The sequence below is a fragment of the Arvicanthis niloticus genome, chromosome 11 (assembly GCF_011762505.2).
Source record: "Arvicanthis niloticus isolate mArvNil1 chromosome 11, mArvNil1.pat.X, whole genome shotgun sequence".
Classification (NCBI taxonomy): Eukaryota; Metazoa; Chordata; class Mammalia; order Rodentia; family Muridae; genus Arvicanthis; species Arvicanthis niloticus.
This window is the reverse complement of record NC_047668.1, coordinates 14,492,880-14,564,968: the sequence shown is the minus strand read 5'-3', so window position 1 is coordinate 14,564,968 and position 72,089 is coordinate 14,492,880. Positions and strand designations below refer to the sequence as shown.

Below are 72,089 nucleotides of genomic sequence, written 5' to 3'. Positions count from 1 at the left end.
ATCATATACATATATGATTATATATATAATCATATATGTATATATATATAATCATATATGTATATATACATATATGATTATGAGTATATATGAGTTATAGTAGTTAATAATGTTGGGTCAGATACCAGCATCTCATTTACTGGGTATTCTACATAGACTGATGATGCTCAGTTAACTAGCTTGGATATTGGATAAGAGGAACTTACATTTTCTACAAATTTATTTAATGATGTATACAACACATACAGATTATGATGAAAAATGTTCCTGGTTAAATGACTGACCAACAGAGAGACCTGAACAGGCATGACAAAGCAAGCTTAAAGAGCTTGATTTCATTTCCTGTATGACAGGGGCAGAGGTGACTATAGGCGCAATAGAGCCTATGAATTAATGTCATGGGATACAACTGTTGCAATCTGAGACCCATAGTGTGAGCATGCTGGCAACCCAGGACCATAGGCTGAATTACACTTGAAATGTATAACAGCAAAGTCAGGTGGTTACAGTAAGAGGATGGTCCCTTGGGACTTCTCCCAGCCCTTGGGTATATGGGGAAAGCTGTCCACATCTGGTCTTCACCTGGTCCTGGGTTTGCTAAAAAGGAAACTGATGGGAATAAACTACTTTGTCCAGTGGCTGGCAAGGCAACACCGTGACAGCTCGTTGCTATTGCTGCCTTACAAAAGCCATACCGTTCATTCCCACAAAGATGCTTGCAAACCCAAGTAAGAGAAAGTAGGTTCCCCAGTAACTACAAAACTAGTTTCTGGTAAGTTCCTTGAAATGTCTAGCTTAGTGTCATGGGAAGCTAAAACAGAAATGATACTTAAGTAAAGTTGTCTTAAAAAATAATAAGGGTGCAGGAGAGATGATTTGGGATGATTGTTTAGTCAATAAAGTGTATATCCTGCAACCATAAGATCCTAATCTGAGCCTTGAGGATACATATTTAAACACACACGCACACACATGTGCACATACACACACACACACACACACAAAACAAAGAAATTCACTTGGACCTGGACAGATGGACTCAGTATAAGATCACTTGCTGCTCTTGCAGAAGACCCAAGTTAGATACTCATGTGGCAACTAACAATTGCCTATATCTCCAGTTGCAGGAGATTTAACACCCTCTTCTGACCCCACTGGCTCCTGTATACATGTGGTATTAAAATATACACTCAGGCACAGGCATGCAGCATAACATTAAAAACATTTTTTTTAAGTCTTTGAAAAAGAAAAGTTGGGCATGTGGTACTTACTTATAAACACAGCACTGAGAAACTGGAGACGTGCAGAACACTGGAGATTGGTGGCCAGCCAGCCTAGCCTGTTTGCTCAAAAATCAGGGTGGATAGCATTTGAGGAAAGATAGCTGAAAGGTTATTTTTCCACTAGTGAAATGAGTCAATTCAAGCTAGATTAGATTAGATTAAAGGCAGGTTTGTTTTTATTGGGAAGCTACTCTAGGGTGAGTTCATTGCTCCCAAGGATTGAGGCCAGGGGTTTGGACGCAGGGAAAAAAGAGAGAAAGAAGTGAAGGAGAAGAAGGGCGGCCAACATGTCTGGATTACATAGGGAGGAGCCTCTGGGGGAAGAGCTCCCCAGCCCCTGGGCTAGAACGGTCAGGGTTGCGGGCAGGGTATGCCAGGTAGGAACTGGGGGATGCTGGGAAAACCTGGAGGCCAGATCAGCTTTGGTATATAAAATATGCACCTCAGTCCCTTGTCCCAGGTTCCAAAACCAAACAGCAGTCAACACACACACACACACACACACACACACACACACACACACACACACATTGTAAAATGCAGGGGAGTTAAACACTCCTAAGGTTTCTCCTCCAGAGTAGCTGGTTGTTTTACAGATATACTCTAGAAACTGCTAGAGAACAAGCAAGAACTAAACTGTGGTCGCCATAGGATGATGAGTTCAAAAGACAGGCCCTGCTGCTGGGGACCAAGAGTGTCATAGTGACACAAAGAGCAAATTCCTCGAGGGAACCATGGCAGAAAGCTGCACACCGGAGTGACTAACAGCAAATCGACTCCTTCCACCAGAACAGTCACAAAGCCATCACTGAGCAGCCTTCGAAGTCCCAGTGGCAGGGTAGGGGGGTACTCCCAGTGGGGGGTGTGACACAGGCAGTCAAAGGCAGGGGCAGTGAGTACCCTTTTGGCTTTGCCATCCCGGAAAACGGAGCCATTATTACTAATGATGTAGGCAGGGAAACAAAGACAAGATTTCTTTGCTTTGAACATGAATTCCCACAGGAAAGCTGCTTTGCTCTGAATAGATAGAAATAGAGTTGCAGGCAAACAGTTACATCTAATGCTTTTATCTTCTTGCTGCCTAGCAACACCCATAGGTAGTGTGTGGAGAGGGGAATCCTCACAGAAACTTGAGAAGAAGGCACCAGGTATGTGATGTCACCTCGTATGGGAGCTACTAAAACAGCCTCCGATGAGCTGTCCCTGTGGAGAGCAGCCGGACCCAGGAAGGCGCTAGAGTGTGCTCGTTCCTGTCTGGGAGCAGAATCTGCTTATGAAGTTGCTTATTTGGGCTTTGAGCTTGATTCTGAGCGAGTTTCACAGTCTGACACCAGGGAAAGGCAGTAAGTACTAACTAAAGCCAAAGGAACACTGGTTAACAGCAAACAGGTCTAGAGAGATGGTTCCGTGGTTAAGAGCACTTACTGCCCTCGCCAAGGGACCAGTTGGATTCACAGCCCAAAATGGTGGCTCACAACTCCAGTTCCGGGAGCTCTGGAGCCCTCTCCTAACTTCCACAGGCACCATGTACATGGTACACATATACACAAGTAAAATATTCATATACATAAAAGAAGATAAAGAAATCTAGGACCGGGCAGTGGTGGCGCACGCCTTTAACCCCAGCACTTGGGAGGCAGAGGCAGGTGGATTTCTGAATTCGAGGCCAGCCTGGTCTACAGAGTGAGTTCCAGGATAGCCAGGACTACACAGAGAAACCTTGTCTCGAAAAACCAAAAACCAAAAACCAAAAACCAAAAAAAAAAAAAAAAAAAAAAAAAAAAAAAAAGAAAGAAAGAGAAAAAAAATCTAAAATATATACTTTTAAATAAGCAAGTCTAACAGAATCGCGTGCCTCTCATCCCTCTCAACAGAAGGTTCCTCCTGGTACCACATCAGTGGCAGGAAGCCCAACATCCTTCCTTAGCTTTGTTCTCTTCCATTAAGAACACTCAAAACGGGTTAGAGAAATGGCTCAGCGGTTAAGAGCCATTGTCTGTTCATCCAGAGGTTCTGAGTTCAATTCCCTGCAACCACATGGTAGCTCACAACCATCTGTAATGGGATTCAGTGCACTCTTCTGGTGTGTGTCTGAAGGCATCTACAATGTACTCATATAAATAAAAATAAATAATAAATCTTTAAAAAAAAAACACTAAAAACTTAACCCAAAACTTGGCTTTTGGGTAACCTAAAGAAAGAATGATATAAGACAAGGAAATGGGTAAGAAGACAAGAAATAGTGCCCTTGGCAGGGTGTACAATAATCCACTAACTACAGAGAAGAATTTTTTTCTTTAAATATCTAAAAATATTTTACATGTGTTTGTGGAGAATTTCTGGTTTTCAAGTTTACTGCAATGAACTCTGCCGACTATTAGAGAGAGAGCACCATTGAGAAGGGTTCACTCAACATCCGTATGCATGCAAATAATAATGTCTTCTTTCAAAAAACAGACGTGCTTTTATTTTTCTGGAACAAAAACCCATTGAGATATTAGATTCCTCCCTTTAAGACTCTCAGCTTTAAGTTTTTAATTATGTTCTCCTCAAAATATGCACCCACACTGGAAATAAGTAGAAACAAAAGCAAAGGCACTAACCACTTGGGAATTTTCAACGAAAGTTATTTTCTATTTGATAATTCATACATGTATATATAATGAATTGGGGGACATTTTACCCCTATTTCCTCCCTCATCCCCCCTCTATCTCCTACAGAATGGTGAACCCTTCTTCCTCCCAAAACTTCCCTCTATTTGTTTGTCCTGATAATGTCTCTCAAACTCATCAGGCTACCAGACCAAAGGTAGTTACCTCATAAAATGGGCTATGCCAAATGTAAAAGCTTTCTACCTTGGCCGGGTGGTGGTGGTGGCGGTGGCGGCGCACGCCTTTAATCCCAGCACTTGGGAGGCAGAGGCAGGCGGATTTCTGAGTTAGAGGCCAGCCTGGTCTACAGAGTGAGTTCCAGGACAGCCAGGGCTACACAGAGAAACCCTGTCTCGAAAAAAAACAAAAAACAAAAAACAAAAAAACAAAAAACAAAAAACAAAAAACAAAAAAAAAACAAAAAAAAAAAAGCCTTCTACCTCACCTCCTTTGTTCTCCTCCTAGCCAATCGGAGACAGCCACTCCAATTCTCTCTGGGAAGGGACATCTCCTTGCTCCTTTCCCTTGCTAGAGTTCTTAAAATGCCCATAGGCCAGTTGGTCATTATCATCTCTGCCCAATCCAGAGGCATCCTCTCGGCCTCCAGCCCAATAATAAAATCTCTTTCTGAGAATGTGGTGTCTGGTATGTTCTGTGCCAACCCTGATGACTCGATGGTCCTTTATTTTACTTTTCTTCTACAAACTAAGCTTAATTAGAGTTGTTTGTGTGAGCATGGGTTGGGGATTATTTACTGAAACGTGGAAAATTTATCCATGGCTACACCACTGCAAAAAAATGACATTTCCCTGGCCAGCAACCATTAACTGCCAATAGTCCCTCAGCAACAACCACACATTGATTCAGAAAACAAAATATGAGTGGACTTAGAGAATACTGAGAAACAAATAAAAATATTAATCACTAAAATTCAGCATCCAGCTGTTCCCTGTGTATCAAACAGAATTTATCTTTTGAGCTGTTCGCCCACGGTGGCCAACGTCCATTTTTACCTGTTCTTTATCTAACGTTTCTAGATTACGTCTACAAAGCAACCAGCAGTTAGACAGGAAAACCCTCAGCAAGGTTTGACTCTCCTACTACACACACACACACACACACACACACACACATACACACACATACACACACACACTCCTCATTACTCCATATGATAGATAGATGCTTCACATTTTTTCAGATTTAAAAACCAAGGCACAGGAAGCTGAATGATTTCTCCATGGACTCAGCCAAGCAAGTGGCGGGCATCCTGGCTCTACAGCCTATAAGCTTACCCCCTATAGCTGGCATGTGCAAAACCCATAGGAATGAGCAAAGCCCTGAAGAAAATCTACCCATATTAATGACCCATATTGAAAACAGACTACAGCGGGAAGGCAGACTGTGCCAACGAGAAGGCTGCTTTTTTTTTTTTTTTTTTTTTTTTTTCATGAAACAAGGAGAAAGGCAAAGTCAGAACAAGAAAAAGCCATGGCACTGTCCTGGCTGAAAACTCACCTAGAATCTGTGCTGGTATAGAGGGAAGAACGGGTCTGTGCACATATGCAGATTGGGTTGCAGGAATGCACACATGCAGTCGGGTTGCTGGAACCTTGGCTTTCACAAGGAATGGCATATTACACTATCAAAATTATTCTTATGGTGCATGTTGAAACAAAATTGAGTTCTCAGTGATTTCATCTCTAATGACTTTAATTATAGCAACTTGCTTAGTCTCTACAAATGGAGACTACTAGGATACTGCAGTTGAGGGCAGGGGCTATGGTGTCAGGCTTTTGCCTGGGGCTATGGCTTGGACATCAGATGGTTTTAAGGTCTTGATGAAGTTACTTAACCTTTAAATTCTATAGTTTTCTGGGGTTCTTGCAAAGACAGATTGTAAAACGTTTAGTACGTGCCTAGTAGAAGATAGCTTTTTCTGTCATTTAGATCCATAAGATATTTATATAGTGTGGGTTAAAAATTGCAATTAGCAACCCAAAACTGGAGAGTGTGTGTATTCCAAAGTCAGAAAGCAAAGAGAAACAAGTTATTAAAGAAGACCGAAAAACATCTGATACTCAGCGACAGTGGCCTGGGACCATGGATAGCTCTCATAAATAGAAAACAAACCAAACTGAAAGTCTCTGATTAGAGCATTAAGTAAGGAATGTCGCACACTTCTTAAAAGTAAGAGGCACTAAACACGTAGTGAGAAGTTATCTACCAGAACTACAGCGTTCAGCACAGTGTAGGGGCCCGTGCCTGTCATCTAGCAACTGGGAGATAAAAACAGGAGGATCTTCCATTACATCAAGACCAGCCTGGAGCATGTAAGGACAACCTGAGAGAGAGAGAGAGAGAGAGAGAGAGAGAGAGAGAGAGAGAACAATCTGTCTGGAATAATTTCTTTTTCCTGACATTCTTAAATGTGTAAGTGAATAACTTGGGGCTGATGAAAGAGGCATTATATCATGGCCCAGACCCACATATAAAGAAGAGGGGCCACAGCAGAAGACTCTCTCTTCTGACATCTAGGTGTCAGAGGATGAGGATAGACCAAAGGGATCCAGGCAGGCCCTGTTGACATCCTACATCCTCAGTAGTTCCAGAACTCTAGAACTCTGGGGTCAAGAAGGCCATATACTCATATTACCCTCGGGTAAAATTCTTCACAAGGGACTGTCGCCATGTTCTAGTTAGCCATCACTCAAATAGACATATTTCCAAGGCAACGATAATGAACAATGAATAAATATTTAAAACAAATCAGGGATAGAGAGATGGTTCAGCAGTTAAAGTATTTCCCACAGAAGCAAGAGGACCAGAGTTTGAATCCCAGAACCCAGGTCAATATAAATGCTGGGTGGACATGACAGTCCACATCTAATTGCAACCTCCTAAAAGTAAGTTGGGAATTTTAAGGAACAATCTGGCTAGCAACAAGCTATATCCACTAGCTCTGGGCTTGACTGAAAAACCTTGCCTCAAAAAATAAGGTAGATAAGCGATCAAAGAACATTGCTAAATTCAACCTTGGGGGCCCCCACATGCACATACATTTCCCTGCATGTACCTGCACATACATATATGTCCATATACATGAGCACATACACCATGAATAGACAGATATATATCTATAGGTATAGATAGTGCCTCTCTCTAGTGTGATTTCTTTTCTTTTTGTCTATATATCTGTATCTGCATTTACATCTACCTCTACCCATATCTATTTTCTATATCTATTTATATCATCTATAGCCATATCTATGTCTCTATATAGGTATTTAGATATATAGAGAGATTAGATATCTATATATACAGATATGTACATATATCTATATAGATAGAGATGGTAGCTATAGATAAATAGATGAATAGATAGATATACAGAGATATATAGATATATAGGTATATAGATATATAGGTGATATGTAGATATAAATGATATTAATAGATATAGGTAGATATAGATGATACAGATGTAGATAGATACAGACAATATAGATGTAGGGATAGAGACATAAGTATAAATGAAATAGATGGATATAGATACAGATATGGGTAAGTTGTTGGCTGTTAAGGATGCTACCATGAGGATGTTAGGTATCCTTTTGTAAGGTTCTGGTGAGATAGAGTACCCTTTGTTGCTATGTCTTCATTGTTGACTTCTGAAAGTTCACAGATGGTACCTCTCCACTTATATAAATAAGTCATTTATCCATTTGTGACCTATGCTTTATGCTGGGCAGGTAGTGGCATCTATATACACAGCAGAAGTGAAGTTATTGTGCCTCTGTATTTATACCCCAAATAGAATCGACCTAGGGCAAGACACATCTTGAAAGCTATTGTTTCATGCAGTATCAAAAGCTTAGGGCAAGATACCCGGCCCGATCATACTGCTACACAAGTACAGGGAAGGAAAATGTCTAACTAACTTCTGAGCTATATTCTGGTAATCCACTATTAGTGACACTCTAAGGACTTTAATCTAAGGACAAAAAGGAAACTGCAAAGAAACCTCAAACTTTCCTTAATATGTTTGTGGGTAGCCTGGCAATCATAAAATATTTATTTATTTCAGGACTGAGAAAGTATACTGTTGTGCTTTTATGGTGGAGAAAGAGGTACAAAGATAAAAATGTGATCAGGAGAGCTAAGCCCTACAGTGTTCGATGGAATTGAGATATCAGTAGGATAAATACATCTGGTTGCTTAGTTCTTTCTGTAGAAAAGGGCTGTTGTATTACTTTTCTTGGGAGATGTCAACAAATAGCTGTTCTCCTCAGATAGGGAAAACAATAACAAAAGAGATTATTCCCCCAGGGCTAGCCTGATAAACCACTGAGCCTAATTGGGGTTACTGTACAGAAGCATGGCCACTTATGGTTAGCTAGAGCATCTCAGAAGATTTCTCTGAGAAACTGACAGCTTACATATCCTCAGGGAGGGGCTGAGTAGCAGAGTAACGTATATATTCACATGTACCCTGCCCCCACCCTCCAAAAGGAAATGGTAGTAGACCCAATCTTATGAAGGCTTCATGTGGGCAATCACAAGATACTCTGATATCAAGGCTTCAACCACTATGTCATGCTCCAATGATAAGACTTCCACAGGACCTAATTAAATCTCTGTTCCAAAGGAGACAGACACCTCTTATCCATCTGTTTCTACATGTTGCTTCCTACTGCAAAAAAGAAATGGTTAATTACAGTGCTAAAAGGGGGGGGGGTCAAAAAAAAGATAATGAGGCAAGAGAGCAGCTTGGTGGGCAAGAGCACTTGCTGAACAAGAGTGAGGACCTGAGTTCAGATCCCAGCATCCATGTAAACAGCCATATAAGCATGATTATATGTCCAGTGCTACAAGGTGCGTGTGTAAAGGGGCGGAGACAAGAGGTTCACTGACAAAGCTCCATGTTGAGTGAGAGACCTGTCTCAGAGGAATGAGGCAGTGTGATAGAGTAGGACTCCCAGCATCCTCTTCTGGCCTCCACACACATGTACAGATGTTCACACTCACATATACGCATACATATACATATAGCACACAACTATATGCCATACTCACAAGGCATATCCACATACAATTATTTTCTACAAAACTAAGAAGACTAAAGGATGCAAGCTGGGACAGCTCTATAGTTATCATAGAAGAGAGATTTTTAAACACAGAGCATCACCAAGAAAAAATAAATTATTTTATGATCTTCAAAAAGTTTTGAAGACCCCCTCTCTGGGGAGACCCTCACTCAAGTCCCGGGAAGTCATGGCCACCCAAAAACTCGCAAGACACCGAATCTGGATGCAAACAGCAGAGGCTTTATTCGGGAGAGTTAGCCAGCTAACGGTCAATTCGTTTGCCCACGCAGGAACTGAATTGACAAAGACCGGCTGGCTGAGGGGCTTTTTAAAAGGGGAAAACCACAAGCCAGGGGAGTGAGGAGGGAGTGAGGGGTTACTAAGGAAATATAACATAAAAATAGCGGAGAATTCCAGAAGAACCTAACCTAAGTGAGTCAGGGTCATGTGGAAAACACTCTGTATACTCATTCTTCTCAAAAATGTGGTCTTGCCATGTCACTGTGGCCTTGCCCTGTCATTATGGCCCTGCCCTGTCACTTACTCAACTATTTCTCAGTTGCTTGGACACGGCCCTGCCCTGTCATCATGGTTACTAGTTTCTCAGCACTACCTAGATGACTTGCATTCCTCTTTTCTGGTTCCTAAAACCGGCCAGTCTACATTTTTAGCTTGTTTCAGAGAAAATTTTCCATGTCCTTTAAAGTGAGGCTTAGAGAAAAGCCTATATACATTTTATAAAATTATTTTTATAAGTTTTCACTCTACAGTTTGATTCACAAAGAATGTATTTAAAAATTCTACAATCGCACATATCTAGTAAAATAATTTTAATATAATAGACAAAGTAGACACAGCTACAAAGAAAACTTAAAAACCTACATTTCTTTATCCCACACATCCTAAGAAGAAAAGCAGTGCTGGCACTATCACAATACTTGATCTCAAACTATACTACAGAGCCACAATGACAAAACTGCATGGTACTGACACAAAAGTCATACATGAAGACCAGTGGAACTGAAGACACAGAAATATACTCACATCACTGCAGCCAACTTTTGACAATACGGTCAGCAATCAGCCCCTGAACAAATGATGCTAAGAAAACTGCATTTCCACACTTGGAAGAATAAGCTGGGTCAGTATCTCTCACCCTGAGCAAAACGCTTGAAGTGGAAGAATTGAAACTTTGAAACTGCTAGGAGAAGGCACAGAAAAAATACTTTAGGGTGTGGGTGTAGGCAAGAACTCCTGGAAAAGGACTCTAGTACAGGAAGGAATTCCAAGGATCGAAAAAATGGAATTCTGTGAAACTAAAAGACTTCCGTGCAGCTCAAAACAAACAAACAAAAACAAACCTGACTGAAGAAATACCCCTATACACCCTTTGATAAGAGGAGAAATTGGTAGCTAGAATATATAAAAGAACTGCAAAAATTAAACACCAAAAAATTCAATACAACCCATCAATATATGTGCTAATGAATTAAATAGATCTCAAGAGAAGTACGAGCGGCCAGTACATATTTGAAAAAGTATTTGTGGGTCTTGGCTTCCAGGCAAATGTAAACTGAAACTGCTTTAGGATTCTGTCTTACCCCATCAAGCACAGCTACTACCATCAAGAAAAGACAAAGAGTGCTGGCAAGGAGGTAAGGGAAAGGTGTCTGTAGGCACTGGCTTAAGGAGTGGAATCCGGTGCAGCCACTGTGGATGAAAGTAAGGAGGTTCCTCCAAAAATCTAAAAATGAAACTACATGACCCATGTACACCCTTTCTGGACATATCCCGGAGGACTGTAAGTCAGCATACCACAGAACTCTCCTACATCCATGGTTATTGGTATAGCATCCACAGTGACTAAGAAGTAAAACTAACCCAGGTGTCCAGCGGTAAATGGATAAATAAGAAGACGAGACACGTAAATACAACAGAATTTACTCTAGCCGGGGAACGAAACAAAACCATGCTGTTTTCAGAAAAAAAAAAAAAAAAATGAACCGAACTTGAAATTATGTTAAAAAAAACAAGCCAACTACAGATTGACAAATGTCACATGTTTTGTCTGATACATGAAAGCTAAATGCGTATTGTGTATCCGTGGGCACGTGCATGCACACGTGTGTGTGATGAGGATAGAAAAGGAATCATGAGCGAGACGGATGAGATCTTGAAGTGAGGGGTGGGGAGAAAGGAGAGGAAATGGAATATCTGCGACATAAAAGCTGGGGGAAGGAGGGCTACATGGGAGGAAAGAAGAGGAAAGCAAGAAGGGGACAGGAAGACAGGAGAGGGCAGTGGGAGGGAGGCACAACAAAGACAGATATCTATGAAAACTCCATAATGACAGCCGTTACTGCTATGGTAAATTTGAAAATTAATCTAAAAAATAATGACACTCACATAAAAGAAAGCTCTTCATCCACAGTGAAAGATTATAACCTAAACCCTGGTTAAGCTTAGAACACATCAAAGAAGCATTCAAACAAGAGGAGGCCCACTGTGCTTGTCACCCACATGTACCTCCTGAAACAGACAAGGGGTGTCTCTTGCTCAGGAAGAAGACGTGAATCCAAAGGGAAAATGTGAAACAGGAAATGTCAGGCTGAGAACACAGGAGACACTGGATTTGATGCCCAGCACTAAACTAGGGGAGGAGATTTAAAAGACATTTTTCTTTTGTGTGTTTTATTTATTTGTTGACATGAGGTCTCATAATCCAGGTTAACCTTGAACTTGAAATGTAACTAAAACTGTCCTTGAATTACCAGTTCTTCTGCCTCCAGTAGTGGGTTTATGGGCCTGTATCACCACATCTGGCTTAGAGATTTTTTTGTTGTTGTTGAAGAAGACAGAATGTGAAAGATTATCTGAGATTATCTTCGTATGAGACTTAGGTTGGCTATAGGAAGAAATTCGAAGTGTAGGAATATTCCTATTTATGGAAGAACCTATACATACTGTCTAAATGTAGGAGATAGGGAAAAATAATTAGGTACATCAAAAACCTAAGACCAGAAAGATGTCAATAGGGCTTTGTTTCTAAAACATGAAAATGCAAAAAGGAGGAAGAATAAAAGTAGACAGACTGGCTGTGGTATCATACGCCTATAATGGAGCAGTCGGGAGACTGAGGCAAGGGGCCTGCCTCGGCTACAAACTAAGACTCTGTCTCAAAAATAATAAAATGAAAATTAAAAAGCAAGCAGCCCTTCTTTCCCACCACCTTAAAAAAAAATCAAAGACAGAAATAAAGAAGGTGAGTCAAACCTAAAACACCAGGTAGCTTTCACGAGAGGCAATAAAACTTAGGGCTATTTTCAAGACATAGCCCTAAAATAAGGTTTACATAAACACTGGAATGAAGTGTGTGTGTGTGTGTGTGTGTGTGTGTGTGTGTGTGTGTGTGTGTGTGCGCGCACGCGCGCGTGTGCATATGTGTTCATATGTGCATATGCTTCTGTGCACACGCATGTAGAGACCAGAAGCTGACCTCATATCTATCTTTCTCAAGGACTTCATGGCGGACTGAATAGGAATGGCTGTCATAGATTCCATGTGTTTGAATGCCTGGCCATAAGGGAGTGGCATTGTTAGGAGGTGTGGCCTTGTTGGAGGAAGTGTGTCACTTGTGGAGGTGGGCTTCGAGGTCTCCTATGCTCAAGCAACACCTAGTGTGACACAGAGTCTCCTGCTGCCGCCTTTGGATCAGGATGTAGAACACTCACCTCCTCCAGCACCATGTCTGTCTGCATGCTTCCTGCCATGATGATAATGGACTAACCTATGAACTATAAACCGGTCCCAGTTAAATGTTTTCCTTTCTAAGAGTTGCCATAGTCATGGGAACCCTAACTAAGACTGATTTGTTGCCTGTCTTTTTGAGAAGGGACCCCTCTCAATGAACCTGAAGTTTGATGACTCAGCTGACCAGTGGATCCTGTTTTCACTTCTCCAGCTCCGGGATTATAGGCTAGGCACACCCTGCTGTCCTGCCTGGCTTTTATGTGCATGCTGGTGATTAAACTCAAGTCATCACGCTTACATGGTGAGCACTTGACTTACCCCGGGAAACAGATTTTGTTTAAAACATGAGAGTAAATACTTATCCTGAGAATAGTTACGGGAAGAATGATGATAATAGTGAGTATAGTTACGTTATTAGTTGATTGAACGCTATGGTGTCTGATGTCATTAAAAGAAAACAAAGGGGATAGCTTTAATTACAACCCACAGAACTGTAAGAGTCACAAAGACTTGGCCGTTAGCTCCAGAGTTTCGAAGTCCATCAAACAATAGGCCTAACAAAAAGATAAGCAGAAAAGTTAGAACCACATGGGCCTGACAGGCTTGGACTATTCAGCCATGCATGTTCTCCAGGGCAGTCTTGGCACATTAGCAAGGTCTCTAAGTTCTAGTGTCCATCTAACATACGCCTTAGATCAGAATGGATGAGTATTCCTGGAGTATAGGGAGGACTGATGCAGTTTGGAGGAAGATGGCAGCTTGGGACAGCTGTGGTCGAGCCTTGGGGAGGATGAGACCTCCATTTTGCAACACAGGACTTTCATGCAAAGAGAAATTAGTCTCTTCAGACATCAGAGTCAAGGAATGCCCCTGGGGGAAAGTGTGGAGTAACTTAGGGTTTCAAGATGGCCAGTTTGGGAGTCAGTGAGATGGCTTAGCAGGTGAAGACAGGTGCCACTCAGTTCATCCCCAGGACCCACACAGTAGAAGAAGAAATCCTAAGCTCCAGTCAGCATGCCTTAATGCTCGTGCACACATACAACATCGATGTAAAATTTTTGTTTAGTGATTGTCAATTTTATCGGAATCTATCCTGATATTCTCCCATGTTTCAGAATTCTATTCTTTCCCATTTATAACCTTGCATTTTAGTGTAAGAAATTTGGAATGCTATGAGTGTATAATAATTCAAGAGCTCAAACAATTACTTTTGAGAGCTTATACCCAGCAATATCAATTCTGTAGTCAGAAGAAATAACTCTTTTAGAGCAGAAATCAGAGCTCAGGTCTCTAGACATGACTGAAACAGAGGGCAAAGGACCTGGCCTTGTCAGTTTCACTCAGTAAATACTCTGGTAAATGGCCAGAAAGTTCACTCAGGGTCGCACAGTCTGCACAGTCATCATGGAGTCAAGCACCTGCCCAGGGGACTGGAGAATTTGCAGCCACTGACATTTCATCACAATTGCCCACAGGTGATAGCATGGTCCACTGAGCCGTGCTATCTGTCACCGTGAGGAGTGTTGCCCTTAACCCCACATGCCACAGAGGCCATTTGTATAGGTGTATGTGCACATGGGAGGAGGGACCTGTCTCCTGGAACTCCTCCTGAGGATGGCTCTGTCAGGCAGGACTAGTGATTTGAACTGAGAGGTTTTACATGCAAAACTGTGACTGGGTGCGTATACACTAATAAATAAGAACACCCTGGAGCTGAGGAAGAGAAGCTTATTGGAAGGCGAGCCAAGAACAAAGCCAGATGGACCGTCCTGCATGGAGCCAGCTTCCAGACTCCTTGGAGAGGATCAGGCTGCAGCCTGTACACGCTGGGTACTGCCAGCACAGCACACAGGATGGGTCAGTGCTGAGGAAACTTGTAGAGAGTTAGTAGCACCTGAATTTGGTGGCTGTGAGCATATACGCCACAGATGACCACCTGTGATGGTTTGTATATGCTTGGCCCAGTGAGTGGCACTATTAGGAGGTGTGGCCTTGTTGGACTAGATGCGTCACTGTGGGCATGGGCTTTAAGACTCTCATCCTAGCTGCCAGGAATCGAGCCTTCCACTATCAGCCTTCAGATGAAGATGTAGAACTCTCAGCTCCTCCTACACCATGGCTGCCTGGATGCTCCCATGTTCCCACTTTGATGATAATGGACTGAACCTCTGAACCCGTAAGCCAGCCCCAATTAATATTGTCTTTATAAGACTTGTCTTGGTCATGGTGTCTGTTCACAGCAGTACAACCCTAACTAAGACACTGCCAAAGGAGCAGATGAGAACGTGTGCACTTAAATAGGAAGCTCTGTGGTGTTCCTCCAACACCCTCCACTACAGAGCTTAACGCTACTGAAAGCCAGAGAAAGGTTTACAGGGGGTCTGAGTAATCAAGTATGGAGGAATAGCTCTGGAGCAGAGAAGTGGGCAGAAGGGCCACTGCACACCCCTTGTCTTTCCATTGCCAAGGAGGTTGAGCCAGGGAGTGTAGCTGGAGGTGTCTGTAACTGTTATTATGGGATAAAGTAGCCCAGGATGATGTGACCCACATTCCCTGAATCTTCAAGCATCAGAGATCCTAAGCTTCCCCCTACAGTTCCATCAGTCACCCATGTCACTCACTGATTTACTTAACAGTGACATCAGAAGCTACATCCAGACTGCGTGACTGTCCCTCATGGTGGGAGAATTTCTCCTTTGGCACAAAAAAATGTTTTAGCTGGAAGAGTTCAGATTCAGTGAATGTGAGTAATGACGTCACTGAATAAAGGCAAGAAAGTTCACAAAGGAGGAATCTGGGCAGGACACATTAATCCCAGAGCTAGAGGCAGGTTGATCTCCAGGAGTTCAAGGTTAGTCTGGTCGACAGCAAGGGCACCCAGAGCTAAAGAGAGAGACTGTTTCAAACAAACAAACAAAAACAAAGGAGGAAAATAGGTCCCCAAAGCGTGGATAGCTTAGACTGCAGAATTAGAATGCCTGGCCTGGAATCTAAAATCTAAGTTACTCTAAACCCACTGGCTTCTCACACATGGTCTATAAAGCTGCTGTGACACACTGGGGATAAGGACAATGTCAGATGCAGTTGCCCAGCGTCCTGAATCTTACAGCTAAGAAAATCACTACATCTCAGATACCCAAAACACTGTAGTTCACAGGGTCCTGCCCTTGTGGTCAGTTCACAACTACAACCACCTAGCTCAGGTTGTCAGACCAAGTATCACTGTCAGGACCAGTGTCCTTCCCTTCTATCAGAGCTGAGCCTTTTCCAAGCCCGAGAAAACTGCAGCAGAGACTAATTTATGGGTCCAGGGTCTTGGTGGGTGGTTCAACTACTGTACTTCCTGTCCCATGGCAGAGAATCAGAATCTGCCTTATAACATAACAGAATGGTTTTGAAGAAAAGTGTCCACTTGGTAATGGGAAGGAGGCTCTGAAAGAACCTAGTACTTAGATACTTAAATGTCACCAATGTCTCTGCTTTGCACCCTTAAAGTTGTTTTACCAGCCAAGCAGCTCTGAAAGAACTTAGTGCTTAGATGGTTAAATGTCACCAACATCTCTGCTTTGCACCCTTAAAGTTGTTTTTCCTAATCTCATTTCTACCTGCAGGGCTTACTCAGGGGGTAGCAGGGAAACACATGGCTGGAATTTGGGGAAAACATTAACTTTGACCTATAGTAAACATAGAGCACGCATGCACACACACACACACACACACATATATATGGCAAATGTCCATAATCTAATAGGATAATAAATGGCTATGATGTAATCACTCTCCTTGAAGAGGAAGCTTCTAACCATTACTTTCATTTGTACAGGCCACTGCCAAGGCCAGTCTTCTTCAGGAGTTCCCAGGACCTGATGGATTCCTTTGGATCTAAATGCTCAAGTGGGTCAGGTCTTCTTCATCTGCTTAGGCCACTCACCATCAAGTCAGGAGGGGCCGTGGAAGCAGCAAAGCCTTCTGCTGTTGCCACCCGGCAGGCTGCATCCTTCCCCACACTCCCCCATCCACGCTGCTGAGATCACAGTCAGCACTGACAAGACCTGACTCCTATATCTTCCATTTCCGGAGACTCAGAGTCACAGACCTGTGCTTGTACAAAGAAGCAGGTAAGCAGGGTGTATCACTTTATATCTGCTTAACAGATGTGAATCTAGTGCTCGTGCATGTGGCCATGTGACAGACATTATGGAGTCTTGACCATAGAGTCTGTCATATTCAGACTCTACAAATATTTATAAGCCTTATAAAAACCTTTAGGAAATGTGCCTCGTTGTATGGGTGAAGAAGAAAAAGAGGCCCAGAGAGGGTAGAGCTTACCCAAAGTCACACAGCCCATAAGACCTATTGCGAAGGCTCATCCTTTTCACCCATGTCCACAGGTCCAGGTGTTCAGAATGCTTTATCAAGTGTGTATTTGGAACTAGCAAAAACAGCAGGGTGCCTTTAATTACCCCTGTAATTCCAGCAGGAAGAGGCAGGAGGGTTTCTGCAAGTTTGAGATCAGCTTGGACTACAGAGTAAACACTTTTCTTCTTACTCTTGAATTTCCAATGGGTGGCAGGGGAGGGGGAGAAGGAAGAAAAAAAAAAAAGAAAAAAGAAAAGGAGAAAAGGTCCTATTGCCATCACAAGAGGTATCAGAAACCAGGAAAGACATGTTGTCCTTACTGCGAGTCCTTTCTTACTCTTTGTATACAGATGTGTATGCATATGCAGGTGTGTGCTCTGTGACTTCTATGTGTAGGTCAGAAAATGTCTTTTGGGGAGTTGGGTCTCTCCTTCCACCTTGTTTGTGAGGCAGGGTCTCTCTTGTTATTTCTAGTACTATGCTGTATACCTGAGCTTCAGACCTCTCTTTCCTGATTCTCTCGTTTCTACCTCCCATCTTCCCATAGAATTGGTAGGACTAAAATTACAGACACCAACTACCACATCTAGCTTTTTAAACCCAGGCTTAAGACAAAGGCCTTTCTAGTCTGTTGGTGTTGCTCCAGAATAGAAATGACACAAATATACCTGAGATTGGTCCAAAGTTAGCCACGATCTAATGTCACCACCTCCTCACGCGGGTAGTAAGAAGAAAGATGGACAGAATGGCATTGAAATTGTTATCCTATCTCAAACAACAGATCGGATTGGGAGTGGAGTGAGAGAGAAATGCTGTAGGTTCAGGTCTGAGCCTGCCCTGCCTCTGCAGCCTGGCCCTTGGGACCCATTTCTCTATGCATTATGAAGCCACAGCTCAGTCAGCTTTAGAGCCCAGTGGCAAGAAGAGAGGGAAGGAAGGACTGTGGCTCTCAGCTGAGCTTCCACAAGCTGCTGTGACAGACTGCGTTGTCACCAAAGTGTGTGACACCTGTAAGAAGATGAAGACATTTTTAGTGAAGCAGGCTGTGTGCCTCTTAGGAGGCAGGCCACTGGGTCATGCTTTGCCCTTGTTATCAAGTGAGACGCCTGCTTCGATCTGCTTGGATTGTGCGTTGTAGGTGATCAAGCATGTTCCCCGTGTGGTCATGCAGAGGTGGTGGAAGTGGTCACACTGGCTCTCCTGATCACTTCTACCATCATAAAGCCCTTAGCAGGGTCACAACCCATAGAGCCACCTGACCTTGGGCTGGGAGCTAGATCGACTTCCTTGCTTTATAAAGTTATCCTGCTTCAGTTATAAAAACAACAGCAAAAACTCACTAAGACAGTGCCTCTAACGGCACTTGGAAAGCATAAGGTAGGCTGACATACTAAATCTTGATTTGAACCCTAAATTACAAATGACTCCAGAGCAGCAATTCTCAACCTTCCAAATGCTGTGACCCTTCAATACAGCTCCTCATATTGTGGTGACCCCCCCCCAGCCAGAAAATTATTTTTGTTACTACTTTTTAACTGTAAATTTCCTACTGTTTTGAATATCTGATACGCAGGGATATCTGAAATATGACACACACACCCCCAAAGAGGTGTCAACCCAGAGGTTAAGAACCACTGCTATAGAGACTGGACAAACATAAGACTCCAACTCCATATCCTAGTAGAGTTGAATATCCAACCCAGGGCCTTCTGTGTGCTCTGAGGTACATTTGCAGCCGTAAAAATGTCTTTCTGGATGATCTAGCTCTAGAGAAGAGGTAAGTCCCATGGCCTGACTACCAGCCCTGCTGAGAAAAACCGGCGAACCACCTAAACCATGTCACTGAGTCCACACATCATAAGTTATACAATTTTATCAGTAGAGAGTCATTTAATAAGTTGTGTTCCACCCTATGAAGCTACTCCATTTACCAATGCCACTTGATGTATATACTGGTCATAGGTGTCAGCAATCCTCTAGGCTCCGCCCAACAGTTACCTAGCAACAGTCTGCATCTCCACCCCAGGCTCCAACCAGGAGCCAGGAGTATCAGGACTGCTGATTTCTTTCTCTCTCTTTCTCTCTCTCTCTCTCTCTCTCTCTCTCTCTCTCTCTCTCTCTCTCTCTCTCTCTCTTCCCCTCCTCCATCTTCCCTCTGTGTCCCTTTCCCTCCCTCTCTCTCTTTACCCACGTGTTCCAGGCCGGTCTCTTCCTCTCTTCCCTTCTCCTCTCCCGTTTTGTCCTTCTGTCCGCCTTCCTCTGCCTCTACCGGCTTTCCAGGTACCCCCACCACCACCCCCAACCCCCCACCCCCCGCTGCTCCGCTCCTGGCTCCTTTTCCCCAGTAAACTTCTTTTGTACTAGGCCTGTCGCTGTGTAGTTTGATCCCGGGACTCCTTGGCAGGACCCGCTGAGGTGCTCGCTCCAGCCTCACTGTACTACCCCGCTTTTTAAAAAACAAAACAAACAAACAAACAAACAAAAACCCAAAAAAACACAGCAATAGGCATGATGGTGACAGAGCTAAGTGGGCCTTGAGAGAAAACTGGTCCACTGAGAGTAAATGAAGTCCGAGGTCCTGAAGTTCAAATTGCCTGCCAGCAGCGTTCCACAACCTCCACAACCCCCCCCCCCCCCCCCCCGCACATTCCTGATGCAGGGGGATGCTGCCAGTGGGGCCCCATTCTCCTTTCCAAACTCTGTAGTTTTATACACACACACACACACACACACACACACACACACACACACACACACACACACACACACACACACGGAAGGAGCATGCTGGGCCAAAGGGTTAAAAGGAGAAAAAGAGCATATTTATATAAACTACTGAGGTAAATGTATTCCACATCCTTGTCAGGGAAAGCAACAGGCAGAGATCATGTGACACCAAAGCCAAAACTTCTTCCCTCATGTGGAGGAACTGGCTGCTTTGATTAAATCTTAGTTCAAAGGCTGCAGGTTAAGTTGTCATACTAAGAAGTCTTAGTAGCTACAGGGCATTGTAGCTGCCAGACCCTTGTGTTAATCATCACAAGTCACAGCTGTCTTGTTTTGGGGTTTTTTTTAAACGGGTGTCCTTTATCAAGATAACATAAATTTACTGACAAAAGGAAATTCGTGGACAGCCTGGAGGGGAAGCAGGAGGTAAGAGTGAATGGCCCTGCTAAAAACAGGGTCCCACACCCAGGAGAAAGTGTCCCAGTCCTGGAAGTCAAACCACCTTCCGAGTTCTCTCCTCTCCCCCCCCCACCCCCCCCCAACTACAGTCAGGTTAGGAAAACCCCGGGAACAAGAATGCCTGCAAGAAAGCCACAGGAGGCTCGGAAGTCTGTGAGCCTATGAAAGTTAGAAACCTGAAGGAAAGACTGCCAGGCATAGCTAAAAATAGAACTTATCAGTTGGATTAAAGTCCCTCCTGAGAATGTTATCTCTCCCCACAGGAGGGTGGGGGAAAAGTCTGTCAAGGGGAACACAGGCCACAGGATGAATAAGCAGAAAAATAGGAGGAAATGACCGAGCAAATGCACGGGGCGTGCGTGCTGGACGGGCGCTGGGGTGCTGGCGGAGACAGCGCAACTCGCAACTCGGAGCCCAGAATCGGAGAATTTGCTGAGGCAGAACACTCCCCAAAGCAAGACAAGTACGGAGGGGGGTTGGGGAAGGAAGCAGTTTGTCCTTCCTTCCCACCTTTTTAGAACTGTGGTGTTCCCCTGTTTGCTGGGATGTTACCTTTTCAAGCCATTAAAAAAAAGTCTACAGAAAGGTTTCTTGGGAAAGTCCTACTTCCAGCAATTTATGGCACACACCCAGTGAAATTTCCCAAATCAAGATAGTGGGTGAATCCTAAGATCTTTCCAAGTTCCGCTTCCTCGGCCACTCCCAGCTCGGAACAAGAGAGGCTTTCTAGAGCAGTCCTGCAGCTATTCCAGAGCCGTGAGACACCAGTGCCCTATGTCCACCCGCCCCTCTTCAGTCCTGTTCCCCAAAGGTTCTTCTACTCCTCAATCCCAAGTTATTTTTTGACATCTACAAACACACACCAGTCACAAACACAAACATGAGACTTCCTGAATTGTGTAGTGTTTTAATCAGCTCAGTATTTATCCATTCCTAGAGCAATTTTTCTCAAGTTGATAAAACATTGTCAATAGGATACAACAGTATTCCCTAAATATCAGAGATGTCTTTTTAAAAAAGAATCACAAAATGACCTCTATAAATTGTTCCCCAAAAAGCCAAATGTAGTGGCATGCACCTTTAATCCCAGCACTCACTCGGAAGAGGCAGGTGGATCTTTGTGAGTTTGAGACCAGCCTGGTCTACAGAGTGAGCTCCAGGACAGCTAAGGCTGTACAGAGAATCTCTGACTTGGAAAAGCATACTCTGTCCCCAAAAGAAGAAAAGAAAAGGGGGGAAAAAAGAAAAAGAAAGCACTCAGGAACACAAGAGTTAACATCAAGGAGTTAGAAGAAAGGCTTCCAGGAGAAAGGCTATCTGTCTTAAGTGGGAAAATCACCAAAGATCAAAGGTTTCTTTAGTCTTATTTCAATACAGTTGTTCACACTATTAAGTACGCTGAAGGTTGTGTGTCACAAGGTAGGGATCTAAGTGTGTTTAGAAGAAAAGGCAGTGTTCCTTTCGTCCATGGAAAGTGTGTCTGACAAAGGAACACAAGGGAGGCATCAGGTACATTGTCTAAAGGCTGCAAACTGCACCCTTGTGTTGTCCACTTCAAATGACCGGTGCTGCTTAAGTCCATCTTAAGGGAGGGATACCCCTAAACATCTCAGGCCCAAGAGGCCAATGTTGGGTAGAAACCCAAAGTCCCTCCTCAGTCTCATGAGGCAGGCAAAGAAAATCCTATTTAAGCAGCAAGCTAGCTAGCATTCAAGGACAAAGCTGGGGCTTCTGCATGTGTAGCTTTTACTGAATTAGGAATACTCCTTTAGGAGACTGGCCCTGGAACACTTGTGAATAACTGACTATGGGGAGAGAACATTTAAAAATGCAGCAGCGTTGGGCATTGAAAGCTCGCCACTCTTGGCTCTATTCATGCTCTTTCTTTGCCATCTGCCCTGCAGGAAGGAACAGAGACAACGAGGAGGAGGTTTGGAGTCCAATCCTGTTGTGCTACTCCATCACTGTAACCTTGGCAGAGCCACCTAACTGTTCTGAGTAGTTTCCTCAGCCAGGAAGAGGAAGAGCTGCCTCACTGTGGTTACAAAGAACAACAGTGTGTGTGCACTTAAACGAAGGCCCCAGGCACACAGGTATCCTCGGAGGACTCCAACTCGCCCATTGTTGTAGGGTTCTGGACATGACTCTTTGCCTCTGTCTTTGCCCTTGCAAATGTTGAGGCAATGGCCCATGGTAAATAAAGGGTGCCTTTGAAAGGGGCCCGGGATGCAGTGAGAAGCACAACATTAGAAGTCCTGTTTGAATGGGGCGAGATTAACTGGCCTGGTTGTTTAATGTAAATCAGTAAGTATTATTCAACCAGGTTCAAGTGTAGCCTTCAAGTGTGGCTTCAGCGTGAAGGGAGTTGTTGGTTTCCACTCTGCCTGCTAAGTCTCTAACTAACCCCACCAGCCAATGCTCTTTCCACACCACACACAAAATGTAGGGCAGAAGCCAAGTTAATTTTATATTATTCTTTACTTGAAGTAGCTTTGCTGAGTACAGTCCTCGCACTTGGTCAAACCTAGATGTACCTGGCATGCCAACTCCTGTCTTACACAAAGTGCTCACCAGGCCTGGCTTTTCCCATCTCTGCTTTCTAAGCACACAGGAAAATTTCAAGACTAAATGACTGAATTCAGATGGCCTAGTCTCAAAAAAAAAAAAAAAAAAAAAAATTGGAGTTACTTATGGAAGAAAAACAAAATCATGTCCAAATTGATAATTCATGATTCAGACAGCCCCCAATTTAATTGGCATTAACTACTCTACTAAAGAGTTTTAAAATGTACTTAGGTAAGGCATTTTATTTCCATGAAATTGGATCTTTGCTCCAAAATTTAATCTCTTTCTGCGGACTTCGCCTTGTTCAGATGATGTAATGGTGAGGTAGGCTCTTAACATTTCATTGCCAAGAATATAAGTGAAATTGATCAGATTATTTGCTAAATAATGTTCTTCAGCGGGAGCAAGTCCTCTCCTAAGTGGGCTGTGAAAGCAAGGGATGGGAGAGCACACACTGAGAATCGCATTTTCCAGTGTGACCTTGCAGGGCTCAGATCAGCCATGAAAAATTAGTGTGCATGAAAAGTGATTTGTTGTGTGGTTTATTAGTTTAGGGGACCTTTGTCTGGAAAGAATACGCAAAGGCTAAAGAGTCATATCCCTTTTGGGGTCAAAATAATGTGAAAATGAAAGCTACAAAATACAGAGATTACGCAGTAATAAACAGTTGTTAAGCCCTCTATCCTGGGGCAGTTGAGAGACTTCGGGGAGGTGCACACTGCTTGGAACTGCACTGGGCAGGCCCTAAGTATTATGTGTTTGCTGTTAAATGACAATAAGCCCGGGTCCAGAGCATGAGCCTACTTTCCACTTAAACCATGGGATGCCTTCTCTGTACCAGCAGGGCCTTGAGACTAAAGTGGACCTGATTCCTTCCAGGGCTATTTCACAGAACCCACAAATGCCTGGGTCCTCCCCTGGATGAGCTGACCTTCTCCTCAGACCTCAGAAAGCTTCCTGGGAGCTATGCTGAGAAGTCCCAGTGGATGTTCCAGCAGGGCCTTCCAGTAGTGCAGTTCATGCTGGACTTAAGCCTCAGAGGCTGAAGTAGAAGAGAAGACTCCAGGTGCCAGCTGATGGGCTCGCCCTCTGAGATCAAGAGTGGCAAATTTCCACAGCTTTGCTTTTTTTTTTTTTGTCTCTGGTCAAGTTTGGGAGCGTGACAGATACTATTTGAGGAGTTTTGGGCCCCACACCCTGTCCCCATTAATGCTGATGATATGATTCTTAGATGTCTAAGTGTTCAAGTGAGTGTCTCTCACAGACCACTAAGGTTCTGAACGATCTGTCTGCTGTCAGTTTGTTTATCTCTGGTTTTCACACTGAATATACACTGATATCTTTAAGTCCTCAGGTTCTAGGTACAGCTGTTTTTGGTTTAGTACCGAGTCTGTCCAGTGAGGTTTTTGTTTGTGTCTTTGTTTGGTTTTCCTTAAGATTTGTTTTTATTTTATGTGTCTGGGTGTTTTGTTTGCATGTATGTATCCACACTGTATGCATGCTTGGTGCCCAAGGAAGCCAGAAGAGGGCGCCAGATCCCATGGAACTAAAGTTATGGACAAACGCAAGCCATTGATGGGTACTGGGAATTGAGCCTGTGTTCTCTGCAAGTGAAGCAAGGGTTGTTGAGCACGGAGCCATCTCCTCAGGTCCTGTCATTGAGCCTTTTTATTTTAACTGTATTCTTCAGTTCTGCAACTTCTATATTTTACCACATCTGTTTCTTTGGCAAGATAATTTTTTTTCAGTGTTTCAAGGGAATCTGTTGACACAGGCTTATTGTAAACCTTTGAATCTTTGTAAAATAATGTCTACAGGGTTCATTTCAGTATTTGCACCAGGTGATTTTTTTTTCCCTCATAAAATGTGTAATTTTCCTGAGTCTTGATATGGCTAGTGGATTTTCATTTCTAATCTTAGACACTTTAGTGCCTCTGCTAGGGGACCCTTGGGATTTAGATTACCTTTGGTGTTTGTTCTGTACCATGCCACCCCCCTCCCCCGCCACAGTATTCACATATGTGAATGCCTGACTGAATTGTGCTTGCCCACCCAGTCCCACGATGACCTGTAGAATCATCCTCAACAGATGGCATTCCTCAAACAGTGATTTTTCCACTTCTCTAAATCCTTAATCCAGTCAACAATTAAAATGAACTAAGTTAGGCCTTGGGCAGGGTGGGGGTTGGGGGCGTGGCAGCTGAAGGCGCATCGGTAAAGATGGTGGGATTAATGCTGGAACTCTGAAACAGAACCATGGCCAGTGCAGAAAGAGCCGTGAGCTCGTGAGCCAGTTAGAACGCCTGCCCTGTGGGGCTAGACAGTTGTCCTGGCTCAGCCACCAGGCTGCTTGGTGGCTTTCTTAAAGTTTTGACTGAACCCCCATGCTGTTTTCAAACCTCCTAATCCTAAATTGCCTCTTAGAAAGCATGTTCTCCATGGAGACGCCTAAGATTACTTTTCTCTCTGGATCAGCAGAGCAGTGGTAGTCCCTGCTTAGAGAGACACAGTTCCAGGCTGGCTCAATACCCGTGTGAAGCAAGCCTTTGTCCCAAATGAGTAGAAAACCACCAGGCCAGGACCACAAGTAGACACAGTATGGCTTTATCTCAGATAGCTCTCTGGCTTAGGCCCTGGGCTCCACCCCTTGTGGGAAGCTTGGCTGCTGCCAGCCCCAGTGACTTTACATATATATCACTCGCCACCTCTCTCTGAAGACCTCTCAGCCGTGTCCTCTTGGACTGAAAAGCTCAAACTCACAGGAACTTCCTAGAGTTTAAGTTGGTCTGTCCACCAGCTTGGGGCACTTTTCTCTCTAAGATTACTTAATTTTATACATTTTGTTTCACATTCTCCTCACAAGTTGTCCATTTGCATCAATAATCCTAAGTTGGCACTGGGCAGTACATGTTAAATGTGGTCAGTTTTTATATATATATATATATATATATATATATGGACAGTGTAGTCCTGGTATTAGACTTAGTGTTAGATAAAACACAGTATGGAAAGATAAAGATAAAGATAATTTCTAGATCATTTTTCAGATATTGTACGTTCTAGAGAAAAAAAAAAGACAGCTGCATAATCTGGAGTCTGGGAATGTCACACCTTCCTGTGAGGATGGATATTTGGCCCTGGATTTATAGCTTTTACTTATCACAGGATAAGTAAACTTCTATGGAAAGACAATTTGAACTGGAAAAAGATTCAGAGTAGACATTTCACAGAAAACGCTATGTAATGGCAACTGAGCAAATGAAAAGCATTAACTGTTAGGGAAATCCAAGTCAAACCTCTCCTGATAGCACTGCACTTCCGGTGGAATAATATTAGCCAGATAACACCAACCGTTGATGAGAATGTGGAGAAAGCAGCCCTCACACATGGCACGGTCATGATGGACAGTAGGCTCTTTGGAAAATAGTTTGGGAGGTTATGTGAGTACACTGTTGCTCTCTTCAGACACACCAGAAGAGGGCATCAGATCCCATTACAGATGGTTGTGAGCCACCTTGTAGTTGCTGGGAATTGAACTCAGGACCTCTGGAAGAGCAGTCAGCGCTCTTATCCACTGAGCCATCTCTCCAGCCCCATGGTATTAGCTTCTTTACTATGGGGAGCCGAGGAACCCCTAAGCAAAACTGCAAAGAGTTGATGGATTCCTGAGTGATATATATTGTTTGTCGTGGACATATAGCCCTGTCAAGGACCAATGCCACAGACTCACAAAGCCTTCCTCAGGTCTGGTTCAGAATGGCAAAGCCTTCCCTTTGTCCAAGTACTAGAATTTACCAACTATTGGCCAGTTCCTGAAAAAACTAGCAACTGCAGCTTATGCTTCCCGGGTGCCTGACTGTTCACCTATAGAGACCTCCTATCCAGACTAGATAACCCTTCCCCCTGTGCTGCACATATGAACTTATTGAGGCTCCAGTAAGAGGGCTTGTTGCAGTAGTTGGTTACAACACCATCAGAGAGTGCACGAACCACCAGACCCCAGCTTTTCTGTACCCATGTGCCTGTTAGATCTTCCCCCATTCCCTAGCCTCTCTCAGCCAGAACCAAGCCTCCTGGACTGGGTCTCTCACTAAACTTGGAGGTTGTTATTATTATTTTAATAATTTACTTTTATATTATGTGCATTGGTGTTTTGCCTGCATGTGTGCCTGTGCTGGATCCTCTGGAACTAGAGTTATAGATAGTTGTGAGTTGCCATCTTTCTTCAGAAGAGCAGCCAGTGCTCTTAGCTCTTAACCTCTGAGCCATCTCTCCAGCCTGGAGATTATTATTTTAGATAAACTGGCTGGTAGAGAGCCCCCCCCCCCCCCCCAGTATCTCTGCCCAAATCCCAAGGCTACAAAGCTACCGTGCCTAGCTTTTATGTGAGTGCATTGAATCTGACCTCAGGTTCTCATGCTTTCACGCTTTAAGTCCTGACCCATCTCCCCAGCCTGTATCATTGTGAGATTCCTCTACCCTGTGGTGTACTTGGCCTGTTGCACACCGTTGTGAAGTGCATACTTACTTCTCCAAGCAGTTCTCTGCTTGGTAAGCATCTGAGTGTTTCCTAGTTGGAGGTATTATGAGAAGCAGTGATTAGCAGTTTTGGATTTATCTCTGCCACTGTCTTTCGTGGTCTACTTCATAGAAGCCCATGGATACAATTGCTGAATCAAAAGGTGTGTGTGTGCATGTGTGCATGTGTGTGTGCATGTTCCTGCCCAGCATTGTAGCAAAGTTAGCAGCCCTCATGAAGTAGATAAGAGGCTTCTTCTTCACCAATGTTTATCATGTTCAGTCTTTTCTCATTTGGACCTCTTTGGTGAGTGTATATTGATTTGTGGTTTTATATCATTTAATGACCTTTCCTATACTGACACATTTTACCACCGGTGTCTCGACATCCCTTTCATGTTCCCTTCTTGTTATTGTGCATGTTTGTTGCCACCAGTTGACTTCTATGATGTATTCCATCTTGTTTTATGGCTTCTTACGGAAACTCTTTATGGTACATCTAAAGTTCACTCTTAAGCATATAGACTATATTGCCATAGATGGGAACTGAGACCCCAAAAGGGAGAATGGCAAGCCTAAAGGGGAGTGACCTAGGTATTTGGACCACAGTGTTATCCCTACTTCTTCAGGGTTCGGCCTCCCAAGCTTACATGGTTGCCATCATGTGCCATGGAGCTCCCTACCTCGTAACAGGCTGGCCTTGAGCCCACAGATGCACCTCCCTCTGCCTCCTGAGTGTAGGGATACAGGTGTGTGCCACCACATCCAGCTATACAGAATGATTAAGCACCTCCAAAGTTCTATAGTTTCCTAGAGAAAATGGTTGCAGCCCTCTTCACAGGCTTTCTTGGCTAGGAAGTCACTGAAAAAGTTGTAACAGCTCCAGCTCACCAACCAATGCTCTATATAGGCCCTGTTTTATGGACCACTACCTTTTCATCCTGATTTGAGATGGACTCACCATAGTCACATTGAACATCATCCTCCCACTCTGTTTCAGGGCCCTGAGCAGGCCCAGATACTTGTCTTTATGTCCTACATTAGAAGGCCTTTCTGACAATCCCTCCAGGAGCTAGCCTCCTGCCTGGTATAAGTACAATGTCTTGCAGTAACAGCAGAAAGGGCCCTGGAACATCTATTTTCTGGTTAGTGCCATCCAGAGACCACCTGTGCTCTGCAAGTATGAAGATCCATGATTAGAAATAAGTCATTCATGGTTATGAATAAACACACATCACACTGTAATCTGCCTTCGGTCCATCAGAGAGACTGAGGGTCCACTGAGCCTTATGTCTGTGAAGTAGGCACCAACATTTCACCCCAGGACTGGGGCAGAGCCATGAACAAGCAAAAGGAGAAACAAACTTCCCCCAAACAGCAGGGGGTTGTGTATGTGAAGGATAAATAGACAGCAACATGCCACAGCAAGGTGTTCAGAGGAATGAAAGGCCAAACAGGGCACAAACCTTTTCACTCAGTGCTTCCTGGCATGTCATAACTGCATTTCACTCCTTCTTCCAGTGGGTGATGTGGCCACAGCTTGCCAGCTACAAATGTAAAGTCTACTAGAAGTGGCTATCCATGCTCAGACAGCTCCCTGTGAGTCTTGTGCTCTAGATGTGCCAATTCAAGCCCCAGTGTTCATGGTGGTGCTGTCAGCCATGAACCAAAGCAGGCACCTTCTTGGACTGATTCCTATATCAATAACCTTTCAGAGTGTCCCTTCCTCCGTTTTCATTTTCCGGGTTACACTGAAGATGAATGTGGCCACGGCCACAAACATTTCTGTCCATCATTTTAATCTCTTAAGCTTGAATTCCATGATCTTCAACTGAGGAGTATGCTGGCCTTCTCCACTGAGCATGCTCAGGAGTGTAGTCTCTCCATTTGCTGAGCATCTCAAGAATGGACCTACCCATCTATGAATATATAGATGCTCCCTGAACAAAACCCCCATGCTTCCTTTGTTCAAGGAGAACATTGCGTTCAGAATGGAGACCATATTCTCTTAACCTGCTGCAGGTATTACACACTCTTGTCTCCATCTCCCATCACTGCTCATTTTGGCTTTGTACTCTCCAACATGACAACCCTCGAGGCTTGCCTCCAGTGTCTTCTAAACACAGCAAACATAAACAATGCTGCCCTGATTGCCAGCAAGTAATCTCAAATGGAGGACCTAACCTGGCTATGGCTCCTTCCAGCTCAAGAAAGCCCTTCAGGTGAAGCAAAGACAGACCACTCAGATGAGAAAAGAGGAAGAGTAATCTAAACAAATGGATAATTAGGCACAAAGTTTCCTAGTCCCTATGTCCAAGGCCTATAACCTCTGCAGAGAATAACACCATTTTGGCTCGAGTTCTGGGACTAAGGAGGAAGTATAGTGCCTGGCTCCTTTCCTTGTGACATACCCAGGTAGAGAGCAGCAGGGTCGACTCAGCAGACTTTGCAGAGATGAGCTAGGCCTGCCTGCTTTGCTGTTCTGAGAACACACAGGCTAAAACAGCTCCTCACCAACACACCTGGTCCTAGGCACTCTGCCCTCCATCAATCACCCCACCTCTCTCACACTTCCACTAGGAGAAGCCTCCACACAGAACACAAGGTTCCAGAGTCCAGGTGTTTTAGTCAGGGTTTCTATTGCTGCAACTAGACACCATGACCAATAAGCAAGGGGAGGAAAGGGTTTGTCTGGCTTATATGTCCATATTCCTGTTCATCACCAAAGGAAGTCAGGACAGGAACTCAAACAGGGAAGGATCCTAGAGGTAAGAGCTGACAGAAAGGCCATGGAGGAATGCTGCTTACTGGTTTGCTCCCCATGTCTTTCTTATAGGACCCAGGACTACCAGAGTCAAGGGATGGAACCACCCGCAATGGGCTGGGCCCTTCCCTGTCAATTTTAATTAATTTTCTTAATTTCCAATTAAGAAAATGCCTTATAGCCAGATCTTGGGGGGGGGAGGGGGGTTTCATTTTGTTTTGTTTTTTTGAGACAGGGTTTCTCTGTATAGCCCTGGCTGTCCTGGAGCTCACTCTGTAGACCAGGCTGACCTCGAACTCAGAAATTCACCTGCCTCTGCCTCCCAAGTGCTGGGATTAAAGGCGTGTACCACCACTGCTCAGCCTTATAGCCAGATCTTATGGAAGCATTTTTCTGATTAAGGTTCCCTCCTCTTAGGTAACTGTTGGGAGCCGACTTTAGTAGAAAGCGGCTAGATCAACTTTGCAGCCATCTGGAACCATATACCCTGATGAAAGACTTGGTTGTCAAAAGCCTATAACAGCTGAAGCACACTCTGATAAATTATTGTTTATCCCACATAGCTTGTTTTGCTGTTTAGTGACCCCAGCTGCATGATGCACGTGGTAAAATGTTTTCACCTGTGTTCTCCTGCTTGTGTATATAAATACCTCAGAATTCCCTTCAATAGGAGAGACTTGAGAAAATAAAGAAGAGACTTGATCACACCCTGTCTGGTCTCCATTCTTCGCGTCGATTGCCCCCCACTCTCTCTCTTGACCAGAGCACTTAGCCCCAAAGTGTTGAGGCAGAAGCATTGAGGCAGAGTACGGGCCGCAACACAGTGGCCCCCAAAGAGTAAAGGCCACAACATTTTGGCCCCCAAGCGTGGGGCGGTTCTCAACAGGTAACTTAGTTTGTATGTCAAGCTGACACAAGACTAGTCAGCACATAAGGAAAGAGAAAAGAATGGCTCCTGAGAGTTTTAGACTTCACCTCTGATCTCTAAGGTCCCAGCCTCTGGCCACAAAAGGCATTACAGCTGTATCCTATAGCCTGGCTATGAAGATTCCCTGACCAAAGATCCTTTGTGTCCAAGAACAACTACTTAGCATCTCTTAATCCACAGTGTATCCCCTGTAAGGTTGATGTCTGTAGGCTGCTCTGAAGCTGAGTCAAGAGCCTGGTATATAGTATCTCCTAGTGATTGACTCCTCTCTCCTCTGCAAACATGAGAGACAGATTAGATGCAGTACATGAGCAGCCTGGCTTTGCTAGCTTGTCACCCACTTCTCTTGATAAGAGTCCAAAGGAACTAGCAATGTCTCACAGCACGAACGTGGCCCTCCACAGGGAAGCCAGCCAGGCTCTTGGTTGGCACCTCTGTGCATCCCAAAGACTCAATGTCTCTCCGGCAGCCATGCCTACTTAGACCTACTTATTTGCTTGGCATGTCCCCTGACAATTCAACATCCTTCCCCACACACTGACTTTACAAACCAAAGGATTGGCTCAGTAGTCACCTGCACACCCAAACCCGCTCTCACCTCACAAGCAAGCTGCTTGGTGTCTCTGGCCCTGTTTCCCATATGGGGGTCTCTGGGACTTACCAGGTGTTCATGGTTCTGGAGCATGATGTGCAGGGGTAGACCTGTGACAGCAGAAACGTTTTGCCATGCCAATGGGAGATGACTTGGCCACTCCCTTCAATATGACCTGGTGCTCCACAGAGGTCTGGGGACAGACTGTCAGAGTGAGACATGCTATCTCCATTACAACAGATACCAGGAACTCTCTGCAGTCTCTCAAGCATCCTTTGATTTTCAGCAAGGACACCTGGGTAATGACACCTGGGGGTTTGGGAGGCTTGCTCCAGCTGCTTTACATTTCTCTAAATTCAGACCATCATCAGGCCTCGGAGAGTTGTCTTCTACCACAGGCCATATTTAATGGATTCAATGTCACTCTCAGCAGCTTAAGCAGAGATTAGTCCCCTCCATTCGGCACAAGGTGCACCCACTGCTAATTCCAGGGAGCTGCTCTCAGCCTGGAGAGTGCCCAGGAGAACTCTACCAACACCTCACTCAGCAGGATCCATCAGACTCTACTGCTGACAGCTGCAGCCTCCTGGCCATCATGACTTCCTACTATTCTTGTCCCTAATGTGGACACCACATACAAGAAGCAACTTAAGGAAGGGTTGATTTGGGCCTGGGCTTTTGGAAGATGGAGAAGACCTGGTAGTGGGCTCAGCAGGGCTCAGCGAAACTGGTTTAACTATATTGACAATTTCCTGGACCTCATAGGGACCAAACACCTCCAGCTAGGCCCTACATCCAAGGGTTCCCCAACTTCTCAAAACTGTGCAGTCTAAGCGGACTGAAGAGTTAGGGTTCTACTGCTGTGGTAAAACACCTTGATCAAAAGCAACCTGGGGAGGAAAGGGTTTCTCTTTTATTACATTTCCAGGTAACAGTCAATTTTGGAGAGAAGTCAGGGCAAGAACCTGGAAGTAGGACCTGAAGCAAAGGCCATGGAGGAATGTTGCTTAGGGCTTGCTCAGCCTGCTTTCTTACACACCAGGACCACCAGCCCAGGGATGGCCCCACCTACAATGGCCTAGGCCCTCCCCATCAATCACTAATTAAGAGATACTCTACAGGCTCATCTACAGCTTGATATTGTGAAGGCATTTTGTTTGTTTGTTTGTTTGTTTGTTTTTAAATTGAGGTTACCTCCTCTCAGATGACTGTAGCTTGTGTCAAGTGGACATGAAACCATCCAGCACAGGGACCAAGGGTTCATGAGATGATGCAGGGCATTTCATATTCACTCCATGACAAAGACCTTTTCTGCTTTATAATAATGGATCATAACAATGATAACTGACAATCATGACTATGACAATGATAGTCGGAACACTTTGTGCATCTGTGGGTTATAGACACTGTCATTTACTGGGTAGAAAGTGTACAGGGGGTGCTTCAATGGCCTTATGACTTGGACCCTAAGATTCTGTAACATCTGGCTTTTACAGACCTCATCTCAGCACTCAAGAGTATTCAAACCTTCACTTTAAACTGTGATGGTTTTAAAGAATCAGAGCCTCTGATCCTATGGGTGCCTAACAAAATGTTGTTTCCAAGATGCCCCTGAGCATGTGGTGAACACATGGGCCTCAGAGGGAGACAACTGCATCACAGTTTCCCCTGAGACCCTCATCAGAAGCCCAGGTCTCCAAAGACAGTGTTGATGTCCTCAAGATGAACAATAAGCTGACCAACTCAGCTCCCACCCAGGTCCAGACCCAGGGCTCTGAGCTGGTCCACCCCAACATCTACCCATCTATAAACTACATGATCGAGTAAAGAAGTGGGTCCTACAGATCCAAAGCTGCAGGATCTTCATGACAGAGCAACAACAGGATATCTGAGAGGAGTCCTCTTGAGGATCCAGTATTGATGGTGTAGCAGAAGCCAGAGAAATTCATTGCAATGAACATTTGTAACTAAAGCTGTTTGGGCAAAAGGGTGTACTACTGTGTGACACGCCATGATACCACGGCTTTCGTGGGGAGATAGCTTTTTGTTGTTTTTGTTTTATTTTTGTTTCTTTTGTGGGGGAGGTTGAAAGGGTGAAGGAATAAGTCGATTGGGGTACATGATGTAATTTTCTTGAATCACTAAAAAGTTAAAAATGGGGGGGTGTGGTGTGGAGACCCTGTGAATCCAGAGCTCTACCCACACGAGGGGTGTCCTTCCTATGGACATTGGAGGCAGAGCTCTTTCTTGTTCTCCAACAAAATGCCATTGAGTCATTAATAAACCACAGAAACTTACTTCTTGTCCTAAGGGGACTTGGCCAGTTAAGACTAAAGTACCAAGAGCTGCAGGGTGGAAAGAAGGCGGATGTCTCTCATGTGCGTTCTGTTGCCTTCACATGCCCAAGGGAAGGACTGAACCCAGTTCTCAGAGCTCTTCCCTAAGCTCTTCCGTCATGATTGTGAACTTCAGGGCCTTGTCACCTAGATGCGCCATGTTTTTATTCTGCTGTGTTGGGGTTGAAGCTTCACCAGGGATCCAGGGAGACACATGCTCACACCTGATAACACAGCCAGCTCCCCCTAGATATGGGAGTTTCATGCTCAGCTGGACAGTAGGCGGGAACTCCAAGCAGAAGGTGGGAAAGGAGAGGGCAGGGCAAGCATCAGTTTAAGCGCTCTTCACAGGTGGGTACAGACAGGGGATCAGCAGTTCACACCAGCTTAAGATTAGACTATGGCTTCCCTTCAGAATCCTGTCACTATCGTTCTCGAGATGTTAGTAATCCTGAAAAGGCAGTCACAACTTTTACAGAACCTGAAATGCTTGATACATGAGCTCTCTACCTACCTTCCATTGCTGAAGTTTTGAAAACTGTCTGAAGGCACCTTCAGATACTCTTACCACTTCACAGCCATGAAACTGCAAAGGAAACTCTGCTCCTGGTGGCAGGGTTGCATGGGGAGCAGCCCTGCCTGTTACATGTGTAGAACAGATGAAGTCCTGAGTGAAGATGTATTGTTGATATGGGCATGGCTGTGTCAGGTCCAATGCCCTAGACTCCTGGGAGTGGCAAAGCCTGCCCTGTATGGGTAAAGCTCAGAAGGAGGGCAAAATGTTGACAGTGTGTGTAAGCATGAAATTGTCTACTTACTGTGTGCAGTTACCTCTTCTCAGAAAACTGCCACCTGAAGCTGCATCCCTACAGAGATCTCCTACTAAAATGAGCTAATTCCTCTAGTGCTGTACATAAGGTCCCATTGTTGTGTAGGAGGGACTACTCTGTCAGAGTGAGTACTGCCAACCTGATCCCAGCTTACATGTCTGTCTGTCCTTTTTTCATTCTGTTTCAGCTCCTAGTCAGATCAAGTCTCAGCTGTGTGGAACATGGCACCAGTGAATGACCCACTCACCATGACCAGAATTTTCTATATTCTCAGCCTAAAGTCATAGCAACAGGGCCATGACGGTACAGTTCAGTGGAAGAGTGCTTGCCAGATAGGTATGGGGCCCTCAATCAGTGTTTGCAACCTTCCTAATACTGTGACCCTATAATACATCTCATGTTGTGGTGACCCCCAACCATAAAATCTATTTTCATTCCTCCTCCATACCGTAATTTTGCTACTGTTGTAAATACCTGATATGCCCTTGGGGAAGGGGGCATTTGACACCCCCCCAAAGGGGTTACACAGTCCACAGGTTGAGAACCATTTTCTAGATCCAAAAAAGAAAGAAATGCAAGCAGTCTAAATGCTAGAATCAAAGATACAAAATCCAGCGAGCCTTTCCTGCCAAAGACAATGAAAACGAATCAAACCATTACAGAGGAGACTGAGTTTATTGAACATGTATTTACTAAGTCCTCGCTTGCTATATGCCAGGCATTAGGTTAGGTGCTGGGAATATGTTGCATGGATCAAAAACGTACAAAATCCCTGTCTTCGTTGAACGCTCTAGACGTCATAGGCTACAAGACAACAAACATAATAAATAAAGAAATGACATTGTAAGTTAGAAGGTGGGAAATACTAAATAAAACAGAGCCACGGGTGGGGGAATGGGGGGAGGAATAATAGTTCTTCCTGGACACTTTCCAAAAACCGATTAAAGGAAAAAGTATCAACTTCTTTCTTGGAAAGTCTGTATGCCCGAACAAGATGAAGTAAAACACTTTCAGGTCCGTGCTGCTTGTGGGATTCTAGCAGGGAAACTGAAGAGGTTTGAAAGATGGGGAAGTAGCAGCAAAAACTAACATGGCTAACTTTTGTAAAATAGGTGTTTCCTACAGAGTTCTGGAGGAGGCGGCATCTGCGTCCTGCAGTGGGAGACCCTCCCACAGTTTTAGGAAATTCCACAGCTCTGGCCGCACTACCAGCCAGTTGCTGTCAAGGGTCAAAACAGCTAAAATGAGGCTGGCAGTGCAGACAATGTAGAAGGACTCCAATAGCTCTGAGGTCTTTTTATTTTCATCTCTTTTAAGAGTACAGCATGCTGTTCTTTGTTGTGAACGGTGAACGGTTAAAGGGAACATGGATGAAAGGGGGCTGTCTGCACTTCCCACCCAACTGCTTACCATGCACGTGGTAATCCTATACCAGCAGGCTTTGCTCCTCCCACAGAGTTAGCAGAAGCTAGTGCTAAATTACCAGGAAGCTCTATGTCCCTTGATTTAACATCAAATTTCAATACCAGAAAAAAAAAAAAACAAACTATCTGTCAAGTTTTATTCTCTGGATAATTAGGTTCCCCAAGTAAGAAGTAAACGTAGAGCATAAATACTGGGGGTCATCTTCGACAAGAGAGTCATTGATTTAGCAATGACCTTCAGAAAGAACAGGCTGTAGGACCAGGAAAATGGTGCATCCACCGTGGGACACTTACAAATATCGATCACTATGACAGCAGCCCTTTCTAGAGGTGATAATGTCATTAGGTCGTTGTAATTGTCCAGTCTAGGGTTAACAACATCTGGAAATTGTTCAGATATTTCTCTTTCTTGCTGTTAGGTTTTCAAGGGTGCCTCTTCGTGGCATCTGTCACCGATTTCTTTCTTTGTAAACCTCCTCCTTTCAAATCAGGACGTATACATAAAGTGCAAATAAGAGGCAATCCTGGCCTCAACAGCCATATTCCCAAATCTATCTGTTAAACCGCTGGCCAGCTAGGATGTCTGCAGGTATTTCTGGAGTTAGCAAATGAATTCATTTGGCAAAGAGAGTGTCTGAAGATCAACGCAGTCCCGGCAAGAAAACAGGAAGTACCACAAACAAGGTGGGGAGCTGAAGGATGCAGGCAGTAGGGGGATTGTACAGACTCTTTGGATCTTGACACTCAATACTTCAAGAACTGATACTGAATGAATGCAGCCAGCGGATTGCACACCACAGTCAGTCTTTAGCAAGAGCAGATTCAGTTTTTCCTGGGTTGGAAACAGGGAAAAAAAAGTTAGGGAGTCAAATTTGATGAATTATGTCAGTCAACAAGTCTGTCTGTCTGTCTGTCTGTCTCACACACAGAGAGACACACACACACAGTAAACAATATCCCACCATCCTACTTTATAGAGCTAATTGACCCCAACAGAACTTTGCACAGCTGTCTTTCTTGGCATTTGATAGGTACAGAGGTCAAATAGGTCATGAGTTATGTCAACTTCTTTATATGAACACACACTTTCTTTATTTGGCAGGGGAAAGAATGGTACCCAGGACATGCCACATGATAACAAAGCACTCCAATTCCGAGCTTCATCTCCAGTTCTCCCTGTAAGACTTCTTAGGAACTCGATTCAATATATTAACGTTCAGTTACTCGAAAGGATACAGGACACAGCAGTTCCTGTAGTCAGAGGGCCAGAAACTTGTCTTTTCATGAACCAAGTTGGTAGGATTAACTGCTTTTGTACAACTTTTTGGGGGAGGCAAGACATTACAGTGGTCGGGCTGACCTCACGTTCACGAGCCTCGTGCCCCAGCCTAGAGTGCTATTCTACCATTGCTTAGCTTAGAGTCGAGAAGCATGACTTATAAATACTGGCTGCAGATGACAGGAAAGACGTCAAATCATATCCGTTTGATAGTGTGAGAGCCTTGCTTCTATACTGAGCCACAATCCCATACCGATTTAAATTAACCATTGGAGCTGGGATCTGTTATATTTTCTATATAAATGCCACATTTGTGAACAAATCTTTTATATTGCATATGACTGATTAACATTCACAATAAAAAGTTAATTATTTCTATCTATTACAAACACTTGGATCACACAATCAATGGGCATCCGGAGGGAGAATGTCCCCTGCATTTCCTTCTGATTCTTTTAAGAGCATGAAGTCCAAGGTTTTAGATATCATTATATATGAAGCTAAGTCACAGCTGAGATTAGACTGTGTTATTACAAAAGATACAAAACTAAAGTCGTAGAAAATGGCCAGACACTTACTAGTTAAATTCCTGAATTTCTTTTTGGCTTCTGCCCTTTCTTCAGCATCAAAGTACCAGACGGTCATAGCGTACCTGTGGAAAAAACGTGCTGTTAGAGACCACCAAAAGCTTCAAGCTCACTCTGTGAAGCTCACAGTAAAATCATTTTTAAAACCACCACTATTTTAATTTACAAGTATCTCCTTGGATTCAATTCTATATAAATGTCATATAACACAGGTGTTCCAGGGACTGCCAGGTCCTGTTCTGAGCGCTGGGAACTCAACGGATGCTATCCCTAGAAACTTCTCTTAAGAGCTTGGCCTCCAGCGGCTGTTTGGATGGGGACGTGTAAGCTGCATAGGAAGGACTGGAAGAGGCTTGCCCTGCTAAGGATGGAGGCTCAAGACGATGGGAAGGGAACAGAGAAAGGGAGGTAACATTTGGGAGAAGCTTTCACTCAGTTCAATACTGATTGATACCTTTGGGTTTTCCACTGCTCCTGCTACTTGCTTTACCTTATCCATGGGATACACTGTAATTGGAGCTATCTCATGCTTGGACTTTTAAACCTTTTACTTTTATAATTATTATCAGGCACAGCACTTTCCATGGCACCCCATCCCATCCCCCATTCCCCCCCCAAGGGGTTTCCAATTACTTTTGCTCACGTTTGGGCTGGGAAGTAACTAGAGAATCCTGCCACAAAACAGGGTCCTATTACTGAACCCCAAAATCAGGCCACAGGTAGACTTACGCAGCAAGGACTAGTGGCCTGTTTATGCAGACCATGTCACAGTGTGACAGAGCCTCAGATCAGGATGCCTGTAGGGCTATGCAGAAGGCTAAGCCTGATAGTGCTCAACCCCATCCTTCCACAGCTTTTCCCACCTCAACGTCCTTCCCAGTACAAGCCCCACTCCGCACGACTCTACTCTCTGCCTGGCCCACGGTATGGGGACGAGAAGGGAGAATTCAAGGCAGAAGAGGAGATAAATACTTCCATCGGCTTTCTAGATGGAAATTAGATAATTCTAAGATGTTCAGTGACTTTAAAACTCTGCTTATCCATGTGCCAAGGAAGAAAGGGAGGGAGGGAAGGAGGGAGGGAGGAAAAAGGAAAAGAAAGAAAAGAAAAAAGAAAAAAGGTTTTAAGAATATTGAAGGCCGGGCGGTGGTGGCACACGCCTTTAATCCCAGCACTTGGGAGGCAGAGGCAGGCTGATTTCTGAGTCCGAGGCCAGCCTGGTCTACAGAGTGACTTCCAGGACAGCCAGGGCTATACAAAGAAACCCTGTCTCGAAAAACCAAAAAAAAAAAAAAAAAAAAAAAAAAGAATATTGAATTGTAGGTCTGGGGTCTACTCAGTCGATAGAATGCTTGTATTGTGTGCATAAAGCCCTAGAATCAGAAACACACACACACACACACACACACACACACACACACATATATATATATGCCATGGCACATGCCTATGATCTCAACACTCAGGAGTTGGAGGCAGGAGGATCAGAAACTCAAGATCATTCTCTTCTATATTGTGAATGAGTTCCAGTCCAGCCCAACAAGAGACCTTGTCTCAAGAATGGATGGATGGAGCAAGCAAAACTCTAACATCCAATTGTTATGGCATGGATAAGGCTAGCCCGGACAAACTTTAAGCTACAGAAAGAGTTGAAAAGGAAGTAAATTCAAGACAAATCACTCTTTCTTTTCCCAAGGTTCTTTTTCACTTGAACTGATTGAACTGATTCACTTCTTTGAGTAAATTTAACTCAAAGAAGCAGAACTTTTGACACATGGTAACCATGTGTCAACCAGAGCTCAACCTTAGCTCTGTCTCCCCAAGGCTTTTGAGACTAGGTCTCACTTAGCTCACGTTTCGTTGAACTCTCAATCCTCCAGCTTGAACTTCCAAGTGCTGGTATTACAGGAGTGTAAGCCCAGGCAACTCTAACTTTTTTCTTAATGGTCAAGAAGGAAGGGACAGAAGGATAGGAGGAAGCATTCTGAGGAACTGAGACTTCAGTATTCGCAACTCACAGAATAGGAAGTTAACAGTTACCTTAAATTGAAGTTAGATTTGTATGCTAATGAATCCTAAAGGGGCCCCTTCAATTTCTATCACTTCAATCAGGTTCACCTATCAGTTTTGGGGTGTATCCTGTACTTCCTTATACAGGACATTAGTTTTCAGGGATCTGGGGTTCATATGCACCCTGGAAAAGTAGCTGTGGCCCCAGCTCTTACCTGGTGGCATAGGAGGGCTGAACTTCATGTGGATTCCTGCGGTCTGACCAGAAGAACAGGAGTCTATCAAAAATGGGCTCCACGTCGGCTACAAATGATTTTCCTTCTGGGAATATCCGCAGGACGCCTCCGTGTAACTGAAGACCAAGAAGACGATTAGTTACCTCCTGGTCTCACATGAGGTTTACATCAGCAATGATGTGTTAGCTCCATCCCGGAGAAATAGCACGTACCTCAACTTTAAGTAGGTTTCATCCCACGAATATTTACTCCCCCTGGTACTTAGCTATAGACAGCTATATTCAACTTCAGCTCAGCATCTTCCCATTCCCACAGCCATGAAGGCCACAGACAGGAAATAGAGGACGGGCAGAGAGCACCACACAAAACTGTCTATGTCAGACTGCTTCAACCCGACAAGCGCAAGCAGACAAATTCTGAGCAATTTCATAGTGCCATCAAATATTAAGTCTAAGCACGCCTCCCATACGGCTGCTCCTGCAATAGCAATTTATAGCCATCCTCTGAACTCTTCAAGTGCCCTCTGACCCCGCTGACCGGGCACTTCCATGACCTCTCATACCACGCTATCTACATCTTTTTGGACATCTATCACTGTCTTCACCCGCCTTTTCTTTTTCACACGTATAATCTACTTGTCCTACTGAAACAATTATCTTCTGGGTAGAAATCAGGCTTCACATGTCAATGTTTTACACAACAGTCTCACACTGGCGGAAACTCAAAGGCTTCACATGTCAGTGTTTTACACAACAGTCTCACACTGGCGGAAACTCAAAGGCTTCACATGTCAATGTTTTACACAACAGTCTCACACTGGCGGAAACTCAAAGGCTTCACATGTCAATGTTTTACACAACAGTCTCACACTGGCGGAAACTCAAAGGCTTCATATGTCAATGTTTTACACAACAGTCTCACACTGGCGGAAACTCAAACCTTTGTTGGTGTCACTCGTCCTTGCTTATTATTGTTGTCCCAGTAACTGTGCTCACAGTAGCATCTCAGAGGATACCTTTAAGCCCTAAAGGAACTGTTCTAGTCTTACTACCAAATGGAGAGGAGAGACACAGTATCACATTACAACAGCCGGAGTCCACACTAAGGAAAGCAGATGTAGATACAGAAGGTTCCAAAGCTCGATGAGCTATAAAGTTCTCGGACCTCACAGACTCCTAAATCATTCTTAATGTCCAGAGAACTTTACATAGACGCCACATCTCTATCATCTACCAAACAAAAGTAAGCCACGCAAACCTCTACCATTCACAGGCTACAACGAATGCCACCCCCATGGGACATATCATCCTGAGATACAGGACTATGTGGGATGTCTCTCAGGGACAGTTTTGATATCCCACCACTCTGTTTTTGTGGAATTCTCTCAGGGTTGCTGCTGAGAGGGAAAGGTGTGTATCATATGCGGAGCTGGGGGTCTCATCAACTCTGCACCTCATTGTTCAACTACCTCCCTTCACTAACCCCTGACCACAATCACCCTACCCCCACCACCACACTAACTCTAGAGCCACTGTTCTTAATCTTTTCAACTTTGGCATTAATTCCATAAATGGCAGGAGGTACAGGGGGTGGCAGGGGAACATAAAACAGTGGAGACTGCTATTAGGAACCATAACTCTCCTAAAGTTACCAGAGGTTTCACCTAATTGGCAATGGTATGCTCTTTTGATCTGAACTTTCAGTACACTCCTATTGTACCTTCTATAGCATACAACTCTCCAAGTTTCCCCTCCCAACTCCCCCCAACACCTCCCCTCCCAAACACATTATTTCACAGTACCTTGGCATCCCAATTCTTATTCAGGTAGTAGATACAGGTGATACAGCGGCCATCACCATTGGGGTTGTCCACATGGCGAACATAACCTGTTCCATTTCCTGGATAGCAAGCCACCATTGCCTGTGGAGACATCCCAAAGATGCTGTTTTTAAAAAAGCTTAGTTTCCTCCTACAGCAGACATATACAATACGCAAATTTGGATTACAATCAGTACATAAAATTAGCATGAGGTCATCTTTGGTATGAAAGCTTAACAGGCAGGCCCCGCCTTAGGACTTGGTGCAGGGTAAGCGATCCAGTAATATTCCCACATTCTAGAACATTGAAAACTTCTTAAAGAAACCCATCTGCATCATTGACAAGATGCTTGCCTCTCTTTAATAGTTCTTTTTGGAAAAGCAGGTTCCAGGTTCCCATCTGAGCCCCCACAAGACCAGAATCCAGGGATGTGAGAGGCGGGCACAGTGGGCACAGAGATGTAAATGTCTGCACTTGGAAGCTGGGGCAGCAAGCATGAGGCCAGCCTGGCCTACATAGGGAGACCCTCTCTAAAAACGAAGGAAGGCCAGGCGGTGGTGGCGCACGCCTTTAATCCCAGCATTTGGGAGGCAGAGGCAGGCGGATTTCTGAGTTCGAGGCTAGCCTGGTCTACAGAGTGAGTTCCAGGACAGCCAGAGCTACACAGAGAAACCCTGTCTCGAAAAGCCAAAAATAAATAAATAAATAAATAAATAAATAAATAAATAAAAATGAAGGAAGGGAGAAAGTGTGCAGAGAGGGAAAGACAAAAGAAAGAATCTTTGGTGTGGGGCTTAGGGACTGTGCTTGGTTGGCAGTGCCCGGGAGCTGTGGAATCATGCTTGTTTTCTTACAAAAACCCATATTTGATTCGAAAGGGAGTAAAAGTCAGACTTACTCAATAAAAGGCTTAGGACCACAAGAAGAGAGAAGGGTCAGCGGGAAGCTAGACCTTAACATTAACGAGTCAACACAGACAATATAGGGAGATCTCTTTGAAGGTGACAAAAAAAAAAAGAAAAGAAAAAAAAAAAACCTTTATATATGGTACCAGTGAACTTGTAGATGGTTCTTTGTTGAAACCAGAGCCCATGTTACCCAGATTACCAAGTTTTCCTTCCTCTGCTTTGAAAGCATACTTTCAGACATACTTAGGGGGTCTGGGTTGTAATATTCCTTGATAAATAGCAAGGTTACTTCATGAGTAAAAGGACTAGTCCAGAACGGCCCCAAACTAAGCCACTGGCAGTTCAGTGAGCTGACTCCCAGTAGAGCCTGCAAACAGAGCTGGGCCTCACATACAGTGCGTGCTAGAAGTTGAGTCGTGGCCTGGCTTTGCAATGAACTTGAAGTTTAAATCAGAGGATATCTGAACTCTACATTCCTCACAACTAGTAATCCCTCGGCCTGCCTGAGTGAGAGCCACTGTGCTGTCACGTGTAGCGTGAAGGTGCTCTGTTAGCCTGAATGTCTCCTTGGAAGTCGGATTTTGAGGTGACTGTAATAAGGATTTGACAAATTATGGTATTACCAAATAGATGGTAGATGGTGGCTTGGAAAAAAGGTGATTGCTGGCGTGGCCGGAGAGGAAGAGACAAATGACATTGTTGCCTAGAACACTGGTAGGGGATTACCTAGTTAGTCCTGGAAGCAGCAGTCAGAAGTGTAAGGGCCAACAATGAAAGTCACGTAGCACAATTACTTCATGATTTCCCCACCAACCCAGTCTCCCCACTATTGGGGGGGGGGGGACCTAAAACTTAAAAAAAAAAAAGCCTGCTGTCAGTCAGCCTTTTAGCTTTATATTCCAAAGCAGCTCTGCTCCCAGAAAAGGTCAGTGGTCTGGATGTCTGCCATCCACCTCATCCACAGCCCACTGTGATCCCAGGCTCCTTCCTGTGATGAGGAGGATGGGCTACACGGTTTCTATCAATTGCCGATTTGACAGGATATAGGATCACCCTGGAGACAGATCTCTGGGCATGTCTGTGATGGATTTTGTAGATTGGGTTAATTGAGGTGGGAAGACCTGTCCTAACTAAAAAGGGAGAAACTGAGCTGGCCGCCAGCATCCTTCTCCCTCTGCTTCCTGACCGTGGAATCACCGTGACCAGCTGCTTTGAGCTGCGCCATGACTTCCTGCCACGACGCACTGTGCCCTGGGACTTGAGCCAAAATAAATCTTTCCTTCCTCCAGTTGCTTTTGTCGGGTGTTTTGTTACAGCAACGAGACAAGTAATTAGCACAGTCCTCCGCCGTCCAAAGAGAGAGAAGACTCGGTCTAAGCTCAGCATACTGTGAAGAGAGCAGGGTCTTAGAGGCCATTAAGAAGCACGAACAGGCTTTAGAACTCAGCTCGAATTAAAATAAGGCAGGAAATACAGACAGTTCCCACAAACACACCCTCCACTAACTGCTGCAGGTATAGAAGAGAGAATGTGCCCGGCACAGCTCCTTGTGGACTTACCACTAGGGCACCCTCTTATTGTGAGCGCACATGCCGTGAAGGGAAGGAGGAAATCATTTTTCTGGCCAGAGTGCAAGTCACCCTCTCTCTGATTCCAGAAGCCATGTGCATCACGTTTAAACAATGGGAGGAAACCACGGGAAGCTCAAAGGTCCCGCCGCAACCTTGCTGACCAATTGTACCACTGAGGTTCCTGGCTGAGTGCCATAGGAGATGGGTTTTGGCTCGGACCCATTCCCAACTGTCTGCTGGTCCATGCCAGGATCTCAAACTGTGAAGCTAAGGATGCACTGGTAGGCAAACCTCAGTGAGGAGTCATCAAGCCAGCGCCAATTTGTGCACGGGGCAGTAACAGACTCCGGAAACTGATGGGTTTATCTGATCTGTTATCTACACCTCATCAAGTCTGTAGAAGGAGCCAGAGTGCAGGTCTGAGGGAAACACTGAAACACTTCATTGTTTTATGGGAATGAGGAAGGTATCTTATTATAGGGGTTTTTTATTGGCAAAAACTTCCTGGCTTGACCAATACTTGAAATCTACAACAGTTTAATAGCACATCAGTGTCCCTGTGGTAACATGGTCACTGTACCCGGTTCTAGTACTGAGTTTGCAGATGAATCAGCATGTCCTCTGATTCTGCACGTTCTCGGATGCATCAACGGCCCCGGCACTGGCCCCTGCACAAACCCCCATCCCCAGAGGCCTCTCCACAGCTCTGTAGCAACAGGAAATGAGAGGAATGAACCAGGTGTTCCCGAGCTGGCTCTACACCAGAGATATGTGCTTTAAGACACTTCCATGGTCACGTTCAGGCAAGAAGAAGTGCACACACATAGAAGAACTATAGCAGAACCCAAGTATAAAATCTACTTTATGAATGCCACCAGGAGAAAAGAAAACCATGCATCTACTAGGGGCTGTAGGAGAATTATAAAAACAAACAAAAAACCAAGTTCAGAGATCAAGCCCAGGTTGTACACTCCAAAGTCTCAACTGGATGTTCTAAAGCAACCAGCCACAGCCTAACTAAGGATACAGTTTTAAAACCAGTATCAACAATTTCAACTGTTCACTCGGCAACAATGATCGTTCTCAGACAGTACACTTAGTACTTCTCTAGAGATCATGCTGCAGGCAGGGGATGAAGGCAAGCGGTAGAAGTCACCCCTAACATGCATGCATGACAGCCTAGGTTTAACTCCTAGCCCTCAAAAAGAAAGAAGCTATGCCATGTGTTTTTATGAAAAAAAAAATGTGTGTGTGTATATATATATATATATATCACATATAAATGTATATATATTATATAGGTGTGTATAACACACACACACACACACACACACACACACACACACACACACACACTGCTCAGGACTTTGGAATCAGATTCCTAAGTAGAACTGGATCTTTACAAATGCAAAGTTGCATTTTATGCAAATTTTTACTGAGCAAATTTTTTTTAAAAAATAATCATTTCATTTATAAAAATCACAAGTAATATACATATAGTGTTTAAGCCTGACACAGTATCTCACACCTGTTACTCAGTTCCTGAGGAGGCTGAAGCAGGAGCCTCACACATTTTAGAGTAGCCTGTCCAACAAAAGGAGATACGATCAATAGGAGAAACAACAAAAAGCCAAACTAAGAACCGTAGAACTTTAAAGATATCTGGCTGAACAGCCTTTAAAATTTGGTCTACTAACAAACTGGACCTCTTAGTTACTAAACAAATACTAGCAAAAGCTTTTCAAGAATGTTTTTAAAATCTTCTTTTTCAGGGATTTAATATTATTGCTTAATCACATCTCTATGGGTGGGAAAGGACTGGCCAGGAGACATTGGATCCCACTGAAATGGGAGTCTTCAAGATGCTGTGAGCATCTGTTAAAGAGAGGCTGCCTGGAGAAGGAGCAGGAGTGGAGGGAGGAGGAGGGAGAAGAGGAGGGAGAGAGGGCAACAATGAGGGAGAGAGGAAGAAACAGCTTCTGTGCATAGAATAAATCCAGTGAATGCAGCACAGCCTAGGCACAGAGTTACCAGTGCTTAAATCTCTTTGTACCTCAGCTAACTCATCTGTAAAATGGGTTTAAGGAAACCGAACTAAATAATCCATGTAAAACTCATAGCACAAGATCTGGGATTGCTTTCATTGGCCACAGGGACCCTTTCTTTCTTACCCTCTCTACCCTAAAGCACAGCCACACAGAGAATCAGACACATCAAGAATCAGGAGAAAAACAAGGAAAGCACACACTTCATTAGCTTGGACAAAAGCCCAGTGGGAGAGAGTCACTGCTAAGTTTTGTGGCTTGTAATAGTCTCATTGGTATTCAGGTGACAAGGGCTAGGTAAATGTGGTGGCAGTGTTTTAGGGTTTGTGAGCCAGGAGTGGAAGTCAATACCTGGGGAGAAAGGTTTGTGTTCAGCGCGTATTTTAACTCACACAATGAATGTGGACGGTGAGCAGGGCCAGCCGACACACGGAGGCAGGGGCAGGGCGATCATTGGCTGCACAGAGGCCTACATGGCAAGCAACAGCCCTAAGCTTGAATTTCTCTTATTAGAAAAGAAAATAAAAATCTCTGGATATCCAAATGCTTTCTGCAATGGTCTGACCACGAAGACCAGAGTGAACCGACAAAGTAGAAGAGGCACCCTCTTTGCAGGGTTTGGTTTTGAATGTGTCTTTTAACTTAAAGACAACTGAAGCTGGCCTGTCAAGTTACACTCTCTGTATTTGGCTCTGACACTGAGTAAAAGAACTCCGAATACCCTTTACAGATTAAATGCAGAGAGAGAGCCTGAAGCACTGACTAGAACTGCTGGCTTTAAGCCCTCAGTCACCATCCTCCGCCATCAAGGGTTTGTGTTCTTCAAGGACACCAAGATTAAGTTCCTACAACATTAATGGCTTGAGAGCAGCAGTTGACTCTGGGAAATATGACTGCCACCAAGCCAGGCTACCCAGGCTCTATCTGTGGGAGCCACAAGGAGAACAGAGAGATTAAATTCCATGTGTTGTCCTCTGACCTCAACGATGCACACCTCGGCATGAGTGTGTCCATACACATTCGCATGCATGCACACACATGCTCGCGCACACACACACACACACACACACACACACAAATTAATGTGAAAGCCTCTTCATAAGATGGCAACAGTCATGCAAAGCCTTTTCTAAGCTTAAGAAAAATGTCACCAGCACAAAGTTCACAGTAGCCACCAGCTGAGCCAGCATATGAAATGGAACAAAAAAGGAAGGTCTGGATGTGAGGACAAAACCACACTCAAAATGTTTCAGTTTGCCCCCCACCCCCAGTGGCTTCTTAAAACTCTTTTCCTATTATGGTGTGTGTGTGTGTGTTCATGTGTATGTGCACTCAGAGGCCAGAGGACAACTCCTTCCCCATGAGTTCCCAAGGACTAAACTCAGGTGCTTAAGTTTGGCAGCAGCAAGCTCCCTGACCAGGTGAGCCATCTCATGCCCAGCTTCAGAAGTTTTACAAATTTATTTTCACCACTTACAGGGTAAAGAAAGGAGCTGTAGGCAACTCAAGCACTTGGAGAACACAGGTAAGCGAGGGCGCAGACTGTCATTAGTTAGACTGTCATTAGTTATCTTAGCATCTTGCTTCGAGCCCTTCCATTTCCTCTCTTCGAGTGCCTCTGGTTAGAGACCAACGTGACCAAATGAGGGGGAGACAAGAAAGTGCGGTTTGGTGGGCAGCAACATGGCTGTGTCCAGCTCCCCAAAGTTTCAAGATGACAGAGTCCAGTGCGTGTCAGGTTCATGGTCCTTTCAACACACTCCAAATCCCTCAGGTTCCCTATTGGTCCAGTCTCACAAGGAAAACTCCTTCTGCCCTCCTCACACGCCCGATGTTCACACTAAAACCAGAGCCATTCCCCAAATGCACACGCCCAGCGTACTGCTACATATTAACTTCACTGCAGTGCAGCGTGGTGCTGTGCGTGCCCTTCCACCTGAATTGCACAACCGAGAAGGAACTTCGGGACTTCTGCAAACGGGTGTTACAAATGGCTGAGTTCCTTTGAAGTGGGTCTGCCTGCCCTTCCTGTTCTGTCAGGGGCGCTGCACCTGGAAGGGCAGATTAATTCACCATCTTCACTTTCCAGCCACTCCTCCGTGAACTTGGCCCTAGCTTCCAAATCATACAAACACCAGCAATTATGCAGAAGATAACCTTCTGTGTAATTGTTCTGTGGTATTGATGATACAGCTAACAGGTACCAAGTGCCACAGTCTTTTGAGAAATTGGGTCCCGCTCCACACTCTGAGACAAAACACTCACAAGAGCACACAGACACACACAACACACATATGCCCACAAGTCTGCACAAAACTACGGGAGACCACAAAACTGTAATATCTAATGGTATCTCATCAAGATTCCACTGCGGAGGGTCCCCACTCCGTGCACAAAGTTCTGAGTGAGTCACTCTCCCATGGGAAGCCACTGAAACTCTCAGGAGACAAGGAACTTAAGAGACAATCATCATTCCTTTCTCAGCTGTAGCTAATTCCTTGGCTTGAAGGGGATTCTTCTAAGTCCTGCAATTAGGCACAGTAAACAGGCCTGGCAGCATCCACATAGCAGCGCAGGCTGCCTGGGTTTGGGAAAGCAGCCCTTCCCGTGGAGGTCTGGCTCCGGGCCAGCTGGGAGATGACTGAGTGACAGGGCTACGTGCGCTTCGTGAGAGTGGCAGCCAGCCCACACCCGAGCACACCGCCAGGCAGTCAGGGGAGGGAACAGACTCTGGGGAGCCCTGGCTCCTCCCCCACCGTTCTCCAGTCACCAGAGAAAGGCTTTCAGCAGGGGCTTCCTCCTGGCAATTACAAAATCAGCCAGTCTAGCAGGCTGCAGGACACTAAGACAGTTAACCATCTCCTTCCCAAGGCTTTGGCCCAGATGTTAGCAGTTGTCACTTCCTATAGCCTGATGGGCCCAGGTGGCACTTCTACAGAACCTGTTTAATTGCCTGGTTACTGGAAGGGTGAGCAGAAGCTGTACTCAATGCTGTTGGCATGTTCTCAGAGGGAGTCATTGACCCTGGTTATTATATGGACCTAGAGGTTACCAAGTGTCCCCGGAGAACAGATCCATTAGTCACCCTAAAGGCAAAGTGGGGTTAGGACTGACAGCATTTAACTTCCTTAACGTGAGACACAAACATCAGAAAAATCAAACTTCACCTGTAGTGCCCTAAAGATCATACACAATATGGAAAGGCTCTGATGTCGCTGTAAACGTAGATAGGAGAATCCTACATTTGCTTTTCGGAACTTAGGAAAATGCATCTGCTCAGTTAAAGACACCACGCACCAAAAGACAGTGCAGCCAGAACTCAGGAAACGCAGTGCACACATGCAGCTACCACACAAACACTCATGCAGCACTGACCGAGTCCCTGATTGTAATGGGTACGTTGCAAGTACTGACACATTTGCACCAGGAACCCATCAGGAGGGCACTCATCCTTGCAGCAGAAGAAATGGAGGCAAAAAGGAGTTAAATTCTCCTTGGGTCAGTCTGGCTGAAGACTATGAGACTGGAATCTGAAGCTTAACAAGAAAGCTGTCTAAGGCGCAAGGCTGACTAGCTTGTCCCCAAACTTTCCGGGTGAATTATGGTCTTCTGTTCTATGTAAGGTACAACTCCAGGACTCACCTCAGGTACCAAAATACATGCTCAAGTCCTCCACATAAAATGGTGGAGTTCTTGCACTCACTCGGCCTACGAGACTCCCCTCCCCCCCCCCATATTCTATAAGTCATCCTGAGGTGACTTCAATACTTTATAAAATGCTATGAAAATAGCTGTCAAACTCTATGGCTTAGGAAATGACAAAAAAGATCTAGACATGTTCAGTGCAGAACCATCTTTTCCCAATATTTTCAAACCAGTTGAGATTGAATCTATTCCCCATTTCCCACAGAGACACAAAGTCATGAGAGACAACAAACAAACAAACAAAAACCAAGAAATGAGTGTGCTTGAAGTTACTTATAAATTATAAGCTGAGGGCAGAGCCAGAGGTAAAGGAAATCGCCTACATCTTCTGGCAAAGCAGCGCTGGCCGAGCGGTTGTCTTGGCTTCTGTTACCATACCACAGAGACAACCCCAACCCCACCATCAGGTTGCGGCTGCCCCAGACAGGCAGGCCCCTGGGCTTTTCTCCCCTCTCCTTTCCCAATGCCCCAGTCCTCATGTTAGCCCAGGGCTAACACAACCAGCTATGTCGTCCTCTCACGGTCTAGACGTTGGGGGTTTCTTTCTAGCACCCTCCTTCATTAGGTCATGTCAACACAAGCTATGGTTCCCAAACTGGCTTCAAAGTCAGCTGATAAACAGCCAATTCAGAAAAGAAAACTTCTTTTTTGAGGAAACATAAAAGTTCATTTCCCCTGGAAAGAAAACGAGACGCACCAAGTAAAAGCATCCCAGGGAAGAGATCAATTTTCCCTGCTATGGCATAAAGCTGGTTCGAGAGACTTCTGAACTCTGCTACTAGGACATTAATTAGAATTCACAAGACAGAACTTTTACAGTCATGTTAATTAGAATTCACTTGAAGCAGACTGCCAGCTTAAAGGAGGGGCTTAAAGGAGGGCGGACATCCAGAAGATCTTTAACAGGAAACAGGGGTAGAAGGGTGGCTTCTCAGAGAGAGATGCCTCAACGGTTTTGAGGAATTTAAAGGGAACTAGAAATAAGAATGCCTGGCTCCAAGTCAAGCAGTTAATTCAATAGTCCAGAAGCTCCTCAAAGACTGCTACAGTCCCATCTGACAAGTATAGGGAACAGCCAGGTATGACCCCACACACTTGTAACCCTAGTATTTAACAGAAGCCTCAGGTCCAAGGTCACAAGTTCAAGGTCAATCTGGGTTTACTCCTTAGACCTATCTTAAAAACAACAAAACCCAAAAACAAATGTGAGAACTGAGAGTTAGAGACTCCAGGAAAGCACTGTATGTTAGAAGTAGGTGAGAGCCAGGGTTCCAAGACACAGACTTCCCACCATTCAACACCAAAATACTAGGGAAAGTGTTATCTGAAATGAGTGCTATTCTTTCTAGAGGGACCAGGAATGCAATGGCCTTCCTTCAACTTCAAGAGAAGTAGGGTATATCAGGTCAAGCCTGTAATCTTAGCACTTGGGAAGTGGAGAGAGAAGATCCCCCCCTACCTAATATCATAGTGAGTTCAAGGCAGCCTAGGCAACCAGACTGTCTCCAAACAAACAAAACACCACAAAACAAGCAATAAAGAAAGAATTCTAAATTCTTCTGAATTACTAAATATACCTTCCAACCCCCAACCAGAAGAACAAACAAACAAACAAACAAATACCGAGGATATCCATAACTAATCAGGAGGAAGCAAAATGGCAGCCACGCCCTGATTTCTACTGAATCATAACTTTGATTCTGGTCAAAAGATTTCAGGGCAGAGAGTTCCAAACTTTGGCTTTCTCCATGCCCTTTATAGCTAGGCATCTTTGTTCTGGAGGGCCAGGGATTCTGGGCTCCTAAGTGGTACCCATAGTTGGAATACATAGACGATGATAAGTTTTCAGAGACACAGCTGTTTGCAAGACACTGCTTTCAGATTTGCAATCACCAAAGTGACTATGAATCTTTTTTGTCCCTTCCTCCTAATCTGTGGTCATCATAATTTACTTTCCCCTTGATTTATAAAAAGGGAGGAAATCAATTCCAAGCTTCCTTCCAACTATAGTCTGAAAAATAAAGTTGATTGGCACAAATAATAGAAAAGCCATAGACATGTATGGCGTGGTTGCTCCCCCAAGATCTCACAAGGAATTTAAAAAATGCTTGTTCCCTGTTAGCTTTAGCAACAAGTGAATAAGCTTGGATTTGAACAGAAGAACCGGGAAAAGGCCCACACTATTCCGCATGGACTTCCCATGGTAGCTCTCACACTAGCATACCAGGGATTCACCCAGAGACTTAGTAGGTCTAGAGAAACCCAAGAATATGTGCTTAGAGCCAATGCTGATACCAGCCCAGAACCCCTGAGAGCCACAGCTATTCTAGGCCAGAACTAAGAGTGTGCAAAGCCTCCCTTTAAATGCTTGAAAGTGAAAAGGAACTGGTTAGCAGTGCACTGGTTAATTTAGGGTGGTGAACAGAAAGCTTTCTGTACAAGCTTTTCTTCCTCCATCCTGGAGCAAGCAGTAAACACCCAGTTGTTTCTTTTCAGCATGCTGTCCATGCTAGGTTTTGCCTCTGAGGACAACAGCCAGGCCAGGACTGGGGTCTGACTCTAGGAACAAGTCTGCTGGTCTCAGGAATCAACTGTTTTCCTTCTCCGTGGGAAATCTAATCTCAATTTTCATCTAATTCCGTCTACTCTTGGAAGCAGGTAATACTGTACCTGTCTTACAGATGCAGAGAATGGGCTCAGAGAATAGATTTGCCCAAGAGCACAATGAAATAAATGAGATAAAATAATATGTAAGGTTTCCATCTAATGCCCAGTAAGAGATGCCACCCAAATCTAAATTAAAATGTAAAAGGAAAATGTTACTCAATCACAGAGGAGTGGGAGATATTCTGAGAGACCTCCTTGCCAGGGGCAGAGCTATGATCAGAACTTGGAAACACTAAGCCTTGGGTGTCTTATTTCTCTGAGGCAGATCTGTGAAGAAGCTGCTAGGATACAGGAGTTGCACAGAATTTCCCACTGGAAGACAATAAGTTGCAAAGTTAAGGTTTGCATTTGGAATGCTTCCTTATCCAATGAGAAACCATGATGCAAACTCTTTTGTCTCTTAGCGAAGTATATGTGCTTTAAAAAAAATTACACATACACACACACACTTACGTCCACTGAATTCAAAATTCCTTTCAAAGATGAAATGAAGCCAACCATCCATAACCCTAAGGAACTATATGCACAAAGCACAGTGGTCTCTGAGTTCAGGGAGTTCTAAATTGAAGGGAGGCAGAATAATCAACCAAATGAACGTCCTGGGGCCATCTAGGTAGGAGACAGAGGACAGACTTCCCAAGACAGGCATTACAGGGCCTGGGAGCTACAGAGTAGAAGACAATGGAGCTGCTAGCTAGCTGTGCCTAGCAAGTCCCGTTCTAGCATTGCAGGGTATAGGATGAAGGCAGTTGGGGAAGATTAAGTATAAAAGGGCCAGGAGGTCAGACAGAAAAGGCCTCTATGATTCAGCAGAGGTTCAAAGGGTTGTTACAGTGGACAATGAGAAGGCAACGGCACTGGTTATTATCCTGCTTTTAAGAATGGGAACTCCATAACTAGTGGGGAGCCTGCATAACCAGATTCTAGCAACCGCAGAGGGGAGGGGTTAACAGAGAAGGTGAGAAGCAAAGGCAGCCACTCTTCTTCCTTAAGGATGTCTACTGAAGAAAGAAAATTCTAGTTGAGAAGGAAATCAGGAAAACTTGAAGTTCCACAGTGCAGCTGTGAACTACAGCAAGGGCCCATGGGCCCTCTGTGGACCCAAAGGACCAAAGATCCTGTGTGTCCCTGGCTAAGTGGTGAAAAGGGGTTTAATGGTCCATTCAAATCACTCAAATTAACCTACAAAACAAGATGAATATGAAAGAAGTTGAAGAGTTTTTGTTGTTTTGTTTTGTTAAAAAAAAAAAAAAGTCATCAAATTGGCAAGATGGGGGATTGGTTTTGCATACAGTCCCTGAAGTTGGGGTGAGCTGGAGGGAGGCACTTTATTCATCTACTGAATATCAGAGACAAGCTTAGGACAACACAGGAACTACACCTCCCAACATGCCGACAACTTCACGGTCTCCTATTGAAGTCAAAACCAGATTGGGAAGGCACTTGGAACTGAGTTTCCCATTTTGTCTCCTGACTGCCAAATAATTCAGACTACCAGTACATCCTTCAGTCATAAATATTTGGAGGTTATTTTTATTACATGCAATATTTTAGTTATTTTTCTGGTTGATGTGACCAAATACTTGACAAGAAGAATCTTAAGATAGGAAAAGTTTGTTTTGGATTAAAACTTGAGGGAATTCCTGGCCAGGGAAGGCATAAAGGCAGGAGTGGCAGGTGCTGCTCAATTGCCTATGGCCAGGAAGCTGAGAGCAGACAATATATGAGGGCTTCTAAACCACAAGAAGACCCTCCTCCGGTGGCCCACTTCCTGCAGCAAGGCTCCACTTTCTAAAGGTTCTACAACTTTACAAAATGGTGCCAACTCGGAATAAGTGTTCAAACACATAAACTTATGGAAGGGGTAGTTGACATCAAAGCAACAACTGATGTTTACTCTAAAACTTGGGCAACATTATCGATGTGCCTTCTAAAGAATCAAAAAACTGGCTTGCCTTAATAAGGATGTATCAATACCGTTCTGAGCATAGGGAACACCGCAGTTCAAAACCTGAGGGGCTACATTTTACAGTGTAGAGCAGGGTTCAGTAAGGCTGAGATGGGGGTGGGGGGGTGGGGTAAGAGATGCACAGTTCACCAAAACCACGGGCAGAAACTCATCTACAAATGAGTATCACTGGGGGGGGGGGGGGGAGGTAAACTGAAGCAAGTGCTATCCTGGTTGAAGATAGAAATAACCAAGAAAAAAGGATACAAATCCTATGTATAATTAACTCCACTGATCTCACTTGGCAAACACCCACAGAGCTACAAATCCAAGCCAAATCAATGGTTCCTGGCCATCTGCCAAAGTTGAATTCTTTAGTCTGGCATCATAAAATGATCTGTCTGTTGTATTTACAATACCAGGGCCTCTGGATTCAGCCACCCACTGGGCATCCCTGGCAGATACCCAGCAGAAAACATCAGAACTATCATTACTGTCAGAACATGTGCATTTGACAAACACCAGAGGAGAGTGACGGTCTCTCGGAGCATTAGTTAACAGCCACAAAGTGCTGCTACAAAGGAATCATCGAATCTGTGGCTAAGATAACTTAAAAAAAAATGATAGCCTTGTCCACAGGATGAACGTATTCACTACTCTTTGGTCTTCAATGGGCACACGTCAAATGTTTACCCAGCACCAGAGAATTCAGCCAAAAGTAGAGATGCCAAGCTGACCAAAGTCCCAGGCGAGCCTTCTGAGCCTTGTCTTGAAGGACACTTGAAGATGCTCACCAAGCAGTTCTGTTCAGTGAAAGTCTTCAGACCTCAGCATATTGTCCCCATATATGGCGTGCTCCCAGGATACAGTCCTGGGATGCAAAGCTATTTTTATTATTAGGAAAAATTAGCTTTCCTAGCCGGAGTCAGGAGTCAGGAGAGAATTTACCAAATTTGCGTAAGCTGTCAGAAAGAGAAATTGTCCCCTGACATCCAAAGGCCGGTTACAGAGATATGCAATGTAATCCCACCATAAAGGTGCTTAGCATTCTAAGTCTGAGCCATATTTAAAAATCTCAAATAAAATACTGAATTCACATGGCAGAATTCACCAGCCAATCCTGGGCCACATGACCCATGACCAGATTGATGACCCAGAACCAGCCTTTGAGGCATCTGTTCCCATAAGCCCTTCTCGGGGACTGATCAAGGACTCCTGGAGAGACACCTCTCTTCCTGGATGAGGGACCAGATACATACACACACATGCACACACACATAGTAGGGGCTGTAGAAATGGCTTCACCACAAACAGGAAGGACTCCTGAGTAGCCACACAGCTTCTTTTATGTTCCTCAAGTGTCATTCAACAACACAGACCATGAAATCTCCCTCATCAAAGACAGGATTCCCTCTCACCGAGGCTGTGTTCTATAAATGATTTCCTCAGACAGCTTAACAATTTGACCACAGAGATACTACAAATCTCTGCTCTCTAAGGATCACACCTTGTCACGAGCTCCGGCAACCATATTTGTGACACATAATTTTATAGGCCTGCACCACCCATCAAGACTCATAGCTCCCCAGAGCTAAGGTCAAGACAGTCCAGATTTCTCCTGGGCAGTGGAAGTGGGATTCTGGACTGGTGTTCAGGCTTCAGGCCATCTTGACCTAACAGCTGAAGCAGCCATTGGGAGGAATTACTTGAGTCATGTGTGCGGAACAGCAGCAAAGGCTCGCTTAGAAGGATGGAGGGGAAGAAATACAGAACAGAAACAGAGAAAAAAGAAAGGTCTTAAAACTCAGAGAGCTTGCACCAGCTGGGTGTGAAGGCTCCATATTTATGGCCCCAGTCCTCTGAGACTCCTGACTGCATTTCTGTATCCTGTATTTCTGCCTGTATCCTGAGAGAAGTCAGATCAGAACAGCATCCCATTTTGTTGAGAGTCATTTCCAACCTGCATAAGTTCCTTCAAGTAACAAGCATTCTTAACACTACCAGAAGAGCGGGCGGGCCAAACAGCTGCTCCACAAGGGGAGGCAAGCCCACGCCCCCCAGGCTACACACTCTCTTATTCATTAGCCTCCTGCTATTCAGTCCTCGGTATTGTCTCCACAAAATGACTGACCTGTCTGCTCACAATATAACCTTTTTACCACCATAGGTGCCCTGGTCAGGGTCCTAACAACCAGTCTAAAAACAACACTGGAAAAACTAACCCAGCACTTCACTTGCACCTCAAACGCACTCAAGTGGCCCACTTCCACAGTGTGTTGTGTGTCTTATGGCTTGAGACACAGTTAATGAGGAACTAGACGATCCTACAGTTCATGTCTATTTGTGAGTGTAAGTTGCCTCACAGGAGTCCTGCACAGAAACTCAGAGACACACATGCACATTTGGGGTGCTAAATAGGAAGGCCTGAGGTTACGAACAGACTGAAATCAGACCAATCTGAGGGAGAATCTCAGACCTCACCTAGAGCTTTTAAACAAGGATGAAGACTGGAAATTCTAAGAATTTTACATGTATTGTCATAAAGGTCTTGCTCCCAAAGCCTTTGAATTATTAGTATTATTATACACTTGATAAGACCCAAGTGACTTAACTTATCTAAGGCCACAAGGCTTAGTAACACCAATCTTCCCCCAACCCCCTTCTAAAACTGCCTCTGGCCCCTGACCATGTGAGATTCTGGGTCTATTATTTAAGTGCTTGGTTCGTTTTTTTGGGGGCTGAGGCTCAGAAAAGTAAGTAAAGTTAGTACAGCGCTGAGCAGAGCACCAGGCAACTCAAGAGTTCCCAACTCTGAGTCTACCGTGAATGCTTCAGGCAAAGGGACATTCGGTTCTATAAATTACACGTTCTCTGGAAAACAGCCATTTGCAAGCTCTAGGCAGCCAAAGAAAAAGAAGCAAATTATAAGCAGTATTTATCTTGGATATGGGCTAGATCTCCAGCAGGGAGTAGTAACAGCTAACCATTGCTGCTTGGAAAGCAATGGCCATATTTGAGGTTAGGGGGCGCCATGATACTCCTATAATCCTCGGGACCTCAGGGACTCCCTTTCCCCAGAGGGACTCTAACTCAAAAAACCCCATTTCACCACAGCAGAGGCAAAGCAGACCATTTCTAACACAGAGATATGTTACACACACACACACACACACACACACAAACACACACACACACGAATACTAAGAGATCTCCCACAGTTTAGGTCCAGTAAATATTCTTATTTATTCCCAATACCTTTGCAATTCTGCTCACATTATTCAGTGACCTTTACAAGTTCAGTTTAAAGAAAAAAAAAAAAAAAAACGTAACGAGGGCATATGCATCTGTAAGTACAATGAATAGAAATTTAAAGAATATTTTTAAAAAAACAGTCTAAACTAAATGTACAAATTGGCAGTTGCCAAAATAGCCTGGTGAGAGGGAGCTCACGCTAGCCTGTCTACATGTGTGCATGTTTGAAATTCCCTCAATCAAAAGTTATAAATAAGTTGAAAATCAGTACAAGTTTTCTCCATGAAGAAAACAATTTTCCCCTGGAACCATAAGCAGGAAATTAGGTCTATCTATATCAGTACTGTGGGAAGCAGTACACGATGAAGGACACTGAGGGAGGAAAGGCACGTAAGAAAGAAAACAGGCCAAGTGAAAGGAAGCGAGGGTAGCCCCTATAGACAGGATGTGCCTTGACAATGCATCACTAGCAAACTCCAAGTAAGGGACCCGAGGCCACAGGCAGCCTTACAGAAGTAAATCAAAGTTTTACATAAAAAAAAAAAAAAAAACTATCATAATTGTTTGTTGAAACTTGGTTTTTTGTTTTATTTTGTTGTTGTTGTTTTGGTTCTAATTAGCCAGGAAATAGTCCAGTCTAGAGGTGGACTTTGTAAAGGGCGTGAAGGAGAGCTTTGTGCCAGGAACAGTCAAGACAGCCAGAATCTGGATAAGGAAAGATGCCTCTTCCATGGGTAAGACAGATTTTCTCTTTTCAATGCACCATCACCTTCTTACACAGTTAACTGAAAAGTTACTTGGTTCACCCCAGGATCTACAGAGCCTGCCTTCCTTACCCTGGATGACAAAGTACTTTTTTCATTCCTTTTGAATTAAATTCTAGCTCAAGGTCCTCCTGCCATCCACTACGTCAAAGCTAAATAATAAAGTATGTTATCATTAATTCTAATGTCCCTCAGAGGGGGAAACATTATTCCTAAACCACTGAGGAGAAATTCTTTAACAGCTAAGCTTGGAAGAAACTTTACAAAACTGATAAAGTGTCATTTGGCCTTCCAGGTTAAAGCTACAAGTACCTCCCAGTACAGAGGCTAAGCCCAGGGTTATTTAGTGCAGAAACACCCCTGATGAAAACGCAGATGATCGAGTCTACCACCAAGCTGACGGAAGAAAAAAAAAAAAAAAATACCCTGTCATCATTCTCTAACAGAATTCAGGTAACTACTCCCAAGTCAAACTAACATTCAGAATCCAACAGTTCCTCAAAGATTTACTTTGGATCCATTCATAACTCATCACACAGTTGCTTTCCATCCTCCTAGCCTGACAGCAACCTGCAACTTCCTACATCTCGACCCTTCCAGACATTTCCAGTTGACCACTTGCTTTTTTTTATAAGGGTGCTCTTTCCAGCTTTGGGGACAAATAAGACTACAGGAGTATTATTAAAGAGAGGCACATGGGTCAATGCTCATGGTTCCTCGGCTTCTAGCATGCTCTACCTTGCTGGACTTCAGAAGAAGTTTTCATGATTCTGAGAGTGCCTTGTCCTGCAACAACATAGGGGGCAAATCACTCTGAATTGCTCCTGGAGAGAGGGTTTGACTATCCTTATAGGAAGAAATGGCCAGGAGCAAGAGACTAACCCAAAGTAATGTTACATGCACTGTCTCGGCTCCTCCACTACCCATTGGTCTACCTGCCAACCTACCTGTAAATGTTTTCAAGATAAATCATTGGCACCCACTGCCCCACTACCGGCTATGTGAACAAAACAAGGTTTCTACCCAGAGGTACTTCATCACTCGCTTCGCATGGACCTTATCAGGTTGTTTGAGTGGACTTTGTCATGAGTTCATAGGAAAAGAAAGGCGATGCCATGGGGTTCAGTACTTGGGCTGAGGGGTCTAAGAGAATTGTGGGACCCAGCGCTCAAAGGTTGCGCAGAGAAGTGGAGTCTTACTTAACCTTTTCGTATCAAACTCTTCCTTCCCACCCCTACCAAACTCTACAAGCCAATTAACACAAAGGCAAAAATTACACTTGCCTCTAGAAGAGTTAAGAGTGCCTCTGGCTACTGTGAAGGGCAGTACCGGGTGGCTTTAAAGCAGGCACTTTGGATCATGGACATGTGTGTCGAAGTGTTTCGAATATCTTTTCCCTCCACCAGCCAGTCGTGCTTGCGGTCATCACCAAAACCAGAGCAATTCTTTCAGAGTCAGCAGAAGCTCATCATCAGGAGGCACCTGAGCCCCATAACGTGGACTTTTGCTTAAGGAGTTAGGCCGGGAGGTGGAAGGGGACGCAAGTTGGGCAGATAAGGCAAGCTGACTTCTTGGTTAAAAACCAAAGTTCGCTGCAGCCCAGCGAAGGCGACACTACACTCCGAAGGAAGGCTTCCCGTCCCCTGCAGCGCAGCTGTGACTGGGCACCCGCACGCATCCTACCTTGGACCGCTCCTTGACATAGTATTTGCCCAGACGGCTCCCGCAGTACAGGACCAGCCTGTCGATGAGGGACAGGAGGAAGTTGATGGCCTCGCAGCCCTCCTCGTTGCCCCCGATCCACGTGATCTGGTCGCCTCGCAGGTGCCGCTTGGAGACGCCGGCGCGCGGCCCCGCCAGCTGGCCGTCACGCAGGGCCCCGTTGTAGTGCAGCTGCTTGACCCGTTCCAGCACGCAGTCGCCCACCACCTCGCCTAGGAAGTTGTCCAGGTAGCAGAAGCCGACCTCGTGCAGACAGGGCACGATGTACTCCAGGGCGATCTTCTCCAGATCCAGCCTCATGATGTGTCCCAGAGGCATCTCGCCCACAGAGCCGAGGCCGGGGACCCCCAGGGTGCAAGCACGGAGGGCTTGCCCAGCGCGAGCGCACAGCGAAGATGCGGAGAGCCGGGCAGGGGGCTCTCCCACCTGCGGCGGCCACGGTCCCCGAGCCACTTTAGCTCCAAAGGCGGGGAAAGTTGCTCGAAACTCTGAAGAGAAGGGAGCCCCGCTCTGAGACCGGTGAGAGTAGTGCAGGGCTCCGCCACCCAGCGCCGGACTGGCCCAGTGAGAAGTCGGAGGGCCCCTTTTGGAGATGCAGAGCCACCGCCGCGGCGGCCGCGGCCGGGGGAGGAACAAGAGGAAGCCCCGCCTTGACCCCAACGTCATGGTCCCGCCCCCGAGACTGCCCTCCTCCTCCGAGCCCTTCCTCTTGGACTGGTGCTGCGGAGCCTCTGGGCGAACTCCATGCTAGCTAACCTGTGTGTGACCCAAGAAAGGGTTGTAATTGTTGTTGTTGTTGTTTTAATGCTCTCGATTTGCATATTGATTTGCGTTAAATCCCCTAACAAACTTGAAAACCAGGATCTCAGGTCTGAGATGCACATGAACAGTTTATTGTCCCTTTCTGGGCTAGTCACCTCTCTGGTGACTATATTTCTTAAACACTGAGGTTTAAGCTCTACCTGGTGTCTTTCCTTCCTCTCCTTCCCTCTTCTGTTTGATTCGGGTCTGGCGGTTCCAATCCCTGAGAGAGTGAGGTGAATTCAGTTTTAACGAAAACTGACTGATTCACTAACAAATATTCCCCCTTGACCTCCCCACAACCCGCCTGCCAGGCTGGTGTGTATCCCTGAGGAAGGGGCTGAGGACTCCGAGATAGGGAGGCATTGCCGGAAGGGAGGGCGTTGCCAAATCCTGCAAATTTTTGTATTTTGCCCCGCGGGAGATGTTCATGCACCATTTATACTCAAGTTTTTTACTAAAAGATTCTGAACTTCTCCCTCGAAATCACTCGCGTGCTCCCCCCAAAAATATACTGTGTTCCAGGTAGGTCTCTCTCGCTTTTGCCGAGCCCTAGACCCTACCTAAAAGGCTTAAATATCTAGCTGTAAGCTGGCACCTATACAGATTTCTGATGCCCTTTTCTTTCAAACACGAGAGAGAGAAAGAGAGAGAGAGAGAGAGAGAGAGAGAGAGAGAGAGAAGAAGAAGAAGAAGAAGAAGAAGAAGAAGAAGAAGAAGAAGAAGAAGAAGAAGAAGAAGAAGAAGAAGAAGAGGGGAGAGAGAGAGAGGAGAAGAGAAGAGGGGAGAGAGAGAGAGAGAGAGAGAGAGAGAGAGAGAGAGAGAGAGTCAGTTCACATCTTTGCACATTTGGATTTTCATTTAAGTCAAATGAAAAACTGCACCAGTCTTTCGAGCATCATTTATTTTGGACATAAAGTCCCTACAGCCTTTTTGCTTTTATCTTTTATTCTCTTCCCAGTAGCTACTCTGCTCACCTCCTCTGAGGGGAGAAGTGAAGTGCAGTTCATGCCAAGGAGAGGCAGAAGAGGGGAGAGTGCTGACAGACTGGGAAGAAGCCTGTCTTGTAGCTGGTGAAAGCAAACAGGGCCTTGGGGAGTCAGTCATGGAGGGTGTTAGCAGCTTTGAAGAAACCTAGCTAGCTCTGTGGAGAACAGGGTTCCTGTTAACGTCTGTGCTCAGCTGGTCTCTTCAATATGTCTATCCAGGAGGAAGTGTCCTTCCTTAGGGTAAAGGCTCAAGTTACCCTAACTCCAAGAAGCTGTCATCCAAAAGCCCACAGGGGCATTAGGGTGATAGGAGCCATATTCTTGGAACACTGATGCCAGCACATGATAGATGGTTGGAAAATAGTTTCCTGAGACACTGACATCTGAACCTGGACCCTGCAACCACCTTCTGGGATTTTAGACAGGAAGCCAGCAGGACAGGACATTTTGCAAGAGGCACCGAGGAGCCTCCCAGGGTATCTTATCTATTCACTGGGACAGTAGTCAGACTAGCCTGGTCTAGAACAAAGACCTCAACGGCCACTGGAGGGGGACAGTGAGAACTTCTTCTACAGGACAACTATCCCGCCCCATTCCAGTAGTGGCAAACAAAGCAAAGGCTAGAGAGTAAATTATCTTCACTGAATAGAATGGAAATGAATTCCAAAGAGGAGGAAAGGCCATTTCCCCACTGTTATCTGGACCCCCTGTCTGTAGGAGCCACTCTGACCCCTTTTGTGATCTGCAGGGACACCTTGGAGTAGGAAGCTGTGGAAAATAGTACCTTGGGGTTTTTGCAGCTTGGAGATTGTCATAGACTTCAGAAGTATCCCAAGACTAACGTTATTTACTTAATATTTAAATAATATTTCCATAATTTCAGAGCACAGTGGCTTCTAGTGTAGTCACAACTAGAACGACATTTCAAGCATGCTCAAGCCGGATGCTGTTCTTGATGACTTTAGTTCCAAAACTTGTGCTGTTTAGGAAGGGAGTCAATCCCTACTTGACAAGGGCACTTACTAATCAATCCCAGACCTGCCAATCAACTCAGAGCTGCCAGCACTGAGGACAGTAGGGAAGTCAGACATACTGCGGCTGTTAGAAATCAAAGTTCACGATTCTACAGAGGGCACAGACAGGCAGGAGCCAAACAGGCTCTGAGGCTGAGCACCAAATGGGCAAAATCCAAGTTACCTTCAAGTATATTTATTTCAGGTATTTGTCCATTAATTTAAGTCATTTTAAAAGTGAATATTATATTAATCAGCTTTTCACCGCTATGACAATGTACCTGAAACAGTCATTGTGGTTCCTCATAGACTCATGGGTTTGAATGTATGGCCCGTAAGGAGTGGCCCTATCAGGAGGTGTGGCCTTGTTGGGTAGGTGTGGCCTTGGTGGAGTGTGTTGTGGGAGAGCAGGCCTGAGGGCTCAGTGGTGCACAGCCATTTCCTGCTGTCTGTGGATCAAGATGTGGAACTCAGCTCCTCCAGCACCATCTCTCCCTGCATGCTGCCATGCTTCTGGCCATGACAATAATGGACTAGAACTCTGAAACTGTAAGCCAGCCTCAAATGTTTCCCTTTATAAGAGTTGCTGTGGTCATGGAATCTCTTCACAGCAATAGAAACCCTAACTAAGGCAATCACTTAAAAGAAACAAAGGTTTATTTTGGCTCATGGTTTTTAAGATGTCGGTCGGTCCTAGTCTTTGGGGACTGTGGCAAGGCCCATCATGTCAGAGAGAGCCAAGAAGAATGATAAAGAACCCAGGGTTCCCCTATCTGATATAAGGGTGCACCACCAGTAACCTAACTTCTTTCTACTAGATCGCCCTTCTAGAGGTTCTACCATCTACCAGCAATGTCAGTGGCTGCCAATCAAATCTAAACATGTGTGCCTTCAGGAGACATTTAAGAGCCAAACCATAGCAAGTATCAAAATAACTTCAAAAAACATAAAACTAGCTTTCTTCTTTTTCAATTCTGTTATGATAAAATGCCCTGATAAATGCAACACAGAGGAGAAAGGGCTTAGCTTAGCTTAGAGGTCAGAGATCATCGTTGCAGGGAAGTCAAGGCGTCAGGATATAAAGCAGCTAGTCACATCACACCCACAGTCAACAGTAGAAAGCAGTGAGTGAATATATGCATGCATGCTTTGTCATCTCCACTCTTACACATTTAGGAGTCCCCTGCCTAGGGAATGGTGCCACTCAGAGTGGACAGGTCTTTCCCACTCAGTTAAGTTAATCAGGATAATACCCCCACAGACTTTTTTTTTTTTTTTTTTTTTTTTGAGACAGGGTTTTTCTATATAGCCCTGGCTGTCCTGGAACTCACTCTGTAGACCAGGCTGGCCTTGAACTCAGAAATCCCCCTGCCTCTGTCTCCCAAGTGCTGGGATTAAAGGCATGCACCACCACTGCCCAGCCCACACAGACTTCTTACAGGCAAACTTGTTGATATAATTCTTCACTGAGGGATTAGAGAGATGGCACAGCAGTTAAGAGCACTTGGTGCTCTTCTGGAAAACTGGGATTCCATTTCCAACACCCTTATGGTAGCTCATGACCATCTATAACTCCAATTTTAGGAAATCCAACTCCATCTTCTGATCTCCAAGATAACCGGACACATATATACTGCATAGACATGAATGCAGGCAAAACACATACATATATAAAATAATAAATGAAATATACATGAGTCCTTACTGAGACTCATTTCCCAGATGATTCTAGATTGTGTCAAGTTGGCAAAACTGGCCATCACACAAGTTCAAAGTGAAAATTTCAGCATCTTTTAGTAGATTCACAGAGTGTCCCAATCACTACCTCTGTAGTGCCAAAACATTTTCACTGCCCCCGAAGAAAAGTCTTAAACCCCTTAGTCAGTAATTTTCTGTCCCCACCTTTCTTCAGTCCCTGGCAACTCTGATCTGCTTCTGTTTCCGTGGATTTACTAATACCAGACGTTTCCTGTAAGTGGATCATACTATATGAGACTTCTTCCTACTGGCTTCTTTCTCTTCACATAAAGTTGTTTTTCAGGTTTACCCTCATTGTACCATGTATCAGTTGGCAGAATAGTTGTGGCTATACCATAGTATCCGTACTTATCAGTTGATGGATATTTGGGTTCTTTCCACATGTGAGTTACTAATGGTACTAATGTTCTGAGCATGTGAGCCTAAAGATTTGAATACCCATTTTCAATTTGGGGAGAATTGAAATTGTGAAGTCACATTTTGAAGAGCTACCAAACTATTTTCTTCAATAGCTTACCATTTCACATTCCCATCACTAACATGGAAGGGGTCTATCTTTTTTTTTTTTTTTTTTTTTTTTTTTTTTAAGAAGGGTCTCACTATATAGTCCTGGCTGTCCTAGTACTCGCTACAATGACCAGGCTACTCTCAAACCCATAAAGATCTGCTGCTTCTTGTGTGCTGCAATTAAAGGTATATGCCACTGTGTCCCAAATTTTTCTTTTTATTTTATGTGTAGCGGGGTTAGGCCTGCATGTATGTGTGTGAAACATGGGTGTTCCTGTTGCCTGCAGAGGTCAGAAGAGGAAATTGGATCCCCTGGAACTGGAGTTACAAGTGCTTGTGGGCTGGGTCTGGAAGAACAGCTGGTGTTCTTCAACTGTTGAGCTGTCTTTGTAGTCTGTCAAATTCTTCCTTAATCTTCATGTAACTTATTATTTCCCATCAAAGTCGTGCTGCATCTGAGTTTTCTTTTATCCTAGTAGATGCTTGAGTGTCGTTTGTGTCTGCGTGCAACTAAAGTACTTTCATAACATTTAATGTGGTGTCATAGCTTTTACAACCACTAATTCAAATAATTTTTATAACACTAAGACATAACTTCTATTAGGAGCCCCCATTGTGAATATGACCAAAAGGGTGGGACATAGGGATGGTAAATAATTTGCTGAAGTTTAGCGGGCAGTTCTCCCAGTGTACGAAAGCCGTGGGAAATGCTAAACCATATGGGTATAGCGATATCTTACTCCTGAGCACTTTTTTGTTTTGTTTTTGCTGTTGTTCTTAAGTGGGATATTTTCACATGTGGTGACATTTTTAATTCTAGGCTTCCTCGGTAAAACTTATCGTAGATGGGGCATAAGCAAAATATATCATACATTATTTAGATGATACTTTCCAAACTGCAAATTAAGATTTGCTTCTTGCCCCTTCCGCCCCTGGCCCGGATACCGATGGCTGGAGCGAGTCCAGAGGCACCCTAGGGAGGTCATGGACAGCAGAGCAGCAGGTAGGAGAACCCGCACACCTCCGATGGCCTTAGAAGCACAACTGGCAGAAGGGAGCCCCCAGAGGGCACCTGGCATCCAGACCCTGCCCCTGCGGAGAACCACTCCCCTTCCGCCCCTGGACCGGATACCGATGCCTGGAGCAGTCTCCCAGCCGATCTGCTCCCCTCTGGAAATTGAGTCCGGAGGCACCCTAGGGAGGTCACGCACCACAGAGCTGCAGAGGTACCCAAGAGAGGTCAAGGACCGCAGAGCTGCAGGCATCCTAGAGAGGACACGAGGACACGGCCCACAGAGCTGCAGAGCAGGGGACACCATATCCTGAAGCATCCTAGAGGAGCCACTGTACCCAGAGCAGCTGGAGCTCAGGATCATAGAGTCATCCAGACCCCGAGGAGTTCTGACACAACCAAGATAACTGGAAAGGCAGACTCCAGTCAGAACCAGTGAGTGCAAGCAGCACTACAGCTAACCAAATGGCAAAAGGCAAGCGTAAGAATGTGAACAACAGAAACCAAAGTTACTTGGCATCACCTGAACCCAGTTCCCCCACCATAGCAAGTCCTGAACACCACATCACACCAGAAAAGCAGGACTCAGAATTAAAATCACTTCTCATGATGAATGGAGAACTTTAAAAAGGACATAAACAACACTCTCAAAGAAGTTGTGGAAAACGCAGGTAAACAGGTAGAAGCCCTTAAAGAAATGCAAGAAAACACAACCAAACAGGTGAAGGAATTACACAAAACCGTCTAGGATCTAAAAATTGAAGTGGAAACAATAAAGAAATCTCAAAGGGAGACTACCCTGGAGATAAAAAACCTAAGAAAAAGATCAGGAGTCATAGACACAAGCATCACCAACAGAATACAAGAGATACAAGAGATAGAAGAGAGAATCTCATGCGCAGAAGATACCATGGAAAAAAAAGAAAAAAAAGAAAGAAAGAGAAAGAAAAATAGAAGATTTAATAACACAAATGGAAGGATTTAGCAATTTAGGAGGCAGTTTATGTTAACGGAAACAGCATCATAGAAACTGGAAAATCACACCCTCATAGAAGCACAAGGAGTGGGATGGGATAAGGGGTTCCTGGGTGGTGGGAGGAATGGGATAAGGGGATAAAATTTGAAATGTAAATATTACAACCAATTTAAAAAGGGGAGGGGGAGAAAAGTTGTTAGAACCAACATCTTTTAAAAAATGTCAGCCCTCTAGAAAAAAAAATTTTTTTTTCTTGATACTAAAACTTGTTCTGAGAATTGTATATTGCAGAATACACAGCCTTGGTGTATCTACTCATCAAGCAAACTGAGCAGACCTGCCCAAACCTCCGATGTCCTAGAATTCCATCTGGATGCAGTGAAGACACAGTGTCAGAGGCTTATCAATTTACTCTCCCCCCCCCCCCCCTTCTAATATCTCAACGCCCTTAATCAGCTTGAAGAAGTTAAAGAAGAGTCAGCGCCCCTATTCCCTGGCCTTGGGGACTAAGGTGGTTAATATTGGTCTGCCTTTTAGGGAAAAGTAATGGTTTTGTTGGAACAGGGAGGATTAGCTAAGACTTATTGCATAGTCATAACCTTTTGGTAGAAATCTGTATAATTAATATCAAGATGAAGTTATAATTTCATAAATGGTACAAAATTTACTTTGATTTCAAATTTAAGGTTTTCATTGGTACAAGCTTCTTATTGATATAAAAGTGAGATGAATATTGATACCCTCATGGGCATTGTGCCTGTATAACACATTTAGGAATACAAGGCTTAGACCCAGTTCTTCTTTAACTTTTTTAACTGATTTGGGACGGTTAACCTATGAGTTAAGGGGCTATAGCAAATTCATGGCTTTGAGTTTATTGTTAGGGTGTTTTCCATATTTTATTTAGAAATAGCTGAGAGGAGTTAACAGACAACAGTTCAGGTTACCTTACATGGATAGTTGGTTTTCAAAACGTCAGAAGTCCATAGAATTGACGTTACAAATATTTCTATATTACTGTTCATTTTGATTAGAGACCTGTCTGCTCCTGACAGCTTCCTGTATTGGATTCTAAGAAGAAATTAAGCATCCTTGGAGTTACTCCAGCTGTTGGGAGACAGCCACTAGGCAAGAATTGCCTCTTTCCATCTACAGACAAATTACTGTCCAGAAAAGGACACACTTGCAGAATAGTCGACTGATTATATCTGCCTAGACAGAGTAATCAGCCCTTAATAATTCTGCATCACTAAGGTCTGTCAGATGATTCTGGGCCAGAAGGCTGAAGATTTGATGCTCCAATGTTCTGTAGTATAGGGACTGTCCAGGTGTTCAGCGGTCTCTGTAAATTGGCTAAGTTTTAGAAGCTATGCTTTGTGCTTCCCATAATTTCAGTTAACTCAGTCATTCTGGATTTCTGACGGGGTTGAAAACCTATAGTCTCATAGCCAATCCTGTCTATTTACTTTGAGGGAAAAGATCTGAGTGGATGGTTTTCAGCTGACATTCATTCTAAAGCCAAGAAAAAAGCCAGGTTCAGAACTAAGTCTTTTAGTTAGGAGAGATGACAGAGGTTCTGGTTAGTCAACAAAATTATGGACTGGGTATTAGGACTATCTTGTACCTCACTGGTACAAATAGGCATAATTATGCTCTAATTGCATTTTGAGAGAAAAGTTTTATTCTAACAGAAAGGGTGATATGTAGGAGGAGCTAAGGGGGAAGGAGTACCGAGAGGAAGAGGAGGAAGGAGAGAAGAAGCTTAGTGATGAGAGAGAGAGAAGTGTGTGGGGGGGCATGGAGGCAGATGTTCACGTGTCTCTACCAGTCAAAGATAGTTTATATATCTAGGTTGGGTATTAGGTTACACTTCCGATTGAGCATTACCAAACTTATAAAGCCATTTAAAAAATTGTATAAAAGCAAAAAGGAAAAGGGGGCATGGGATAAGGGTTTTCTAGGGAGGAGAAATGGGGAAAGGGGATGGCATCTGAAATGTAAATAAAATATCTAATTAAAAAAAAAAAGATCTGCTTCTTGCTCCATCCTAATTATAGCCCAGGGTTCCAGGATGCAAGACATAAATTTCAGTGATGTATTAGCCTGTTGAGAACAATCCCTGGTCAGGAGCTATGTTTTAGTCTATGAACAGGGCTAGGGGTGTGGAAGGGAGGTGCTTTCACAGGACACAGGAAGTGAGTTCATTTCAGTGTGGCTAGTGAGACAAGACCAAAATGAATTTATGGCTGTAAGTAAGCTCATGGGTATAACTCGGGTTCAGAGAAGGAAGTGTTTGATTACATTGTTGTCCCCGTGGACCCAAGCCATCTTGGTCTTTCCCAGGTCTAAGAGGAGGCCAAAGAAAGCCAGTTTTGTGTCAGTCCCTAATTACATCTCTGTTCACAGATGCGTTTGAGTCCATCTCATTTGTTCCCTGACTATTCTGTCAGGTTCTGGCTCTGGGAAATGTGAATAAAAATGTTCATTAATATTTTTCTGGCTGGAGAGATGGCTCAGCGGTTAAGGGCACTGACTGCTCTTCCAGAGGTAGATCCTGAGTTCAATTCCCAGCAACCATATGATGGCTCACAACCATCGGTAATGGGATCCGATGCCCTCTTCTGGTGTGTCTGAAGAGATCAACAGTGTACTCACATATATGAAATAAATGAATAAATCTTTAAAAAGAATATTTTCAGTTTTCTCTTGTTTAGGCTTAAAATGTCTAAAAAATCTTTTGCATTAGTCATAAAAATACAGCTGTGTCAAATTTTAAGATGGAGTGTTTTAAAGGACCTCGTTGCTTAATTTTACAAAGGCTTTTCCTAAAGTGTTTCTATTCATTAGAATTTCACAGCATATTGTTTATTTTTTTAAAATAACCATATTCTAAAATAATGTCATGTGTGGAGAGAAGCTGTGGGGACTCACACAGAGGCTGTTTCCCCCACTGTTAAACACCTTGTATTATTTATTAGAAGTGTGGTAACTTATGGACAGTGCTGATATACTCTTAGTAACAAAAGTCCTTATTCTTGCCAGATTTTCTTTATTTTCATGCAGTGACCATTGTCTCTTACAGGAACCTGTTGACACTGTATAGAGGCTGAAAGAAAGCCCATACATTCTCAGCCCTATACCTCCTGTAGAACCCAGTCCACAGACCCCTGACATAAAGAGAGACAGCAATCAGACCTATCTGTTTCCTTATGTGCTCATTTGTGTGGCTAGGAGTTAGTGGGACAATTGGAAGGTCTCTTTTGGATACCCAGGGACCTTTAGGGTCCAGGTAGCTGACTTTGCCTTTCTTTCTCTTGGCCTAGTGGTGGGAGCTGCATGATAAGCCCAGCAGCCCTTGGCCCCACTGTCCTACCAGACCCCAGCCTTGCTTGACCTGTGTCCTTTCTCTTGCTACAGAGAAAGCATTTCATGGCCTAAGACAGAGTCTCAAACTTGAGCATCCATCAGAATCCTCGGCAAGCTTCACATGGTATCCCTGCAGACCCTCACCCCTGGAGCTTCTGGTTCAGCAGACTCGTACTCGTTCAGGGTAGACTCGTGGTCTGTATTCTGATCAGTTCCAGGAAGCCAAATTTTCGGGTCTTTTAAAAGTTCAAATAAATAGTGTTAGATAGTAAACCATCACATAAACAAAATAACAATAAGCAAACACTAAAGCTTTGTTGTGGTAACATGAGCCAGCCTGCTTGGGCAGAAGAGATTTTACATTAAAGAGGCCATCTTCTCTGCTATACAGGAAAAGGTGACACAACCCTGAGGCAGCCAACTGGATACCATCAGAGGAGCCTAGTCTCAGAACCCACACAGGGCAAGGCAGAGCACAGCAATGAGGAACAGGGGAAACAGTAACATCTCAGAATGGCTCATCTCTCAGTTCTTAGAGCTGTTCCACCTGGCATTTCTGGTTATGGGAGATAACGTGTTTCCTCATTCTTTAAGTCAATGTATGTCACAATTCTCAGCTATGAACCTTCAAGATCATCCTAACAGATACTGAGAAATGTGGTCACCCTGTGATCCTAAGAAACAGTACCTATTTTAAAGCAGGGGTGTAGTGATGCATGCTTGGGTGTAGTGAGGCATGCTTGGGTATAGTGATACATACTTAGGTGTAGTGAAGCATGCTTAGGTGTAGTAATGCATGCTTGGGTGTAGTGAAGCATGCTTGAGTGTAATGATGCATGCTTGCGTGTAGTGATGCATGCTTGGGTGTAGTGATGTATG

At 44.4% G+C, this 72,089-nt stretch overlaps 1 protein-coding gene across 1 annotated transcript; it reads right to left on the bottom strand.

Moving 5' to 3' along the window:
* Positions 1-35,506: 35,506 nt before the first annotated feature.
* On the bottom strand, positions 35,507-61,454 carry Egln3 (egl-9 family hypoxia inducible factor 3). Its single transcript, XM_034514518.2, has 5 exons — positions 60,750-61,454; positions 42,188-42,307; positions 40,366-40,502; positions 38,132-38,205; positions 35,507-37,106 (listed from the first exon to the last, which is right to left on the bottom strand). The coding sequence occupies exons 1-5, from the start codon at positions 61,452-61,454 to the stop codon at positions 37,075-37,077; spliced, it is 1,068 nt and encodes a 355-aa protein (XP_034370409.1). The 3' UTR covers positions 35,507-37,074.
* Positions 61,455-72,089: the final 10,635 nt, after the last annotated feature.

Excerpts from the sequence above, each read along its gene's own strand:
- Egln3 (XM_034514518.2), bottom strand. The coding sequence starts at position 61,454 with ATGACGTTGGGGTCAAGGCGGGGCTTCCTCTTGTTCCTCCCCCGGCCG. Across the intron at positions 42,308-60,749 it reads ATGTCAAGGAGCGGTCCAAG|GCAATGGTGGCTTGCTATCC; the intron begins GTAGGATGCGTG and ends ATGTCTCCACAG. Across the intron at positions 40,503-42,187 it reads ATAAGAATTGGGATGCCAAG|TTACACGGAGGCGTCCTGCG; the intron begins GTACTGTGAAAT and ends CTTGGTCTTCAG.